Source organism: Phragmites australis, chromosome 8 (genome assembly GCF_958298935.1).
Source record: "Phragmites australis chromosome 8, lpPhrAust1.1, whole genome shotgun sequence".
NCBI lineage: Eukaryota > Viridiplantae > Streptophyta > Magnoliopsida > Poales > Poaceae > Phragmites > Phragmites australis.
The window spans coordinates 11,691,948-11,764,036 of record NC_084928.1 but is presented as its reverse complement, the minus strand read 5'-3'; the positions used below and the strand labels follow the sequence as shown (position 1 = coordinate 11,764,036).

The window sequence follows — 72,089 nt, the reverse complement described above, 5'->3', positions numbered from 1 at the left end:
GGAAGCAATGAAGGAATTCATAATTGCCTTCAAGCAAAAAAGCTCCTTTTGAGAGCCATTTAAGAACAATAGGGTATCATCTGTATACTGAATAATTAGAAAATCTTGATCCACTACCATCCGAAAGACATAGAGAGAGTACCATTGGAGTGAGCTTTACTGACAATACACTGTAGGAGGTCTGCTACAAGCACAAAGAGTAAGCGTGAGAGGGGTTCTCCTTGCCTTACCTCTCTTCTGCATCAGAATGGTTTCTATAACACCCTGATTATCAGAATTTACAAATTTTTAAAATTTTCTAAGATTATTGAATAGCTTCACCAGTAGTATATGTTTAAAACCTATTTTCTTAACTAATCAATCAATATAGGTTATTATTTTGTATGCATTTCATGCTGAGTTTTGTTAGGAACTAGGTAAATGTATTAGAGTTCTTTTTCTTTTTCTTTCTCTTTGGTGTTTTGAGTGAAAAAGATTTTGAAAAGGTTTTACAAAACTTTATAGTAAGCTAGTTAATGATCTTAATGGTTGGAATTCAAAATCCTAGAATTTATCATCTATTCAATCATTGATCATAAATGATCCTTCTCTAGTTCAATTCAAATCTTATCCAAATCCTTATTTAAAGCCAATCTCTCCTCTTTCTCAAATTCTACCCAAATCCAAATTCAAATTCCTTATCTACTCCTATTCTTGTTCAACCTCATTTTTCGTTTCTCTTAAATTCACTCCAAGCTCAATTCAAATTCAAACCCTATTCAAATTTATCTGCAAAAGTTTCTTTTCTAAACCCTAGATATACCTAAAGTGTCTTTGGGCTCAATCTTGCTCAAGTCCAAACCTTTAGCCAAGTCTTCTAGATGGCCTAATAAAGGATCCACGAAATCTGTAAATTTTCACGGAGTCTTGGACATCCACATCTTCCCATGAAGTTTTAGAGTTCAAAACGGCCTCAAATGCAAATCTTGAAAATACCAAAGTTGTAGGTATCGTCGAGATCTGTGATTTGAACCTATGGAAGTCTCCTTTTGGACAATAGAGCTAGGAGTTATGGCCCCCGAAATTAGTGCTGTGTAGATAAGTCTGAGTTCAAACAGTTTATCTTGTGGTGCATTTTTGGAAATTAAGCTGGTATTTTTAGAAGTTCTAATAAATACTAAAGTTGTATATCTTTTTGAGTACTACAATTTAGAGTCCAGAAACATCTAATTTGGAGTCTGGACAATAGAGATATTATTCTCAAAATAGAGAGCTGCGAAAAAGGAAACCGTAACCGACTCGAACTCGAATCCGATTCGTGTTCAGCTCTAACTCCACCTCAACCAGCCAACCCTAGCCCTATAAATATGAGTTGCACGCCCTTTCCTACCCTTATTCCACACCACCAAGCCCTAGACGTCACTGCTGCCCTATCCGTGCGCCACCGTTTGCTAGAGCCGCCGCCCGTGATGCGCTACCTCGTCGTCTTCTCCGTGAATCCTCCTTCCTCAACCATCAAAGCAAGGTGAGGACCCCTTCTTCTCCTTCCTTAGTATTGTTTATCATCATACTAAGTCCCTAGCGCCAGCCAAAGCCCGATCTACGCGGCCACGGTCGTCGCCGTCGTGGACAGCCATGCTGTAGCCGATTGGCATCGACGTTCCTGGCCAGCTAGTGCACCGTTCGCCATGCCCTTTCACCGGCGCATGTCCCATGATGTTCCCCATGCCCTCACCAACTAGGTCGGCTAGTAGAGTAGCCAAACCATCGAAATCAAGGTTGACATTCTGGACGCGCATAAGTCGGCTAGTAGAGTAGCCAAACCATCGAAATCAAGGTTGACATTCTGGACGCGTTCTGCGCGTACACCGGATTTGCATTCACATTCCCCGTCAATCCAAAAGCCGTATGGATGCACCAACCACGTCATAATGTGTTCCATCAAGTCTTCTACGTGACCCTAGGAGCCCATCCCCGTTTGTGTAGTGACACGACCGAAACGTGATTTCCAACCACAGCATGTCACAACCATCACCCGTCTCATCTCTGCTGATCGTTCTTCCTCTGAGGGGATGCTCTACCAAAACCCATGCCATAGCATTGTGATCCCAGGATATATGAACATCTCTATTCAAATGGTTTCTCAAATTTCATAGCTAATCTCCTGGAACGTGAGCATCTTCATTGCTGCGTCTGTTCATGGTCACCACCAAACCTAGCAGCAGTCATCGCTGTTTTGCCGCTACCTTGGATGACTCCTTCCAAAACCAACCATACCGCTAAGTTAATCTTTCCGCGTTCTACGTCATGCTTCTCTCATTTCATTGAAACACCATTGAAGCCGACATCGATGTCAGTGGCCACGTGCCTGATCGCCATCTTCGACAAAACCCGAACCACCGCCACTACACAGACTTACTGGTAGTATCCTTAACCTAGAAGTGCAACCTTCAGCCTTTTTGATCCATCATAGGTGGTTGAGACTAGATCTCAGCGTATCCCTTCTTTAATCCAAGACGGTACTTGCATAGCATGCCAAGTCAGCACCACATCATTCTCCTTAGCCTAGTCAGCGAAGTCTGGTCTGCCCTATACTTCTTGAATCTTGCGCATTGATGTTGTAAAGCCTGAGATATTGATTGTGCAATACAGCCTTTTTCCCATAGGAAGATAGTTTCGGTAAATCAGCATTTCTTTTTCAGTCTAATCCATCTTCCGAAAGCTATTCTCTTTTCATCTTAACTCTAATTTAGGCGATTCTTACGTTTAAATGTTTCTAAAATGATACCTATCCAACTATAGTATTTTTAAAGTGTTTTAATGATGTTTGGTATGTTGTTCTTAGTGTTTTCCTTTGTGTTGTTTGTCGGTAGTCCTCGCGATTAGTCGATAACGTTCCGGAGTAGTTCGAGGGACTTCAGGACCAAGATTTTGACAACACTGAGCAGTATTGGGTAAAAGGCAAGTGTCCTTGATCATCTTGAACCTATGATTTAAACTATCTTATTTTACAAAATTGCATGCAGTGTCTATCAATAAGATGAGTAGTCACCTATGTTAGGGTTTTCCCTAGATTTTTTCTTATCATCCCTTGGAACCTAGATGGTTTATGATTAGGTATTTTTGGTGGGTAGATTGCTTAGCCATGCTTTTAGGATGTTGAGAAGTGTCATATACTTGATTAATGAACTTATGAAACAATGGTCGTTACTGTGTTAATGGTTTAGCAACATAGAACCTTAGGCCTTGAGCAAAATGGTTTTGGTGGTTGTCATGGTTGTGTTGTTGGTTTAGTATTTGCTCAAGTAACCTAAGTAAGGACCGGTTTGTGGAGCGACAACCTGAGAAATATCGTACCAACCACGAGACCTGGTATGGGACAGGCCTGGCCTATTAATTAGTGGATTTCAGTTTTTGTGTGTACCAAACGAAAGAGTGGATGTGTGGGGACGACTAAGGCCAGAACCATTTGGTTAGTGGTATGAGATGTGTAGTGGAAGGGAAGGGTGAAAACTTTCTGGAAACTACAAGGCGCAAAAGGGGACTTCTGGGTGGGGCGAAAACCACTTTTGACGACGGTAAAACATAGCGGGCATGCACATACTGGATGAAACTTTGTAACGGCTTTGAAGTGATTTTCCGGGTGACACACCACTGGCGTGTGTTAAATGTCTAGCTAACACAGCAACATGGAAATCACGACTTGTGGGGAAAGCTGGACAACCTCTGTAGAGTGTAAAATCTGATATATCAGTCATGCTTACAATTATGAGAGACTTGGATCCTCACATGATTAGTGGGTTGTGGTTATGGGTTTGGTTGTGGTTTTGATTATAGTACAGGGAGTACTAGACGGTTATGGTATGCAAGATGGGGAGCCTTGTATGCTGGATGTTGGACTGTATGGGTTATATTCACTTAATAATTGTTTAATGCTTTTTGAGTCCAAATATGTTTTCATTACTCACATTTATGCAAATATACCATGTGTTAGCCTATTCTTGATATAAGCCTGCATATCATTATCTTTCCCACATTTGCTGAGCGCGTTATGTGCTCACGCTTACTATTTTCCCTATGCCATGCGACATGTATGGTGTTTCTCAGTGAGTGAAGATGTTGAAGACTATCAAGACAAGGATGTGATGTTCTAGACGCGTGTCTCCCAGTCGGTTGCCTACGGTGTTGTTGGGCACCAGTGCTTTTGTTCCGCTACAGATATCTTCATAGAAGACAATATATGTCAATTGCTGTAAGAGTAATATTTATTTAATTAAAGTATTGCTTTTGTTACTTCATCTGTGACGTCCTTATGTGTGTTGAATATCCTGGGCACACATAAGCCGCATCTGGTATTGTCCCTTAAAACTGGGTGTGACAGTTTCCCTGGTGCCCCATTGAGAAGAATAGAAGAGGATCCAGTGCTCAGGATATTCTCTATCCAATCGATCCATTATGAGCTGAAGCCAAGCTGTGCAAGCATGAGGATGATGATGTTGTGCTCTATAGTGTCAAAGGCCTTTTCAAAATCAAGTTTCATAATGATGATTTCCTTTTTTGAATGATGGCATTAATATAAGTATTGATATGCCTAGGCCAAATAATTTTGGATGGTTCTTTACTTGATAAAACCATATTGGTTCTTGTGGATTAGAGGGATGATCACTCTCTGAAGTCTATTAGCTAGAAGCTTAGTGATCAACATGAGACTGATGTTGAGCACAAAAAATAGGCCTGTAGTCTTTCACTACCACTTGGCTATTGTTCTTTGGGGTAAGAATGATGAAGGAGTTGTTTATGGCCTAAAGGTCAGTGGAGCCATGATAAAAGTCCTCACAAAGCAAATAAAAGTCATACTTGATAATGGGCCAACACTTCTTGAAGAAGAGACCATTCAAACCATTTGGTCCTAGTGATTTATCAAAGGGCATTTCCTTGATGACCAAATAAATTTCTAGCTTGGAAAAAGGATTAGAGAGGCTGTCAAGGTGATCAAAGGACTGGACATGATCATTTAGATTAAACAACATACTTGGATTACCTTAGGTACCCATTCTTGACTTGAAAGCATTGTATAAAACATCAGCCTTTTCCTCATCGTCACTGACAAGCCTACCCTCCTGGGATTCAAGGAATGTAATTGTGTTCTTCTTGAGTTGTTCAGTAGCTGTAATGTGGAAAATTTTAGTGCTCTCATCACCAAATTTCACCCATCTGATGGAGCATATTTTCCTCCAAAATTCATTTTTGCAATGTAGGAGATTTAGGAAATGCCTTTTGAGGATCAAGCTGAAGTTTTTCTCTTGGATGAAAAGTGGTCTAATCTCTTCAATTTTGTCTAACACCATACAAGTACCGCTGCACTCAGTGATCAAAAGGTTTATTTGAGAGAGACTTACTCCATCTCTTGAGAACCCTCCTTAACAATTTCAACTTGGCTGAAATCCTCTTTGCACTGTTAGTTTCTCTAACGGGAACCATCCAAATGTTGGCAACAATCTCCATGAAGCTCGACTAATTTGCCTAGAAGTTTTCAATCCTGGAAGTCTAAGCTCTTGGGATATTTGTTCCAATCTGCACAAAGCAGGAAACATGATCTGAGGTGGGCTTTGAAAGGGGAAGAAGGAGGGTGCGTGGAAGTCAATGATCCAGTTGGTGGATATGAAGCACCAATCAAGTTGCTCAAGGAGAGGGTCATTGCATGTTACTAGAAGTGAACTTCCTACCTTTTAGAGGGATTTCCAAGAGGCCCAAATTGCCTATAACTTCGTTGAAAGCTTCAATGTTACTCAGGTCCCCCCCCCTCGGTTTATTTTGATCATCTAGGGATCTGTACAGACTAAAATCACCTATAAGAAGCTAGTTTTCCTCATCCGCTATATCAAGCCCATTCAAATAACTGAGAAATTATGCTCTCTCAAGGGCAATGCAGGGACCATATATGTTCATGAGAAACCAATTTGCACCATTGAAAGTTGAGGTGAATGCCATAGTCGGAATGAAAGTAGCAGCGAAGATGACATTTCCAATAAAGTGAGCACCAATCCAAGCCACAAGAAGGCCACCTGAAGCACTGATTGAGGAGACGAAGGCAAATTTTTTGAACCTTTTAGGGGCAAACTTCTTAAGGATTGAGATCTCAATCCATTCCATTTTGGTTTCTTGAATGCAAAAGATGGAGCATACATCTTCCTCAATTTTCTTTTTCAAAGCCAACCTCTTGGGTTCAACATTCAATCCTCTGATGTTCCAATTTAATACGTTCGAATTTCTTTTTCACTATTCATGGAAATTTTGATTTGTATATGAGCTATGATGTTCTGACCGGAGGTCCACAACCAGTAGAAACTGGCCCCCTAGAAACCAAACTAGGGGCCCTCTACCACAAAAGCAAATAGGCTAGAGACGTAAAGCAGGGGTACGTGAAAATAAACCACGAAGCAAAAATTTGGAGGACCTTCGTAACAAATAGAAAGAGCAAAGGTCCAGCAACATAACTAAACCAGGAAGCACAATCCATATGCTCAAAATATAGCCATAGTTTAACCCCTCAGCACTGAACCATTCCATCACACAACATTTCCAAAGCTTATATGTATCCATTACAAAATAACTAAAGTTCAACAACAGCTAGCTGGCCCTCCACATACCCTTCCATTTCGGGATCCAGTAGCCGCTCACGAGTCACCTCCTTAGGGGGTAAGCCACATGCCTCCACTACCACCTTCTGGATGGCAAAAATAGAAATGGCCAATATGAGATTACCATACAAGTCAATGTCAGCACTTGAGGGAAACTTGAGGAGTCCAGGGAATTCATTGATTGGAGAAACCTTACCCACAATTGAAGTGAGATTGTCAAGGATTTTATCCACCCTTGAAGAGCCTTTGGGTGTCTTTCCTTTGATGATCATAATTGCCTTGAATCCCAATAGAATCTTGCTATTTCTCTGGCTCCTCTTCAGATTCCTGGCAACCAGATGGGTGGTCATATTCCTTTTCTTGCTAATTTTCCTGCTGGGACTCTCCTCACTAATCTCCTTGAGCTGACAGGAACACTTCTTTCTAACATAAGTCTTTGTGATATCCCTGTTCACCCTCATCCTTGAAGCAACATTGATCTCAATCTTAGATGGCAAGAGGTATGCTCCTGTCCATCGAAACACTAGGTCTCCTTGTGCTAGGTGAGGAGGTTAGGAGGCTGGGTCGAAGAGTACTCGTGCTGGAAGGAGGTAGGAACATGCTCAATTATGGGAATAGGTGAGTCTTCATGAAGAGGAGTTTTAGTTGATGGTGTGGAAGCAGTAGGGCGAGATTGTGAGCCTTCCAGTTTGTTCTGGAAACAGGAGAACAAATTTGACTACACAAGAGCCATGATGTTTCTCAATCAACTGGGGGCTCACCAGGAAATCAAGTTGCACCTTGCGATGACATAAATGGTCAGTGTAGAGAGGAGGTAGGATCAGCTTCGGGGAGGGCTTGATCTGGCACCACTGACTGGTCGCTTCCAAGATTCTTCTGAAAGCTCATTCATGAAAGGAAGCATCATGTTTCGGAGCTGATTAACTGCAACCGGGAGGGGGAGCACACCATATTCCATCTGAGGCATCATCATGGTTTTGTATGTAGCGCCACCACTGAGGCACTTAATTGATCGAGGAGGAAGAGGAATCCACCTGTCGATGTAATAGGTAAGGAGGTGCCCCGCTAGCGGGCGCCACGCTGTCACGTGTCAACCGACGGGTGAAATAACATCAAGACCATGGCCTCATCTTGAGACCAAGACGGGACTCCTACGACCAGTCCCCTGGTCGAGGACAAAACCCTGTGACCATCCCCTCCTGGTCGCAGGGCAGGTATTCAGCTAACCAGTCCAATCACATTTAGTGCTACCCACAAGTATTTTTCCTTCCCTAGGCACTCCCTTTCGGTGAGCAAGGTCGTGGGGAGGCATGCTGAATGGTCTCGTAGCATTTAATACTACAGGATGGACTCGTAGACAAGCGTGACGGCACTCGGTGATGGGACGGGGCATGCAAGGTAACCAAAGCAGGGCGTGCGTGCCTATCATTCGTCATGATGGGCTAGGAGTAGTTGGCTTTGTTAGGTGTAGGTCTGTTACAAAGATTGGCATGGTCTATTTGTATGTGCACCTTTTCTCCTGTTATGTAAAGGAGGGAGGACCTAGCTTGTAAGATAGAGAGAAAAAACACATTTTGTAACAAGTTCATTCAATGCTTAAGAAAATACATAGGATGTATGACTATTATCCCACAGGAGGTCTGAACCTAGATAAAATCCTCGTGTTCTTGAGATCATTAGATCCAACCCCAAGAAACGTAGATCAACGCGTCCATCACTAGGTATTCCCTGAATTCATTGTCAGGGATTATCCAGTTGGCGCGTCAGGTAGGGGCGTGTTTTTTCCCCTTTTCTTCAGATTTGGAGACTATGGTTGGGCTACCCATGTTTGGATCCATGATGACTGCAGAGTCCCATTTTGAGGACCCCGACTGTCGCAAGGTTTTCGCCATGGGGTATGACCCAGACGAGCCCGATGTGCTCTAAGCATGAGACAACTAAACATAGTCACATGATTCTAAGACCGAATGTGAAGTTTGCATGGAGACTCATGCAACGGGGGACAACAAAGATGCTTGTGTCATGATAATTGGAGGTGAGCCCTAGGCCATAAGCCAAGAGGGGAACCAGCCTAGCGCCAAGCATGGAGGTGGTCCTATATTGCCTTAGTAACTGCAACACAACCCGAAGGAGCGCTCGCCCAAGGTTGAGACCTTGGCGGTGTTGTGTTCAAGGCCGTCGCGCCGCACATGGAACATGACCATCGGGGGCTCCCCCCTCACAATGTCTCACCACTCTGTAGTCAGCGACTCTACTACGAGGCCATGAATCCCATGTAGAACCTGCAGAATATGCTGGTACTTCTTAGCCACCCACCGATGGCGGTACCGGAGAGTTCACTAGTAGCACCATGGCTACATGATCTCGCCCTCTTAGTAGAGACCGCCTGGCGCCAGACTGTAGTAGCCGCCACCCTACCCTCCACAAGGAGTGGTCAAGGTGGTGGTCGGCGGTGTTCCGAGTGGATTTCGCAGCGGGAGAGAACCCGTGCTCCCTTAGTAACAGGGAATAAGAGGAGACCCCCATTGTGTCGGGACAGACTCATAGATCTGCGCGACTTTCTTCTCCACCGTGACCTCCACGACATAATCCGTAGCCAGAGGGCCACCCAAAAATAGGAGGACCGTGCCCAGCAAGTGCAGGAAAAGGGCAAGCAACCCTGTCACTCGCCTTCCTCTTGCAAGGAGACGTCAAATTCCTCTATCCCCCCATCAGGACCGTGAGACCATTGGTTCTCTCCCTAGTCGCATGAGGCTACCCATCGACAAGTGGCTCCCCGTTACAGGACGGGGTGTAGTGCTTTCTCGGCCTGCTAAGAGAGGTGAGCTAGCCAAATAAGTTCTGACCAGTCCTAGCTGAAAAATACGATGAATTGACTAACCCGGAGGAGTTCCTATAGATCTACATCCCCATGGTGCAAGCCGCGGGAAGTGACAGGAAGGTCATGGCAAACTATTTCCCAACCGCCCTGATCGGTTCACCTCGGTCATGGCTCATGAACCTCTCCCGCGGGTCAGTTCATTCCTGGGAAGATTTATGCGACCAGTTCGTCACTAACTTCCAAGGAACCTACACCTGGCAAGGGGTCGAGGATGACCTGTACCAAGTTAGACAGTGACAGGGTGAGTCACTGCGAGATTACATCTGGTGTTTGACTGAATGCCGAAATAACATTCCAAAGATCATGGGAGAGTCTGTGGTCATCGCATTCTGGAGGGGGGGGGGGTCAGAGACCAGAAGATGGTCAAGAAGCTAGCCACCAAGGAGGTCCAGAGCACTATCGAACTCTTCGAGCTCGTGGACAAGTGCGCGCAGGCTGCCAACGCTAGAAAGCGTTTGACCACACAAAGCAGCAACCGACCCCTTGGCAACCCACCTCTTCCAAAGTGATTGGTTGGAAGGAGAAAAAGAAGAACAAGCGCAAGGCTGGGTCACCCGACGTCATGGCGATCGAGCAGACTGGCCAACTACATTGATGCTTCGAGAAGAAGGATGACAAGAAGGGTAGAGGCTATTTCTCGACCCATCGCACTGACGCACATGACCTGACTGAATGCATGATCGTGAAAACATCATTGACAAAGAGCATGGGGCCGCAAACCTGGGCACAACGATGATGGTGAAGAGCCAACCCTGACTAGTTGGCTTTGTGTTTCCAGCAGGCCAAGCACATGGTCCACCATATCTTTAGGGGTGCTGCGATGTATTTCTCAAATAGGGAATATAAATCGATGGTCCGCAAGGTATGCACGACTATGGTGGGTCTGAGTCTACAACTAAAGTGGTTGGAGGTACCCCTCACCTTCATCCAGGCAGACCACCTCGCATGCGTCAAGTGCCCTGGATGTTACCCCATCGTGGTCGAGCCCACTGTGCACAATATATGCATGGGGCGCGTACTGGTCGATGGAGGGAGCTCCATCAACCTTCTCTTTGCCGACATGCTAGATGCCCTGCAAATCTGTCACAACCGGTTTTAATGGACAAAACCAAGTGCGACTTATGTGTGCCCAGGAAGTTCAACACACATAAGGACATCATAGATACTTATGTGTGCCCAGAAAGTTCATCACACATAAGGACATCATAGATGAAGTAACAAAAGCAATACTTTAACTTACAACCGCTAAACTTTTACATTAAAGACTTCACCTAAACAACTCTATTAGCTAAATGATCGCAGATTAAATGATGGCAACAGGACAAAAGCATCGGCGACCAAGCACTCCACAGGCATTGACCAGAAGACATGCTCCTAGGACACCAGGTCATCATCATGAAAATCTTCGAAGTCCTCCACTGAGAAGCATATATATTGTGGGAGATAGCAAGGGTGAGCATATGGAGTACTCAGCAAGTGTGGGAAAGATAATGATATGTAGGCTTACAACAAGAATAGGCTAACACTTGGTTTATTTGCGTAAATGCAAGTATAGAAAATAGTAATGTAACTGAAAAGCATTAAGTAGTTCTTATGTGAAAGTAACCCATATGACCCAACAACTAGCATCCGAGGCTAACCACCTTATAACCCATAACCGTCTAGTATCACCAGTACCATAACCATAACCATATCCAACTAATCGTGTGAGGATCTAAGTCTCTCATGACCGCGAGAATGGCTGATATATCAGATTTTACATTCTGCAGAGGTTGTCTAAATTGTATCCACGAGTCGTGATTTCATCACCTGCAAGCAGATGACTAAAATCTCCATGTTGCAATGCTAGCCAAGCACTATACACACTTCCGAGGTGTGTTGCCAGGAGATCACTACGAAGCCTTTACAAAGAGTCCCCCCAATATGTGTCACCAACACTCTAGGTTTCACTGCCAGGGTTTACGTGAGTCTAACTCCTACCCAGAAGCCCCCTCTTGTGCCTTGTGGAATCTAGGAATTAACTTCTCTCATCCACGCATCCATTTTGGCCCACACAGTATTGAGAAAACTCTAATTAATTAGCTAAGCCTATCCATATCAGTCTCGTGTTTGGACAGAATTTCTTGGGTTATCGCTCCATGAACCGGTCCTTATTTAGATCACTTGAGTAAAGACTAAACTAACAACATAACCATGACAAACCATAAACACCCCTTTGCTTAAGGCCTATGGTTCCATGTTGCTATACCATTAATAATTTAACTTTCATTGTTGCACAAGTTCATTAATCAAGTATAAGACACTTTCCAACATCCTAAAAGCATGGCTAAGCACATCTACCCACAAAAGACACATAACCATAAACCACCTAGGTTCCAAGGGATGATAAGGGAAAAACTAAGACAAACCCTAACATAGATGACTACATGTAGATTAATAGACACTGCATGTAATTTGTAAAACAAAACATTTAAAAATATAGGTTCGAGATGATCAAGGACACTTACCTTCTCCTTGCTGTTGCTCAGTGTACTCTAGCTCTTAGTCTTGATGTTCCTCAAATTGATCCAGGACATTGTCGACTAATCACACAATTACTAGCAAAGCACACAAAACAATACACTAATAATAGAACACAAAACAAAAGAACCACAAGACAAAACCTATCTAGAAAGATAGATATCTAAAAAACGAATTTAACGGTGCAAGAATTATTGAAAAAGGAGCTAGAATGAAAAAGATATGCTAAAAACAAGATTGGGGTTTATTCTGAAAAAGAAAATGACTTAATTTTAATATAACAGAAAGTTTAGGGGCCTTTTTGTAAAAATAGAGGGACCTATTTGTAATTTCATAAAATTTTAGGGGCTAAAGTGTAAAAAAATAGGGGCTCTTTTGTAAAAATAGGAAAGTTTAGGGGCTATTTTGCAAAGTTACCAATTTCTGGGAATTAATAGATTTATTTTTGTATTGAAAAACCCTGAATTAAGACGTGGCTACTAACTGTGTTGACTCATAGGCAAGAAGACTGAGGTGGCACACATGTGGCAGGTGACAAGGCACTAAAGCTGACTGGGATTAAGATGGGACACGTGGTGATCTTGGGTTGGCCAGCAAAGAGGTATTGTTTGTTCTAATCTAGATTTCTCGGATTAGATCGAACGGCACAGAGTGAATCAGGAGGCTGGAGGGGAGCGAGTGTTGTGGCGTTGAGGCGGGCACGATGGCTCATGGCCGGATTGTTAGGGAACAGGCAGGCTACACTAGCCTAAAACAAAAAATTTTTGACCGCATTCACCCAGGAAATCATGCTAGTAGGAGATCATAGATCGTTATCGCTCGACGTGCAGTGCAGCAGAAGAAGAGTTGGAGTATACCGATCCAACGCCATGCGCATCAAACTCCTCGAACAGCTTCTCGATCAGTTCCTCGACCAGCTTTGAGTTGGTGGTCGTGCTCCTCGACCTACTCTGAGTAATCCTCTACCAGCTCTGAGTGGTCGTTGTGTGATCCTCGACCACGTAGAGGAAGCAGTGATCACGACGGGGAGACCTCGATCACGTCCCTAATCACGACGAGGAAGTAGTCGATCACCTTATCGACCACAAAGCATGTACAACGTTGCAATCTTCAAGCCGAGAAGATTAATGCCGCAATAGCAGCAGCATCTCTACAGTATCCACACGTACATGGATGGAATACCATACGCCGGTGTACTAGTACCGTGCGCCTAGCTTGGGATTCGCAGGGAGTTCAAGAAGAGGTGGTGGCTAGGGTTTTGTGGCGGGGTCAACTCTTGCTCCCATGGCTACTCCTCATCTTATATAGAGTACACTAATGGACCTTTAATCACATTAAAGCCCATTATAACTCTAAACTCTAATGGACCTTTAATCATATTAAATCCCACTCGCAGATCCAATGTGATCGCCTCTAGGGCATATCACCTACAATCTCCCACTTGCACTAGAGTCGATTTATGCAAGTTTTAAATTCCATCCCCTTAAGTGTGTGACCCGTTAGGTTCATGTGTAAACGGCAGCTACCCAAAAACTCTTTCCAAATTGCAAGTCAATAGCGGTACCTAGCAGCACATATTGACTCCCGAGCACACATAAAGATCATATCGGCTAAACCTTGATATACTCATGCACCAATCCCTTTGCCACACGATACCAGTCAAGCTCAAGGCTAGATTCGTGCCACCCTTGTGACAGCTCGACCATTCATTCGATCGATTAGTGGATTCATTATGATTAACTCTTTAATCATATTGGCATGGCCATGCACTTTCACAATCCAACTACCTTGAGGGGCCCAGAGATATCTCTCCCATTAAGTAGGAGCGGCAAATTCCATCTTAACCGCTCACACCCCATGACATACTTTATAACATACCCAAAAGCAACCTTTATAACTACCCAGTTATGGAGCAGCGTTTGGAAGCCCCTAAGTGTGTTACTACACATTCTGGGAATCAATGACGATCTCATGTCTCAGGATTCTGCAGGTACACCATTCGAGACTACAACTGATGGCATTTCACTTAACTATCCCAGCAATGTTTCGAGGTGGGTCTGTCCAACACCATATTCGCTAACATGTGTCCACATTATTGATTTGATTTCTCTATATCTATGATCCATGAAACATGATCATCAATCAATACATGTGCTGGATTGTGAATCATCATTGTTCCTCATGATGCTATGAAACCATGGACTATTTAGAATGACATCAAACAATTAGTATCATGAGCAAGTCACGCACTTGTTGATCAATATCTATAATGGTCATTCAAGGAACAGAGTAACAAATTACTCAACACAATACAAACATAGAAGTGATACAATCATCTCCATGATCGCCTTTTCGGCATATCACCAAAACTTTCCTTCTTGCACTAGAGCCAGTCACATAGATATTCAATATCTATTGCATATATTTACATCACTTCTTCATTCAATTCGAAATGATGTATGCATGCCAAAGTACATGCTTGAAATTATGGTGGTACCAATGCTTCTAGTGCTCGAGCAATAGGTCTACTATCGACAATAGAGATCCATTGGACTGAACACATTGCAAACCACACATAACTCAGAAACCAATTTTCTGATCCAAGCAATTTCAAATGTGACTTCAAAAGCTGTGATGTACTTAGCAATTATTGTATAGTAGGTAACAGTTCTTGCATAGAACATTTCTAGCTCACCATTCCATTATTTACATATAACCAGATTTCACACCATGGTTCCTTTGTTAGAATCTAGCATCGATGTAACTATTTACTATGACCCTTTTCCCTTTTCTTCAAAAACCATGGCCGCATCCTCGTTCTTCTCTAGTACTAGAGGATGATTTTTCCTGATGACCATCAATAGGACTTGTGATTGATATCTAAATTTCCCTGCTCATCAGGTGTCACAACACATCGAGTCTCACAAAAACTAACACAATATGACATTGGCATGAAACCATTATTGGAATCATGCATATTGAACCATTTCAATACCTTGTCAATATATGTACATAGGCCTCCTTTGATATATCAATATAGATCTTTATGCCCTATTCCCACAATTTCATCTTGAAACCATTTCTCAATGAAGATTTGAGAAACTTAATGCATAGGATTATTATTCTTGATCAATAATATGTCATACATATTTATGATATTAGAAAAAATGTGCTCCCACTAGCCTTGTTGTAAACACAAGGTTCTTACTCACTCTTGATAGATTCAAACTCCTTTGACCACATCATCAAATGCCTCAAGCCATAGATGGACTATCGAAGCTTGCATAGATTCCTAGCTATTTTAGGATCATCAAAACCGTTTGGCTGTATCACATACAAGCCTTAACTTAGGTTTCCATAAACGAAAGCCGTTTTGACGTCCATTTGCCATATCACAATATGCAGCAATCACTAGGATGATCCTGGTAGACTTTTAGCATGCGACGGGAAATATGTTCCATCATAATCAACACTTCGAATTACCATGAAACTTCTCACCACAAATCGCGCTATGCAGGCGCGAACATTTCCTTCAGTGTCTACCCATTTTCCTTCAAACCCATTTACGCTCAATAGGTTTTTACACCATTTGGTGGATCGACCAAGTTCCAAACTTGGTTTTCTCGCATGGATTCTAATCCGGATCTCAAGCCATCTCTCAGAGTCGGGTCCCACACTCGCTTCCGTATCAGTCTTAGGCTCATCATTGTCCAACAACAATATGTCATGGTGCACATGAACGTTTCAAGTGTGTGAGATGCCCTTTACGACTACCATGGGCTAGTGTCTCAACAACGGGTTCTTACAACATCTTGTAAAATCTATTGAGGTTCAATGGGAGCTGAAACACTTTTCGAAGTTTCCCAAATTGCTTCGAGTTGCATCGTGCTCCCACTGAATTTCTTCAACAGAAACTCTTTTCTAGAAGAACACTATTTTGAGCGACAAACACTTTGCCTTCTTCACGAGGATAACCCACAAGAAGCATTTATCTATTTTTGGAGTGAGCTTATTAGACATCGTACGTTTTACATAGGCCTCACAACCCCAGATCTTAAGGAAAGACAACACGGGACATTTCCCAGTCCATATCTCATATGACGTCTCCTCCATAGACATAGGTGGAAATTCTTTAACGTGAAAACAACAATTTCTAGAGCGTACTCCAGAAAGATAATGGAAGATCAGATTAGCTCATCACACATCGAAACAATGTCCAACAAAGTACGGTTCGTCTGTTTAGACACCCATTTCATGGCATGTTGTGCGGAGTCAACTGTGAAACACTTCCACATTGCTTTAGATGATCATCATATCATAGCTCAAGTATTCAACTCCACGATCCAATCACCGGAATGTAATTATCTTGCACGTACGATCTTGTACCTCATTCTGAAACTCCTTGAACTTTTCGAAGGACTTAGATTTGTACCGAGAACCACTTTTAGCCAAATAAAAATGGGGCCAATCAATGTTATAGACTCACATATCCTCAAAATCCATTCACCAATGGATCATGACTAGACCAAGTTGCTAGAAAGCTAAACAACATTTGTCCACAATCCTCTACTTCCAAAGTAGATTTTATGGTCATAGTCAAGTTAAGATCAGAATAACAATTATTCCATTCAAAACTCTAAGGATAATAACGAAGCTACAGTGCCAATCGGCCAACAACAACCATTTGCTATATTGCCGATGCACATATCAACTTCACCTCTTTCCAAAAACTCTAGTTTGATTGTAGTATCAACTACCCAAGAGTTATAAGAGAAAATAGCAAGATCCAACTCTATATCATTGGTATCTAGAGCTAAAAGTCGCACTTCCTTTTCTCGAGATCTTCCAAGTATTCCCAGTTTCCCTTTGAACTATCATGACATGTTCACAATCCTTTTAGTGCTATACTTGGCATCCAGTACCCCACTTTCTACACTTGTAAACAAGTGAGGCTTTCAAGATCAAGTATCTTTCTGCTAACCTCGGTTCTCCACAATGCAATATACCCTTCAATCATATTGAAGTCATATTCAATGTGAGATTGTGGTCATAAAGTGAGCAATCACAATGTTTCTCATAAACTCCGTGAGTTACAAGATAGCACCTTTGAGCTAGTTCATCAGGACAAGAACCTCTATAACACATCCTTTGCATCATTAAGTAAGAACAATTCACAATTTGATTTCATATCAATTGTCACAATTCAATCCGGAATTGTAAAGGGAACTACTTCCAAAATCTACAACAAAATATATGCAACGCTTCAACACTATGTTTGTGTGTATCCTCCAATAAACAATTTATCAGAAGATACTCCCACTGTATGTTTTGAACCCGTTTCCCTCAAACGTAATACAATGGGACAAGATCCATATTCAACTAAGTTCTAATGAGCTTTGGCATCACTGACCTAGGTGACATAGGTAAGCAACACATTGCTAATCACATCTTTATGTGACTCTTGTTTGTTGGGTGACATCGAATGCCCCGGCGCCCAACACCATGCCCCAAGACCAAAACCGTTTTGATAGCTTGTTAAGTAAACCAACACTATACGTGTAGATGTCCGACATCCACCCTAACTGGTTAAGATAAATGATGGCACCCTACTTTGGCAGACCTACCACACAATGATCAAAACCTATGTAGGTGCAGCTATTGGAAGGGCATCAATTACTCTTAATATTTCGGAGGGAGCTACTCTATCATGGTAATCATATCCATTGCATATAAAATATGAAAGAATAGTATGACAGGAACATTAAAACATCATAGGTAATCATATTAACTGTGACATAGTATGGCCCCTTCACATGGTGATCTCCATCTCCACAGTTCCCGTCCTTCGGGTCATCATGCTTCGAGTCTCCATGAATATGTGCTAGTCTACTACACCTAATAGCACTAGACAAATTACATGAGATAAAGAAGCATCACAAGTCTGCACGCAAGCCGTTATACAATAACATGACAGGCTTGGGCTGCAATTGACCATGACACACAAGCCATGAAAATTACACACATGCATCACATACATAACAAGACCATACTAGTCACAACATTCTCTGCAAAGACAAGTTAAGCGTAGAATCGAATTCTAATGTCATGACATGAACATGTTATCCTTAAAAGCCCTAGGCTCGGACATCATGGAAATTCATAGATTGTATCTATGAAATCGCTATGAAAATCTCATTGGATTGATCTTATCAAGCCGATTCTAGGTCATTCACAATGCCTCAATTTCTACTAGATCAATCACATTGATCATCGTGTGAGGTTTTCAAGAAACGATGACAACACACACAACCTCGATATGCTGTTCTTCCAACCATGAAGTTGCGTGCGTTGTTAGCCCCGATGGTGATTCTAGCCGGTAGGGGCAAGTCGCATGCGCAGCCAGGTGGGAGATCAAGCTAATCTTGTGTTCATATGGTTTCATTGACTCGCACCTCATTCGATCGCATTAACACCGAACCGTGCATCGACCAATCCATCACATGAACCGATCACAAGAACATAATAGATCCAATTTATTTCTACCACATCTCTCTTATATGTGACTGATCAAGATCAAAAACTATGCAAGATGGCTCTGATACCACTATCGGGGAACGGGTAGGCTATGCTAGCCTAAAACAAAAATTTTCTACCACATTCACCCAAGAAATTATGCTAGTAGGAGATCAGATCGTTACCACTCGACACACAGTGCAGCGAAAGAAGAGTTGGAGTAGACCGATCCAACATCATGCGCGTTAAACTCCTCAAAGAGCTTCTCGATCAGCTCCTCAATCAGCTCCGAGCAGGTGGTAATGCTCTTCAACCAACTCCGAGTAATCCTCGACCAGTTCCGAGCAGCATGTGACCAGCTTCGAGTGGTCACTGTGTGATCCTCGACCACGTAGAGGAAGCAGTGACCATGACGGGGAGACCTTGATCATGTCCCCGATCATGAAGAGGAAGTAGTCAATCACCTTATCGACCACAGAGCATGTACATCATTGCGATCTTCAAGCCGAGAAGATTAAAACCATAATAGCAGCAACATCTCCACGATATCCACACGTACATGGATGGAATGCCGTAAGCCGGTGTGCTAGTACCGCATGCCCGGCTAGGGATTTGCAAGGAGTTCAGGAAGAGGTGGTGGCCAGGGTTTTGTGGTGGGGTCAACTCTTGTGCCCATGGCTCCTCCTCCTCTTATATAGAGTACGCTAATGGACCTTTAATCACATTAAAGCCCATTATGACTCTAAACCCTAATGGACCTTTAATCATATTAAATCCCACTCGCAGATACAATCCGCATATGTGATTGCCTCTAGGGCATATCACCAACATGGACTACTTGCCAGAACTACGTCTCCGGCGTCGAAAAGTGACGGCGAGTGGTGGATCTTGAAGAGAAGGTTACGGGGAATCAGTTTGGGTCCTTACCAGGGCTAGAACAGTACTAGAGGAGGCTCAGCGATGGTGTAGATGGCGGAGAGGTCTGGGATCACGTCAACAGGCTGTTCAGTGGCCAGGTGGTGAAAACGAGGGTGGTACGAGCTTCAGGGGTCACAGGCGTGTCTGACGATGTCTTTGACCGTCGTTGGAAGGCTCTACGGTGACGGGGCGGCGAGCACGACTGAGGCGCAGCGGCAATGGTGGTGGGATCTCAGGATGTCAACGAATTTGCGCTAGAACCAGCGTGTTTAAGACGAGGAGAGATCTAGGAGGGGCGGGCTTGATATATAGGTGGCTCGAGGACGCAGGGAGGCCTAGGACTCTCGGACGATGGTGGAATCCTGATCGGACACAGCGACACGATCGAAATCGACTCAGAGAAGACAACTCCAACAGGTGGGCCCCACATGGTGGCGGCACACGGCGAAAAAGGCTTCGGTTGGGACACTTTTGGTGTGGGTTGAGGCAGTGACAATTGGGTTAGTGGGCGTGTGCGGAAATGGGCCAGAGTGGTCGGGTCCAGGCGGGGAGAGGAAAGGAGAGGGAGAAGGCTGGCTCAAGCCAAGCCGAGGTGAGGGAGGAAAAGGGAATGGCTAGATTTAGGTTTGGCTTTTCTTTTCCTTTTATATTGTATCTTTTACTATTTTTATATTTTAAATCAAATCATAAACAAACAAAGCCAAATAAAATCCAACAAAGACCAAATAAACCTACATGCCTATTTCCAGCATGAATGCATTCAAACAAAATATACCCTATGTCAAATTGAATTTATTTTAGAAAATAGGTTTTTTTTATCATATTCTATTTATTCAACCTATTATCTATTCTTGGAAAATTTTAGAAATTTGAGAAATCTGAAAATCAGGGTGTGACAAAATCCCGAGGAGTGCGTTGAAACCATGTCCTCCCTTCTTCGGGATCACCCTCGGCTCTTCGACTAAGCCATTGGGGCAGATCAAGCTGCCCGTCACTTTTAGTTCACTGAACAACTTTTGGACCGAGAATGTCGTGTTCGACATGGAATACTTCAGAACCGCTTACAACGTGATCCTAGGGTGACCAGCATTGGCCCAGTTCATGGCCGTCACCCACTATGCATACCAAGCAATCAAGATCCCCAGTCCCAAGGGAGCCATCACCATTTTGGGAAATCAAAAGACAGCCCTGGGTCACAGCCCGAGAACACTGAGCCTAGTGGTCTCCTAGAGAAGGTCCACATTATCGCCAATCTCGATGATCAGCTCAAGGAAGTATGCCTAAACAATGCAGAACCATCCAAAATGGTCCAAATCGGGGCTAGTCTGGACCCAAAATAGGAACTCCCACTCATCACTTTCCTCCAGGCAAACGCGAATGTCTTTTCTTGAAGTCCGTCTGATATGCCTGGAGTCCCTAGGGATGTGATCAAGCACAAGTTGTCAGTGCGACCTTATGCGTGACCAGGAAAGAAAAAGGCGCATCGGTTCACACCCGACCGAAAGGAAGCACTTCGCGAAGAGATTGACAAGCTCTTAGAAGCATGGTTCATTTGAGAGGTGCAATACATGGAGTGGCTGGCTAACCCTGTTATGGTCTGAAAAGCCTATGGTAAGTGGGATGTGTGTCGACTTCACCGATCTCAATAAGGCATGCTTGAAAGATCTCTTCCCTCTACCCTGAATCAACCAACTTGTTGACTTGACCACTAGTAGCGATCTGGTAAGCTTCTTAGATGCTCATTCAGGGTACCATCAGATTAGCATGTATAGGGTAGATGAGGAGAAAACTTCTTTTGTAACACCCGGGGTCTTTTGCAATGTAAAAATGCCTTTTGGTCTGAAAAGTGCCAGTGCCACTTACCAGCGATGCATTCAGTTCATCCTTCGACAACAGCTTGGTAGATATGTCGAGACGTATGTTGATGATGTGGTCATAAAGAGTAGGACTAGGGACAATCTGGTCGTGGACCTCCAGGAAATGTTCAACAACCTTCAGTAGTACCTCATGAAGCTGAACCTAGAGAAGTGCATGTTCGAAGTCCCATCAGGGAAGTTGCTCGGTTTCCTCATATCCAGTCGAGGAATAGAAGCAAACCCTAACAAGATCAGAGCCATCGACCAGATGAGATCCCCGACCAGGTTAAAGGAAGTCCAGAAACAGATACGGTGTGTGACGGCTTTGAGCAGGTTCATCTTGAGGATGGGAGAGAAGGGGCTGCCGCTCTTCAAACTCTTGTAGAAAAGCGAGCGCTTCATGTGGATGCTAGAAGAAGAGGTGGCCTTCCAAGATCTCAAAAGGTATCTTCCCCTCCTATATTAACTGCTCCTCGACCCGATAAGGAGCTCCTGCTCTATGTTGTAGCTACCCCACAGGTCACGAGTGCGGTAACACTGTTCATCAAGTGTGAAGGTCTTCAGTGACTAGTGAAGTCCTACACGATGCGAAGGCTTGGTACTCACATGCACAGAAGCTGATGTATGCCATGTTGATGGTCTCTCATAAGCTTAGACACTACTTTCAGGCCCACAAAATCAAGGTAGTCTCCTCGCTACCGATTAGGAAAATCCTCCACAACAAGGATGCAGCAAGGAGAACAGCGAAGTGGGCAGTGGAGCTTAGGGAGATTGAAATTCAATTTGTCCCCTAGACGGCTACCAAGTCCTAGGCGCTGGTCAATTTTGTGGTCGAGTGGTCATCTTTTGAGCCTGAGCAGGAACATCGACCAGAGGTAGAAGAGCACTGGACCATGCACTTCGACGGGTCGTTCACACTGAAGGGAGCAAGGGCTGGAGTGGTCTTGACCTCACTAACCGGTGACACCCTTAGGTACATAGTTCAACTATATTTTCCTGCCACTAATAATATTGCAGAATATGAGGGCCTCTTGCCCAGAATGAGAGCAACCTCTACACTTGGTATAAAATGCCTGCTAGAGAAAGGGTACTCGCTACTGGTCATAAACCAAGTGCAAAAGGAGTTTTAGTGCTCTGACCTAACAATGGTGGTGTACCTCACTGTAGTGAAAAGGCTAGAGTGACGCTTTATTGGTTTTGAGGTCAAGCATGTCCTATACAGGGACAACTTCCTCATCGATGAGTTGACCCGTCTAGCTTCTTCTCGCGCACCTGTCCCAGTCAGAGTCTTTGAAGAAAGACTCACATGACCATCCACCATGGTCTCAGGATAAGGTGAAGGGGATGCTCTGTTTGGAAATGGAGCACCAGAGGTAACACCTTTGGAGGCAATGCCTCCTTTGGTTTAGTCCTCTGGCGACCATCATGTGGTCACCCAGCTTGATTCGGGTACAGCCTGGATGGATCAGATCTTAGCATACCTTCGTGATCGAGCGATCCCTGATGATGCTTCATCAGTAGAAAAGGTCACGTGAAGCCCACAGATACTCACTGGTAGAGGGACGCCTCTACCACAGGGGGAGCAATGATCTTTTACTGAAATGTATCACTCAGGAAGAGGGGAGTGTCCTGCTCTCTGATATCCATGGATGCATATGTGTTATCCACACTTCATACCACACTCTAGTTAGAAAAGCATTCTGACAAGGATTCTATTGACCCACGACCCTCCAAGATGCTTATGAACTGGTGAAACGGTGCGAGCTGTGTCAGTACCATGGCTGATAGACCAACCAACCAGCCCAAGCACTGCAAACCTTACCACTCTCTTGGTCTTTCACTGTTTGGGGGCTCGATATTGTGGGACCATTCCTCAAGGCCCCTGATAATTTTGAATTTCTATTCGTGGCAGTCAACAAGTTCACTAAGTGGATTGAGGCCAAGCTAGTTAGGAAGATGTAACACCCGATTTTAAAGGAACAAAACTAGATACAACACATGTACGCCAGGAATCAAGTTTCATACAAAAGTTACATCATCAATGTATCATCATAGTACTATTATTACAATAACATTATAACTTATTACAAAAGGACCCAAGGATCTAGAAGAAAAACACAGCGGAAAAGAAAACTCCAATGCCAGAGGGTCTTCCATCTTCCACAGGTGTCAACTGGGGGCACACCAACCTAGAAAAGGAGCTCTGGGTCAAAGTCATCTCCATCAAAGGATGAAGCTTGAATGACGGCTTCTGAATAGCAGAAGGTTGCAAGCAAGGGAGGAACAGGTGTGAGTACATAATGTACTCCGCTAGTGTAGGAAAGCATAATGTGGGGCTTAAGTCAAGAAAAGGTTAGACACTGGTTAACTGCACTAAGCAACTATGACTTATAACTCCTACAACAAGCATCATATTTACTAAGTAAGGACACAACTATAACAAGGAGGATAACTCATCGAATAACATCCGACTACCAAGACTCACCAGGTATTCCATTACCCCGCTACCCAACCAACCATACCAAAACCCTGATCCCAACTAATAAAGAAAAAATCCAAGCCTGCTCTTGACCATGAGCACGACTGATCAATCAGTTTGATACCCTGTAGAGTTTATACAACTTTCCTCACAAGTCGTGATTCCTGTGTTACTTCACACTTCCAGGGTGTGGAGTTAGGGTCTCACTACAAGGCATTTACAAAGTTTCCACTGACTTGTAGGCACCCACTAAGAATTCACCACTAATAGTGATTTCATCACTGCAGAAGCCCCTTTTTGTGCCACTAACTATCCACTGGTGCTCACAAAGTCAGAGGGGTGGCTAATTAGTTGGTCAGGCTATACCCATATAAGCCTCGTGGTTGTGCAGTCTAACTTGGTTACAGGCTTCAAGAACTGATTCTTAGGATCCCACATAGGAATAACCACAAACCAACTGTGCATTTCCTGCACACGTGCATTCCCGCACCATCATCACACAACCATCCAGTTTGGATCCCTATACCATGTTGCTACAAAATTACCATAACTGGTTCTTGTTGCATAAACATTAGTCAAGTTTAACATTTTCCCCAACTATGACAGCAACTAGCATATCTACCCTTCATTTCCCATGACTCATCAACGACGACAAGGATAATTGCACAGAATCTAGTAAACCCTAACATGGGATTCCAATTTAGACAAGCATGCAATGAAGGATAAACTACTAACATATAAAACCTAAAATAGGAGCAAGATGTTCAATGATACTTGCTTTCAGCTGAGGATTTCTCAAAGACTTCAAAAGCTTGATCTTGCAGGTTCACGAACTGCTCACTTCCTAATCGACACAATGGAAAAGTATACAAGGAAAAACCACTTAGAACAGTATAAAAAGTACTAAAACTAGGTAAAAATCCTATAAAAAGATTCTACACGTCACTACAATAATTTGAGCGTGAAAATGGCCCAAATTAGAGCTACGAGCAAAAAGTTATAAGTATTTGAAGTTCTAGGGGTTTTTCTGCAATTTTTACTTAATTTCAGAGAATAACCCGATTAACTTTTATACTAAAAATCTTGATTATTGCACACGTTGACGACAAAAAAGCGAGAAAAAATTACTTTTGTATTCAAAAAGAGGAAAAAGAGTAATAGACCGGGTCCACTGTTGTGAACCGAAGGGTGGGGGGTCTTGATTCACCGGTCCACCATGGACCAAGGGCACCGGCAGGCTTGAGCACAACGGCGGGGCGGCCATAGAGTGGCCGGAATGACGTTCTGGGGGCCAGGCTTCACTGGTGAGCGGCGGAAAACAGAGAGGAGCACGCAAGGATTCTCATCGAGGGGTCCACGAAGGCAGACAGAGACGGTGGACGGCCAGCGACGGAGAGAGGCAACCGGTGAAGCTTAGGCACGGCGTGGGTGGCCTCCAGCGGTGGAGAAAGGGTCGACGACTGAAGCAAAGGAATCTACAAGCACCTATGCACACGGTGATGAGTCCATGGCTCCTTCATATATGATCAATACTATTAATATTCCTCAAATCATACAAGGTCCAATTACAAGAGCACGTGCGCGATAATTAAACCACCAGGTGAACTCGTCTTTGCTGTTCATGCTTCCTTGGATGGATTACTACTAAATTCTTGTAATTTTTTATTGCTTAGGAATGTGGGAGAAGTACCACAAACTTACCCGTACATCACCCCTCGAAGGCAAACTGTACTCAGACTTAAGGTTGAGCTTTAGTCGTGGTCATAGTTGTGGTCGAGTCGTAGGACAACACGTCAGTAAAAATAGGCATAACTCTCTCATACGAAGTCCATTTTAGGCAATCTTGGACATCCTAAAAAGCTTACGATGAGTCCTTTCCAATGGATATGAGCTCAACCGAATATTCCTTATAGTTTAGTCAGAGTCAAAGAAATAAGGTGCTACATCACCATTTTAGACCCTGTCGGGTCTTGTAATTGTGTCGGGGTTGGAGTCCAGATTGTGCATGCCTCTTTCTATGGCTGCACAACCCTAGGTCGACCTCCTCACGTTCTCCTATATATATACAGTAGCTATCATAGTTTAGGCTTTGGTTTTGCTTAGATTATTCTATTTTATACAATTTTGCTGCTTGTTCGGTTTGTGGAACCCCAACTCCAGCGCTTCATTGGTAATTAGTAATATTCAGATTGCATTTACCTGTTCTTGCTTGTGTTATCGATTCACTTGCAGAAAAAGCCTTCTTGGTGAGGTCAATCGCGTCTTGTCATGTTTGATAACCACGGAGTAGTGGTGTAGTGGTAGCAATGGTTCTCGATTTGTTCTGTTCGGAGCCTTTGGATCATCAATGTTGAAACTCCACCATTTGACTTATCATATTACCTTCAGAAGATCGGGCAAACGCGCATCAAGAGTCCAGAAAATTGCCCCACAAAAATATTTAGATCTTAGTTTTTTCACTGTCCAAACCACTTTGTTCCTTCGCAATTTGTTTCCAGTATTCGCGTTGTTGAGTTTGAGTCCATCGTCAGTGTCTTTGTTGCTGGTCGAGTCATCGTGATCTAGTTTCTAGTGTCGAGTGTTGCTGTATAGTCATCGTGTATCTTGGCCTACCCTTATCTGCAATAGCCGAGATTGTGTCTCTAGTCGAGTCGACCATCAACTTTTGTTCAACCACTAGTCGCTTTAACCATCTACTCGAGTTCGACCACTAGTTGAGTTGACCATCAAGTCGTGTTCGACCACTAGTCGCTTTAACCATCTGCTTGAGTTCGACCACTAGTCAAGTTGACCATCAAGTCATGTTTGACCATTCGTCGCTTCAACCATCTACTCGAGTTCGACCACTAGTCGAGTCGACGATCAACTCGGGTTCGACCACCAGTCACTTGAACCATCTACTCGGGTTCGATCACTAGTCGTTCCAACCACCCACTCGGGGTCTGACCAGGCACTCCGACCACCTGCTCGGGGTCCGACCACCCACTCGGGGTTCCGACCAGTCATTCCGAACACCCACTCGAGGTCCGACCAGTCACTCCGACCACCCACTTGGGGTCCTGACCAGTCACTCCGACCGCCCACTCGGAATCGCCCACCTTCTTTGATCCGACCACCAAAGCCAAAACAGAGGTAGCCAAAGTTTAGAGAGAGGGAGAGAGAGAGAGAGTATCTTTTTATTACCTTTATACCCCTACTCTCTAGAATAAGTTTGTGACCCACGTACCTCATTGGTCGTAGAAAAGGCAGTAGAAGAGTTTTGAGTTTGTTTCACATTCAAAAAAAAAAAGAAAAGCAAGGAAGAAGCAAAGAGGGCAAAAAAAAAAGAGAGAGAATTAAAAAAAGAGGATCAGTTTGCATTGTGTTTGATAAGGTATTATGCGAATTTTGTTCCATTGTGCTTGTGTTTGATATAATTTTTGGCTTGCTTGAGCTAGTTCTAGGAACATGTTCGAGTCAGCAAATGTGACGAGTACTGTGGACTTTTATACAGCTTTGCTAATCTGATTTCAATTATTGCTATTCCTTGCTACTAAATATTGCCTATCCAAACTACACCTTCTTTCAATCAGAACAATTTCTCCCCTTGCAACTACCTCACCCACACCCGATAAGGTATCATGAACCAGCCACCGATTATGCCAATTGCGGTGATTGGTAAGAACACTTGCAAGAGTGTGGTAAGACGCTTAAGAGTGTGTGACTCCACCTCCACCACCTAGTAGTCGATAGAGATAATTTATCTTTCGTTGTTTTCTATTTTCGACTAACCATGGCAGGAGAAACATCGGATGCACATGAGTGTGTTTTGAGGGAAGAACTCACAATATTGTTGAATAATCATCGACAAGCTATTACTGACCACTTCGATACAAAGCTTGCGGAGACAAACACTATATTGTAACGACTTAATGATAGTATTGCCATGCTCAATACACGTTTTGATCGAGTGGTTAATCAACCACCAAACCATGGGCGTGTGGATCCTCGTGGCGCTGACCATGAGCAAGAGGAGTCTGTCAAAGATGATGAAATTTTGAGGCAAGAACAAGACGCCTTTGATGCATGACAACGGGACCGATTAAACTTTAACCGTCAAGGTATGAGAGGTAATAATTTTTAGCAACATAACCTACATGTTAATGATGATCCATTTGCTAAGGTTAAGTTTACCATACCATCGTTTGCGGGTGCTTATGATGCTAAAAAGTATTTAGATTGGGAGATGACGGTTGAACAGTAGTTTAATGCTCATTTAGTTCCTGAAGTGCATAGAGTTAGGCAAGCCACTAGAGAATCTAAAGGATTTGCAATTATCTAGTGGAATAGAGTATGCATCGATGGATTAGCACCTACTGCATGGAATGCTTTAAAGGTTGCTATGCATAACAGATTTGTTCCATCATCTTATAAACATGATTTGCATAAGAAATTATAATGCTTAAACCAAGGAGATAGATCCGTAGAAGAATATTATCAGAAGCTACAAATTAGTATGTTGCATTGTGATATTATTGAGGATGAAGAGGCTGCAATGACATGCTTTTATGGAGGGTTAAGGCGTAAAATTCAGGACATAGTTGATTATGAAGAATACAATAGTGTTCATAGATTGTTCCAACTTGCATGTCTGGCAGAAAAAGAATTGCAGGGATGACAATAGAGGCCAAGGATCAATTTTGGAACCATGACCACTTCAAAATCAACACCAGGACAAGTCAAAATAGCCCCATGTTCAGCTACATGGTCTGCTACCCCCTTCTTGAGTAGGGCACATTCAGCACTAGCTTCGACACTGTCGCACGCTTTTGAGGTAAGCAAGTCCATAAGTGTGTAGGGTCCAGCTAAGAGCTCTTCTTCAGTTGTTTCTACAGGCCGATCGACCGGGATTATATGCACTGATGCAAGAGAATGGACCATGTCATGAAGGATTTCCCAAGTCAGCGAACGTACATTGTAACAGAAGACGGTGGATATGTAAGTGCTAGTGATGTTGAGGATGAATATGCTCGTGTAGCTAACCATGAAGGTGATGAGGATGGTCGTGAGACGGATATCGACCATGAGGAAGTGTTCGATGTGAGACGGATATCAACCATGAGGAAGTGTTCGATGCCACTACCACGGAGGATTATCGGACCCTCATTGTGCAGCGAGTGTTAAGCACTCAAATGGAGCCAGCAGAATAGCTACAATGCCACAATTTGTTTCAAATGTTTCTCATAGTTAAAGATTATCATGTTCAAGTAATTATTAATGGAGGAAGCTGCAACAACTTGGTAAGTTGAGATATAATCAAGAAGCTTGCCTTGACAACAAGAAACCATCCTCACCCTTATCATATTCAATGGTTCAACAACAGTGGTAAGGTGAAGATAATGCAAACAGCAAGAGTGCATTTTTGTATTGGTTCATACCATGATTATGCTGATTTCGATGTAGTACCCATGCAAGCATGTTCACTTTTGTTAAGACAACCATGGGAGTTTGATACTGATGCAATAAATCATGGTAGAAGTAATAAGTACACCCTTATGCATAAAGAAAATAAAATAACTTTTCTACCTTTAACCCCTGCTGAAATTATGAAATGTGAACAAGAGATAGCTGAAAATAAGAGAAAAGAGTTTGAGAATGAATCTGAAAATCAGCAAGTAGCAGAAAAAGTTTTTCCACCCAAAAAGGAGAAAGCAACAACTACTTCTAAGTCCGATGGAATTAGACTAAAAGAGTGTGTTATGCTTGCTACTAACGCTGAAGTTTGTGATAATGAGCTGCCATGCTATGCTTTGATATGCAAAGATGCTTCAGTTTCACTCGAGAATATATCTAGCTCTTTGTCTCCTGCTGTTGCCAACCTTTTGCAGGAGTTTGTGGATGTATTTCCAGCTGAGGTACCCCCGGGATTACCACCTATTCGAGGGATTGAACATCGAATTGATTTGATTCCGGGAGCAACTTTGCCAAACTGTGTTGCATATAGGACCAACCCGGAAGAGACTAAGGAAATTCAGTGACAAGTCCAAGATGTTTGGACTGTGGGTATGTACGAGAAAGTCTTAGCCCTTGTGCTATTCCCGTTCTTTTGGTTCTTAAGAAAGACGGTAGTTGGCATATGTTTGATGATTGTAGAGCCATCAATAATACTACTGTAAGATATCGTCACCCTATCCCTAGGTTAGATGATATGCTTAATGAGTTGAGTTGTTCTATAATTTTCACTAAAATTGACTTGCGAAGTGGATACCACTAGATTAGAATGAAACTTGGAGATGAATGGAATATTGCATTTAAAACTAAGTTTGGTTTGTATGAGTGGTTAGTAATGCCTTTTGGGTTAACTAATGCACCTAATACTTTCATGCGATTGATGAACAAAGTTTTACATGTTTTTATTGGGAGATTTGTGGTGGTCTACTATGATGACATCTTGATTTACAGCAAGTCATATGAACTACACTTTGATCACTTACATGCTGTTTTTAATGCTTTGAAAGATGCACGTTTGTTTGGTAATCTCGAAAAGTGCACCTTTGATCGAGTCTCTTTTCTTGGCTATGTTGTTACTCCATAGGGAATAGAGGTGGATGAAACAAAAATCGAAGCCATAAAGAGCTGGCCAACTCCTGAGACTGTTACACAAGTGAGAAGCTTTTATGGTCTTGTGGGTTTCTATCGGTGATTTATGCGGGATTTCAGCACAATTGCTACTCCATTAAACGAGTTGACAAAGAAAGGAGTAGTTTTCAAATGGGGACCTACACAAGAACAAGCATTCAAGTTGTTGAAAGAGAAGCTCACCCATGCTCCATTGCCCCAACTCCCTGATTTTGGTAAGACTTTTGAACTGGAATGTGATGCTAATGGGATAGGAATTGGAGGTGTGCTAATTCAAGAAGGTAAACCTGTTGCTTATTTTAGTGAAAAATTAAGTAGACCAAGTCTGAATTATTCCACTTATGATAAAGAATTGTATGCTTTAGTTCGTGTGCTTGAAACTTGGCAACATTATCTATGGCCCAAAGAATTTGTTATACATTCTGATCATGAATCGCTGAAACATATTAGAAGTCAAACTAAACTGAATAAACGACATGCTAAATGGGTAGAATTTATTGAGTATTTTCCATATGTCATAAAACATAAGAAAGAAAAGGACAATGTGATTGCTGATGCGCTTTCTAGGCGTTATACCATGTTATCTCAACTTGATCATAAGATTTTTGGTTTAGAGACCATTAAGGACTTGTATACTACTAATTTAGACTTTAAAGAAATGCTTGAACATTGTAACGAAGGGAAAACGTGGAATAAATATGTGATGAATGATAGATTGCTCTATCATGCTAACAAGCTATGCATTCCAGCTAGCTCCATTCATCTTTTGTTGTTGCAGGAGGCGCACGAAGGAGGATTGATGGCAAATTTTGGAGCAAAGAAGACTGAAGATGTGCTGGCCGCTCATTTCTTTTGGCCAAAGATGAGATGTGACGTCGAGCGCTACGTGGTACGTTGCACCTCTTGCAATAAAGCTAAGTCTCGCTTAAATCCACATGGTCTTTACATGCCTCTTCCTATTCCTAGTGCACCTTGGGAGGATATTTTCATGGATTTTATTTTAGGATTGCCAAGGTCAAAGAGGGGGAGGGATAGCATATTTGTAATTGTGGATCATTTTTCTAAAATGGCATATTTTATACCTTGCTATAAGAGCGATGATACTATAAACATAGCTGATTTATTTTTCAGAAAAATCGTTCGACTACATGGAGTGCCTAATAGTATCATCTCGGATCGTGACACAAAGTTTTTGAGTCACTTTTGGAGATAACTTTGGAATAAATTAGGGACAAAGCTGTTGTTTTCTACTACATGTCATCCCCAAACCGATGGTCAAACAGAAGTTATCAACCGTACATTATCGACCATGTTACGGGTAGTTCTAAAGAAGAATTTGAGGATGTAGGAAGAGGTTTACTACATATTGAATTTGCTTACAATAGGTCAGTACACTCCGCCACCAAGGTAAGTCCATTCCAGGTAGTGTATATATTTAATCCTCGTGCTCCTATTGATTTACTACCTTTGCCTATTTTTGAAAGACTTAATTTAGATGCTAGGAAACGTGCTGAATTTATTCTTAAGTTGCATGAAACCACTAAAAAGAATATAGAGAGCATGACTAAAAAGTATAGGATTGCTGGAAGTAAAGGTAGGAAGGAAATAAAATTTGAACCGGGTGATTTAGTTTGGTTGGATTTGAGGAATGATAGGTTTCCAGAACTAAGAAAGTCAAAATTGATGTCTAGAGCTGATGGACCATTTAAGATAATTGAGAAATCAATGACAATGCATACAAATTGGACCTACATGTAGATTTTAGCGTTAGTCCCACATTTAACATTTCAGATCTGAAGCCCTACTTGGGAGAAGAAGAAGAGCTTGAGTCGAGGATGACTCCAATTCAAGATGTGGAGGATGATGAGCACATGGCTCCTTCAGATACGATCAATACTATTAATTTTTCTCAAATCATACAAGGTCCAATTACAAGAGCACGTGCGTGACAATTAAACCATCAAGTGAACTAGTTCCTTGCTATTCATGCTTCCGTGGATGGATTACTACAAAATTCTTGTGATGTATTACTGCTTATGAACGTGGGAGAAGTAGCACAACCTTACCCGGACGTCACCTCTCGAAGGCCAAGTCTACTCGGTCATGGTCGAGGTTGTGGTCGTGGTCGACTCCTAGGATAGTACATCAGTAAAACGGCCATAACTCTCTCATATGAAATCCGTTTTAGGCAATCTTGGACATTATGGAAAGATTAGGATGAGCCATTTCCAATGGATATGAGCTCAACCAAATATTCCTTATGGTATAGTTATAATCGAAGGAATAAGGTGCTTTGCCACCGTTTTGGACCCAGTCAGGTCTTATAATCGTGTTGGGTCGGAGTCCAGGTTGTGCACGCCTCTTTCCACGGCTCCACAACCCTAGGTAAACCTCCTCATGTTCTCCTATATATATACAGTAACCATGATAGTTTAGGCTTGAGTTTTTCTTAGATTATTATATTTTATACAGTTTCTCCGTTTGTTCGGTTTGTGGAACCCCAACTCCAGCACTTCATTGGTAATTAGTAATATCCAGATTGCATCTACCTGTTCTTGCTTGTGTTCTTGATTCACTTGCAGGAAATACCTTCTTGGCGAGGTCAACCGTGTCTTAGCATGGTTGATAACCACGGAGTAGTGGTGTAGTGGTTGCGAGGGTTCTCGATCTGTCTTGGTCAGAGCCTTTGGATCATCAACGTAGAAATTCCACTCATCGACTTATCATATTACTTTCAGAAGATCAGGCAAACGTGCATCACACAGTGAGGGGGTCAGCCTGGTCAAAGAGAGCCCGACGACGGAGAATAGATGCGGCAGAGCCACTCATCAAAGATGGGGAAGAAAACAGCACCGACGGCAAAACTGAGTGAGAACATGGGCGTGAGTGGGTGTAAAGTGTGCGGAAACTTTCCAAGAAGGTGAAGGATGGCTTATATACACGAGAGGGAGAGCGGATCGGCCGGGGCTCAGAGAAATAGCCGATGGCTCCAATGGCCATAATCACGGTGGTTTCCACTTGATTGAGCAATAGAGAGGTGTAAAGAAGGGGGAAACGGCCAGGGACACTTGATTGAGAGTTAAGGCACTAATTCTATCCATTTTGGGGAGAGGAGAGGGCGCGGGGAGGTGCAGCAATCACAGTGGCGGCGACGAAGGGGATTTAGCCGGTGGAAGGTAGAAGGAAGGGAGCTGGCTCGAGCGGGGCGACTGGCGGCTCGGTGTGGTCCCACACGGCATAGAGAAAGGTGGGAGGGAGGCGGCTTAGGTGCAAGGCAGGCCAGCTCGGTCGTACGGCTCAGCCTAGCTCGTAGGAGAGGGAGGGGGCATGGGGGAGTGGCCGGGTCGGACCCAAGCGGAAGAGGGAGGTGGAAGGCGGCCCGGAAAGGAAAAAAAGGAGGGACAGAGATGGGTCTTGGGCCGGGTTGAGAAGGGTTTTGGCCCAGAAAGGTTTAGGGAAAAAGAAAAAGCTTTTCATTTTAACTTTTAAACCGTTTTCGCAAAGCGCTTTTAAACGACGCCTTCCAGCAAACTTTTGCAAATATTTTTCACTCATAAAAACCTATTGAAACTATGACAACATGAATGCATCAAACATGAACATAACCTATGGCAACTTAAATTTAGAAATTAATTTCTTTTTATGCGAACAAAAATTACAACTCCTATTTAATTCTAGCAAAATTTTAAACTATTACAAAAATTGAAAATTTAGGGCGCTATAGAAGATCACCACCGCGGCAATGATCAAGTTCATAAGGTGACTAGTAGTGCGGTTTGGCATCCCAAACCACATAATTACGGACAACTAGACTCAATTCATCTATAGCCCTTTTACGGACTACTGTGAAGAGATCGGGACCAAAATATGTTATGCGTCACTGGCCCACCCCCAGAGTAACGGGCATGTCAAAAGGGCAAATGGGATGATACTACATGAAGTTAAAACCCTAGTCTTTTGTCGGCTTTAGAGCTATTCGAGATGTTGGGCGGATGAACTCCCCACGGTACTCTGGTTGCTACGAATGACCCTCGGCAAATCCACGACCGAAACTCCATTCTTCCTGGTCTTTGACGCTGAAGAAATGCTCCCCTCCGAGATCGCCCTCCAGTCTCCTCGAGTAACCAGCAACTCGAACGATGACCAGGTGGTTCGATGGGAGGACGACATAAACCTAATCAAAGAGTTTTGCGATCACGCTCTAATTCAAGTAGCCCGATACAAACAAAGCCTCAGGCGTTACCACGACCGCCAGGTGCAGGAGGAAACCCTAGTTGTAGGTGACCTCGTCCTAAGGAAAATCCAGAATAAGGTAGACCGGAACAAGCTCTCCCCCAAGTGGGAAGGGCCTTACACAGTGGTAAAGATTACCCGACCTGGTGTGGTCAAACTAGCCGTGGAGGATGGCCATGAATTGCACAATTCCTGGAACATAAATCAATTGTGCAAGTTCTATGTGTAAGGCTACTGAAGCACGAGCCCTTACCTTTTAGTGCACCTAGATTACTTTGCCTGTTCGCGCATTTTGTGATTACCAAGTCGCTTAGAGGGGAAAGAAAATTGCTGCTCACCCAACATTAGGAATGTGGACGTCCAAAGGAAAATGACCAAGTGGTCACAAGTCCTACTTCAGGTCGAGCGTTGGTCGCCACCGAAGGGATTTTCGTGCTAAAAGTTGTCCTAGGCACCACAAACCTAACTAGCGAGCGGCACGAAAAACCTTGGCCCCTTCTAGGAGTAACAAGTAATCAGAACCTACTCACTACATGAGCACAAGAAAACAATTTCATAAACAAGTCCTTGGGTTACAAAATGACCTCCTCAATGATGCTCGGGTGCTAGTTCTAAAAATGTTCAGGTGTCCAATGGTTCCAAAGACGCTTCTCAACGGTTCAATTGGACAGTCCAAATAAGGGAGCGAGCTATGTAAATATATGAATCTGCAAGGTCATGAAGCCCCTCTGTGGTCTTCCGGGCATCGACAAAGCCTTTAGAGACTGCCGGAGCAAGGTCGAGGTCAGGAAAGTGCTTGTTGATGCAGGCAAGGGCAAGGCAGGCGCCGTAGACTCCAACCTCGAACAGGTGGTCGTCGATGGTCTCACGAAGCCTCTCCTCAAGCTCTTCTACCTCCTCGGAGGCCGCCAAGAGCCAGTCGATATGACCAGTCATGGTGTCTCTGGGAGTTAGGCGAACTTGAACGCCGGCGGACCAAAGCAGCGAGTTGAACGGGGAAACATCCGACTAAGGCAATCATAGAAGTGTGCCCACAACTGGTCATATTTCCTCATCATCCTCTCTAGATCCCTTTGCACCGCCAGCAACTCCTCCCGACCAGCTGGTCGAATAAACAGGTCGCAAAACACAGAGGTTAGCTGGTCAAGTCTAACTTGGCTAGCTTGACACTACACATGACTTAGCCTGTGGCAGGGCTGGCGCACCTCAAAGATCGCTTTGCAGGTTCTCTCGCTCTACCGTGATCCTAAGTTCACACTTGGCCACCATTCCTGACTACGCTGGTTGATGGAGTCATTGATGAGGGTGGTCAAGGGCTCGGATCGAGCGGAAGGGGCAGTTAATGCAAAAGCACTATGACCACAACAGCAACACAAACCAATCAAAGGAAGGAAAGACTTCATTTAGATATATTACAAACCTAAGGTACAATATGATATTTACTCTTCGTGGTTTCCACACAGAAGAGAGACCCTACATACTCCATCGGCCCTTGGCACTCTGCCTGCAGTCTCGCTTCGGCTTCAAGACCAACGGTCACAACCCCCTCCCGAACAACCTTGAGGTTGAAGTTGGATTCACGATAGTGGTAGCGCTGGAGAATGTACTCCATTGCGACTTTCACCGCCTTTGCCATATCCTTAGTAGTCCTCGCTGCCCAGATGCCTGGGAGCTCGGTGAACTTCTCTGCCAAGACGTTGATGGTGTAGGCCCAGTCCTAAGTGGTCTCTTCATTGGGCTTGGTGACTTCTAGGTCAACACTGCTCAAGGGCCCTTGCATTGCCAGGAAGGCATCCCTCAGAAAGTTGCGGGTCATCCTCTCGACCTCCAATTGTTGGGCACTCTAGGTGACAATCTCAGCTTTCTCCTACTGAAGTGCACACCACACCTCCTTCTCGTCAGCCACGAGCCTCTCCAGCTCAACGCATCTACGGTATGCCACCTCTTTCTCTATGATCAATTTGCTGATAGAAGCAGAAAGGCTGGCAATCAGAGAGAGTGCATCAGAAGAAGGATCTGGCACCGCGATCAAGGCCACGGATGGCTCTGCTACTATGGAGGCCTCAACAACGAAGGCTGGTGTTAGGATTGCGGCTACCTCAAGGCTTATAGTGTATGGCTAGGGCGATAGAGGAGGGTTTGCGATCGGAGTTGTTGATGGGGTCGACAACCTGCAGTGACCATGAATTACAGAGTCAGAAAAAGAACTTGAAGTGTCTACAACTAGCTAGAGAGCTTACCGTGTGGTTGGAGCGGTGAGAACAACTCTCGTCCTCGTGAAGTGACTAAGAGTAGGCGGGGGATGGGGGAGGTCTTAACTGACAGAGAGCCACCGGTGGTCGGTGTCTCATGGGCGTGTTTGGAAGCTTCTAGGGAGGCCGAATCCCCCACTGATCTGTTCCCCTTTTACCCTAAGGCTTGATGAGCAACAACCTGGTCATCCCCGGCCAAGTCAGGGTGAGGCTGGTTGTCTCTCTATTGATCGGCACTGCTCATAAAGCCTCCACCTGTGGTCAATAGCTGGCTTCAAGTGGCTTGGTTGTCGTCGTGACTAGATGAGTCTGATGGCAGTACTGGGTGATGGAGGGATCATTTGGGCACCAGGACTGATGTCCCAGGCGACCCCCATGACCGCATTGACTATCAGATACAAGACATAGACCTCAAGAAAACCCTGCAGTAGCGTAAACCATAAAACCCTAACCCAGGAGAAGGCTTGGAGGTAGGAATTTTGGGAAAATGGAGAGCTTGCCCTCCTAAGTCGTTCCCTCCCAGACAAAGGGAGATCGCATAATGGAGGAGCACCGGACGGAGGGCCACCTTTCCTCGAGGCAGCTGACATTAGGATTCGGACCCATGAGTCAACGGCCTCATTAGTAAGATATGCATAACAGGGAGACTTGAGAGGTCGCACACCTAACAAAAAATGCCAAGGAAACAACTGTAGTATTACCTGTAGAGCTCTCCTGGGAGATGTCATCAGGTGCCTGGTGTACTGAAATGCTGGATGTGCTCTCCGCCACAAGGGGCACAACCGATGCTTGATGAAATTACTAACAACGTCTGATCCTGTTAGCCCAGCCTCTCCAAGCTAGCTGATCCTTTTGGCAAGGGTTAGTAGCTTCAGAGTTGTCGACGAGGTGCTCGCCTAGTTGTTGGTGACCTGTGCAAGCGCGCTCGGCACGCAGAGGTTGTCCAAGGAGTTGCCTATCGTGAGGTAGAACCAATCCTCCCTCTATCCCGATTGCGATGACTTGAGGCCCACCTCGATGTAGGAGTCTATGGCGCTGTCACGGATATAGAACCCATAGCTTCCAGTGGCTGGCCCTATCACCGACCATCATGTGTAGAAGAACTAGAGGAGGTTGAGGCACGGTTCGACCCTAATGAAGTATTCACACAGATGAGCAAAAATGGTTAGCATGATAATGGAATTGAGTTTGAGGTGGAGGTAGCAGATGTCGTAGAAGGAGATGACAGTGGTGAAGACTTCAAAGAAGGACAGCATGAGGCCAACCAAGAAGAAGGAAATGAACATCACGACCTCCCCCTGGCAGGGAGTAGGTGCGCTCTCGCCACAGTAGTACTTCAGGGTTAGGTGGCAGGTGAGCAGGCTGGCATCATGCATTTGCTTCAGCCTTGCCACATCGCACTTGGACTTGGGAAAAGTGGGTTCGCTACCAGTGTGCACCATCGGATATTGGTGGAGGTTGATTCGGTGTCAAGAATAGTGCTTGGAGACGTTGGGCTCTAGACATGAAAGTTTGGGGGCTAAGGGAGGCGGCGGAAAGGTTCATAAAGGACCTCAATGCTCCAATTTAAAGGGTCACTGCGGTATCTCAACCACCGCAGGGCTCAATTCTTTTGAATTTTGAAAAGCCATGCTTGGGGAAACTAAATTCCCTTGAGTCCAGCGCCGTTTCATTTTTCCCTCCCACGTTCTCTCTCACTCACTCACTATCTCTCTCTCTCTCTCTCCTTTTCTGTAACACCCTGATTTTCAGATTTCTCAAATTTCTAAAATTTTCCAAGAGTGTTGAATAGCTTCACTAGTAGTATAGGTTTAAAACCTATTTTCTTAATCAATCAATCAATATAGGTTATTATTTTCTGTGCATTGAATGCTGAGTTTTGTTAGGAAACAAGTAAATGCATTAGAGTTATTTTCCTTTCCTTTCTCTTTGCTGTTTTGAGTGAAAAAGATTTTGAAAAGGTTTTTACAAAACTCAGTAGTGAATAAGTTAAGGATCTTAATGGTTGGAATTCAAAATCCTTGAATTCATCATCTATTCGATCCTTGATCATACCTGATCCTTCTCCAGTTCAATTCAAATCTTATCCAAATTCTTGTTTAAAGTCAATCTCTCCTCTTTCTCAAATTCTACCCAAAATCCAAATTCAAATTCCTTATCTACTCTTATTCAACCTCATTTTTTCGTTTCTCTTAAATTCACTCCAAGCTCAATTCAAATTCAAAACCTATTCAAATTTCTCTGTAAAAGTTTATTTTCTAAACTCTAGATAGACCTAAAGTATCTTTGAGCTCAATCTTGCTCAAGTCAAAACCCTTAGCCAAGTCTTCTAGATGGCCTAACAAAGGATCCACGAAATCTGCAAATTTTCGCGGAGTCCTGGACAGCCTCATTTCTCATGACGTTTCGGAGTTCAAAACGGCCTCAAATGCAAATCTTGACAATACCAAAGTTGTAGGTCGCATCGAGAGCTTCGATTGGAACCTATGGAAGTCCTCTTTTAGATAATGGAGCTAGGAGTTATGGCCCCCGAAATCAGTGCTGCGCAGAGAAGTCCGAGTTCAAATAGTTTATCTTGTGGCGCATTTTTGAAAATAAAGATGACGTTTTCAGAAGTTCCAATAACTACCAAAGTTGTATATCTTTTCGGGTACTACAATTTAGACTCAAGAAACGTCTAATTTGGAGTCCGGACGATGGAGATATCATCCTCGGAATACAGAGCTGCGAAAAAGAAAATCGTAACCGACTCGAACTAGAATCTGATTCGTGTTCGGTTTGGACTCCACCTCATCCAGCCACCCCTATCCTTATATATATGAGTTGCACGCCCTCTCCTACCTCTATTCCACGCCTCCAAGCCATAGAAGTCTCTGCTGCTCTGTCCGTGCGTCGCCGGATCACCACCGTTCGCCGGAGCTGCCGCCACTGCCGCCCGTGATGCGCTACATCGTCTTCTCCGCGAATCCTCCTTCCACCATCAAAGCAAGGTGAGGACCCCTTCTTCTCCTCCCTTACTACTGTTTTAGCATCATACTAAGTCCCTAGCCAAGCTCTAGCCCCGGCCAAAGCCCGATCGACGCCTCCACGGTCATCGCCGTCGCGGACAGCCGCGAGACAACCGCGCTGTAGCCGATTGGCATCAATGTTCCCTACCGACCAGAGGTCAAATAATCAAGCCCTTTCACCGTTTCATGTCCCATGATGTTCCCCACGCCCTCACCAACCAGGTCGGCCAGTAGATTAGCCAAACTATCGAAATCAAGGTCGACATACTCGCTGTCCAGTTTCTGGACGCGTTCTGCGCGCGCACCGGATTTGTATTCGCGTCCCCCGTTAATACGAAAGCCGTATGGATGCACCAACCACGTCACGGCGTGTCCCATGGAGTCTTCTACGTTACCCTAGGAGCCCATCCCCGTTTGTGCAGCGACACGACCAGGACGTCATTGCCAACCACAGCATGTCGCAGCCATCAACCGTCTCATCTGTGCTGATCGTTCTTCCTCTCTATGGATGATCTACCAAAACCCATGCCATATCATTGTGTTCCCGGGTTATATGAACATCCTTGTTCAAACGGTTCCTCAAAATTCATAGCCAATCTCTAGGAACACGAGCGTCTTCGTTCCTGCATTTGTTCGCGGTCACCACCAAACCTAGAAGCAGTCATCACTGTTTGCCACTACCTCGGATGACCCCTTCCAAAACCAACCATACCACTGAGTTAGTCTTTCCGCATTCTACGCCATGCTTCCCTTGTTTCACTGAAACACCACTGAAGCCAACATCGATATCTGTAGCCACGTGCCCGATCGCTATCTCCGACGAAACCCGAACCACCACTGCTACATAGAGTCACCAGTAGTATCCTTAACCTAGAAGTGCAACCTTCGACCTTTTTGATCCATCATAGGTGATTGATACTAGATCTCAGCATATCATTTCTTTAATCCCAGATGGTACTTGCATAGCATGCCAAGTCAGGGCCACATCATTCTCCTTTACCTAGCCAGTGAAATCTAGTCTACCCTACACTTTTTGAATCTTGCATAAGGATGTAGTCAAGCCTAACACAGTGACTGCGCAATAATGCCTTTCCCATAGGAAGATAGTTCCGGAAAATCAGCATTTCCTTTTCAGTCTAATCCATCTTCCGAAAGCTCATTCTCTTTTCATCTTAACTCCGATTTAGGCGATTTTTACATCTAAATATTTCTAAAATCATCCCTATCCAACCATGGTGTTTTTAAAGTGTTTTGATGATGTTTGGTATGTTGTTCTTAGTGTTTTGCTTTGTGTTGTTTGTCGGTAGTTCTCGCGATTAGTCGATAACGTTCCGGAGCAGTTCGAGGGACTTCAAGACCAAGATTTCGACAACACTGAGCAGCATTGGGAAAAAGGCAAGTGTCCTTGATCATTTTGAACCTATGTTTTTAAATGTTTTGTTTTACAAAATTGCATACAGTGTCAATATGATGGGTAGTCACCTATGTTAGGGTTTTTCCTAGATTTTCCCTTATCATCCCTTGGAACCTAGATGGGTTATGGTTAGGTGTCTTTGTAGGTAGATTGCTTAGCCATACTTTTGGGATGTTGAGAAGTGTCATAATCTTGACTAATGAACATATGCAATAATGATGGTTAATGTGTCAATGGTCTAGCAACATGGAACCTTAGGCCTTGAGCAAAGTAGTTTTGATGGTTGTCATGGTTATGATGTTGGTTTAGTGTTTGCTCAAGTAACCTAAGTAAGGATCGGTTCGTGGAGCGACAACCCAAGAAGTAACGTATCAACCACGAGGCTGATATGGGTAAGGCATGAGATACTGATTAGAGTCTATCCAGTGTGTGTTGGGTCAGCACAAAAGGGGGCTTCTGGGTAGGAGCTTAGCTTGCGTAAAGCCTGGTGGTGAAACCTAGTGGGCAGACACATACTGGATTAGTCTCTGGTTAGTGGAAAGTGTCATACAGTGATTCTTGGTGGCACACCACTGGCGTGTGTTAAGTGTTTCACGAACACGGTAACATGGAATTCACTGACTCGTGGGGAAAGCTGGACAACCTCTGCAGAGTGTAAAACTGTTATAACAGCCGTGCTCACGGATATGAGAGACTTGGATCCTCACATGATTAGTGGGTTGTGGTTATGAGTTTGGTTGTGGTTATAGTTCTGGTACAGGGAGTACTAGATGGTTGTGGTTATGGTTCTGGTACAGGAAGTACTAGATGGTTGTGGTTATGGTTCTGGTACAGGGAGTACAAGATGGTTTTGGTTATAGTACAGGGAGTACTAGAAGGTTATGGTGTGCAAGGTGGGGAGCCTTGTATGCTGGGTGCTGAATAGTATGGGTTACATTCACTTAATAACTGCTTAATGTTTTTGAGTCCAAATATATTTTCATTACTCGCATTTACGCAAATATACCATTTGTTAGCCTATTCTTGATATAAGCCTGCATATCATTGCTTTCCCCCACTTACTGAACGCGTCATGTGCTCACACTTGCTATTTTCCCTATACCATGCGACATGTATGCTGCTGCTCAGTGAGTGAAGATGTTGAAGACTATCAAGATGAGGTTGTGACGTTCTAGGCGCGTGTCTCCCGGTCGGTTGCCTGCGGTGTTGTTGGGCACCAGTGCTTCTGTTTCGCTGCAGATATCTTTATAGAAGACAATATATGTCAATTGTTGTAAGAGTTTAACATTTATTTAGTAGAAGTATTGCTTTTGTTACTTCACCTGTGACGTCCTTATGTGTGTTGAACATCCTGGGCACACATAAGCCTCATCTGATTTTATCCGTTAAAACCGAGTGTGACATTTTCTCTCTCCCTCTCTGGACATTTAAACTCCTCTCGGGATGTGGTTTCCTGAGTCAACCACTAAGGTAGGCCACGTCGATGACCACTTCCCTAGGCGAACATGTGCTCACCTGGGTCCCAAGTGGCGCGACCAGACCCAACCACGACCACACGTCGCACAACAACCACGACAACTTAGTCCACAACATTCGCGGTGGAGCTTGGGGGCTATTGTAGGTGTAATAGGTAAGGGGGTGCCCCACCTAGTAGGTCCCATGTTGTCACGTGTCAACCAGCGGTCGAATACCCTCAAAACCACATCCTCACCTTGTGACCAAGATGGGACTCCTGCGACCAGTCCCCTGGTCAAGGACAAAACCCTACGACCAGTCCCCTGGGCATGTATTCATCTAATCAGTCAAATCACATTTAATGTCACCCAATCAAGTGTTTTTCCTTCCCCATGCACTCCCTTTCAGCGATCAAGGTCGTGGGCAGGAATGGTCACATAGTGAACAGTCCTGTAGCACTTAATGCTACGGGATGGCCTCACAGAAGAGAGTGACAGCACTCAGTGATGAGACGGGGCATGCAAGGCGACCAGAGCAGGGCGTGCATGCCTATCCTTCGTCATGATGAGCTAGGAGTAGTTGGTTTCGTAAGGTGTAGGTCTTCCATAGAGTTTGGCACGGTCCATTTGTATGTGCACCTTTTCTCCTGTTATAGAAAGGCGGAAGGACCTGGCTTGTAAGATAGAGAGAAAAAACACATTCTATAACAAGTTCATCTAATCCTTAAGAAAATACATAGGGCGTAGGGCTATTATCCTATGAGAGGCCTGAATCCAGATAAAATCCCTGTGTTCTTTAGTCCATTAGATCTAACCCCAAGAAACATAGATCAACACGCCAATCGATAGGTATTTCCCAGATTCATCGTTGAGCATTATCCCTTGACACCACCTTGTTTGCATCTGAATCAAAGCTAACTGAGAGGGAATGATGAGCGGCTTGGGGCTATGGGACATGTAGGGCCTGGACAATCACAGGATTAGGCGCCTAAGTAGGACCCCCAAGCTGTACCCGACTTGCTAAATTTGGGCATCCTAGAGAGGGTCATCCTGGGCTGGCTGCCAAGGATGGTCTTCATTGTTGTCATCAAGCAAAGCATCTTCCTGGGCCACTGGATTGTAGAAAGGGTGTGGGCTTCCATTGTCAGGAGGGAGATCACCTTCATCTTAAGGCTATAGATCAGCGAACTCATAGTTGAGGACATAGACAGGCACGGTCCATGATCTACCAGTACCTCCCCACTCAAAGCCTTAGAGAATCACTAAGCTCCAGGGAACACTGTCCACATTGTCAACGAGACATTTTACTAGAACAAAAGTTGTGTTCCTGGTGTTGGAATGCCAGTGGATTAATTTCCCAAACCAAGCACAGACTTTATCAGAAAGCTCAAATGCATATAGTCCAGAGGGTAACCAAGCAAAAGAAACCATCCAATTCTAGTGTATGAGGAATTCCTAAAGTTCCTAGCTGCATCATGTTTGGCAAATTTGATTCTGAAACCTTCCATGACATGGAGGATCTCACAAACCATATGATCACATTGAAATACATCATGCATTTGAAAAAGTCCTACTCCATGAGGGTGAGGGCAGCATAAATGAACATGCAAGTGCCTTTGCTCAACAAGGTATTGATGGATTTGATGCACAAAAACCGAATAATCATCAATAGCAACAACGATTACCCACTTTTCATGCTTCTTGAAAGGATTACCCACGAGAGAGATAGATGCCTAAGCCAACCTATCTTCTCAGCCCTCTTCCACCACCATCTTTGGTGGAATGAACCCCAGGGGTCAACAGCGAAGTTCTCCATGGGCATCCTAGCAAGAACAATGGAAGCACTTGAAAGAGAGGTAGTGAGGCTTGGGGATGCAACACTGGGAACTGGAGGAAGGAGGAGTGGGGGGTTTTTCTTCTTGAACAAGGTGAGGGGTTGGGCAAGGGGCAGGCGAAACGGTGCGAGAAGGAGAACCACTTCAATCAATAACCGTACTAGTAGAACTTCCTTTAGGAACCCATATGAACCGTCTATTGCGTCCAAGTTTGAGGCACACCCTCTCAAAGTGACCATATCCAAAGCATGCTCTACAGTGAACCTGCCCCCTACAATCGCTGACGAGATGGCTTGTACCCAGGCATTTAATGCAGCAGCTCACAGTAGGGGAAAATCATGGCAAACTACCCTCAGAGCTACTTGCTTGCGCAAGAGAGCACTCGAGTGCTTGTTCATTCCCAAGGGCTGCTGAGGAGAGCCTCAGGCCAAGCAGGCAAGCACCCATAGGCGGAGAGGTAGGGGGACGTGGGCGAAAAGACATGGTGACAACAGCTCCCCCCTCCTCATCGATGCTGGGCACAAACCACCTTGCCGCAGGCTACCCCGCAGGGAGGGCATGTCATGGCCAGGTTGATGGCCCACCATTGACAAAGAACCTAGTCAAGAGCTTTCCTGTATGGGAATGGGGCAAGAAACCTTGCCAATCTTGATGAATGCGGGAAGAGCAGAGGGAGCAGAATTCTTAAGAGGAGAGGGGAGGATTAACTTCTCCACGAAAGAGACTTTCTTGGGAGGAAAGGAGGGAGATTTCTTCTTCTTACTCAAACGGGAAATCAAAGTCCAATGCATCTCTTCCTCAGCCAACCAAAGCTTCTCTTCTCCAGTTTGGATCATCATCATGCCAAAGATGGAAATAAACATCAAAGCTATCTGCAATCACTATGCGAATGTCAAATCTGACTCAAATCTGACATGAAAACCCACTGGAGAACCTCCAAGGATGGAATGCAGATCAAGATTGACAGAGTCCTCTGAGAGGCATAAGGTAAACCAATGAAACACTACCAGGAGGAAGAAGCTATCATGCATAGAATAGGAAGGGTGGTGTACCGCTGAGTTGAGACGATGAAGCACCTTTGCTTGGAAGCACCTACCAAGGGAGAGATCGAAGACCAGAGGGACAAGGGACAGATCTCCGGTCATTGAGGCGGGATGCGAGCTCAAGGGCCATTAGGAAGGATGGCGGTGGTGAAGGTGAGGACGTAGGTGAGGACGGAGAGGGGGGAGGAGGAGGGGATAGAGCGGGAGCGAGAGCAAGGGCGAGCCATGTTTCTCTTGAGATCTGAAGTTGCTATTCTGGTTCTAACACTAGTTGGCATAGTTGCAATGAGTTGTGACACTCTTGTTGCTTATGTCCTTTGTGAAATGTACCTTTGTTGTGGTTGAGAAATAGGGAAGTACGCCATTTGATTTTTCAGAAATAGAACCATTTCTTTTTTATGTGATAGAATTTAGGAACATATAGAGCTACATGTTTCTAAAGTACATCCACCTTATTTTGTTTCACATTTGCAAGGCTTTCTTCATTATTTATCATTTGGTATTGCAGTGGCTTTTTAGAAGCATCTACTACATATTTTTAATTCCGGGTGTAAAAGTTAGTTAAAGTTTAAACTCTATGTAAAGAAAAGGTCCTGGTGGTTACTGAATTCTAGAACATTGTAAAGAAAAACAGAGAGGGTAGTCACTTGAGAATTCAGATTGAATATTAGGTTACTCCCAATGCAAATATCTTAAAGCAATGCCTATCTTATTCCACATCACATGGACATTAGTGTAGAAATTATCTCTTAAATGCATAGTATCTTCCACATCTCAAAATATGAGCTCACATTTAATTCTCTTGTTTCCTTGTTTCATGAAACACATTAACGTGGACATTTAGGCCATTCGCAATGCTAGTGTCTTAGAATTAATTAGACTTTCGTTAAGTTTGGAGGAAATATTGTAGCTTGTTCGTTGAAGGCGATCGAGCAATCCATCCTTAACAGATCGAGAGCTCAGAGAAGACGGAGCGATGCAAAGAATGAGGTCCAGAGCTAAGGATCGTACAAAGTGGCCCTCTATCCAGGCGTCTGAACAAAAAAGAGTGGTGCTGCCATCGTCGACTTCGAAGGTGACCGAAACGTTGAAGAAGGTCGTGACATCGCAATTGCGGTGGAGACGGAGAGCAGCCCAGGGTTTTGAAGGATCGCAACACTACCACCACATCCACCTTAAGTGCAAAGCAATACCGGTCAATCGGAGGTCTTGTATCCCCAAGCCTCCGTATTGGACCAGTCTGCAAACACACTGCCAAGCCAAAGCGCTCCGACCACCTGATATAGATTTCTCGCCGGTCCAAAGATACGCCTTTCTTATCTTGTCAATCTCCTTGATGATCCCTGGCGGCACTGCTACAGACATAAGGGTATGCAGTGGTGTCGAGGACAGGACCAATTTCACAACAACAGCACGGCCAGGCATGGAGATGAACTTTGCTTGCCAAGCTGGGAGCTTGTCGACCACCTTATCCACCAATGGCTAGAGATGGCTCTTGCAAAGTTTGCCAGCCGTGAGCGGTATCCCAAGGTACTGGATGGGGAAGGATGAGAGGCCGCATGGTAGCTGCTTATTCATAGTCAAGATGTCCTCATCTGAGCAGCAAATGGGGACCGTCTCACACTTGCTGAGATTAGTCTTAAGCCCCGTGGCTGTACCGAAGAACTGCAGAATGTCGAGGTGCCCCTGTATGTCCCGAGCTGTAGGAGAAAGGAAGATCACGGCATCATCTGCGTATAGGGAACGACTGTGGACAATGGATCGATGTCCCGTGTAGTCAACAACCTGAGCATCACCCACCTTGATCAGAAGACGATCAAGAATGTCCATCACCAACACGAAGAGGAAGGGTGAGAGGGAGTCCCCTTACTGAAGCCCACGAGCATGGCGCAAGGATGACCCAGGAACTGAATTAAGGAGGATCCTGGTAGAGGCAGACCTTAGGAGGGCTTCAATCCATGAGCACCATCGGTGACCAAACCCCCAAGCGCGCAGGACCTCCAGAAGAAATGCCCAGCTCACCAAATCAAAGGCTTTCTATATGTCCAATTTGAAGAGAACTTTTGGTTGCTTGGTTCTCCTGAGCAATCTTGCTGTTGAATGAACCAACTTAAAGTTTTCATGTATTGATTGGCCAGCGATGAAGGCGCTCTGACTGTTGGAGATGAAGTGGCTCATCTAAGGTGCAAGTCTGAGAGCCAAGGTCTTGGAGAGAAGCTTGCCGAAGCCGTGTACCAGGCTTATAGGCCAAAAGTTCGAGGGAGAACTAGCTCCTGCCTTCTTAGGCAGAAGCGTTATTAGAGCATTGTTCACATGATGTAGGCCACGCCGATCGCCATTGCTAAAGGCGCAGATGGCGGTAGTGACTTCAAACTTGATCACCTCCCAAGCAGCGCTGTAGAATTCCACCGTGAAACCGTCGGGGCCTGGAGCTTTGTTGAGCGGCATACCCTTGATTGCCTGGAAGATCTCATCGTCGCTAAACAGAGCATCCAAAGATTGTAGGCCGAGTGGAGAGATGCCAAGGCCTGACAAGTCTATGGAATGCTGTCTTGTTTGGGCGGCTCCCAGCACAGAGGTGAAATGGTTGAGAAGCATTTCCTCCATCTCAAAACGAGAGGAAACCGACTCGGCCTCTGAAGAAAGTGAAATGATGGATTTTTTCCGAGCACGGTACATGGCGAAGGAGTGGAAAAGTCGAGAGTTGGTGTCGCCCTCCCTAAGCCAAGCAATTCTTGAGCGGTATCGTGCGATGGTACGTTGAAGCGAGGCGAGACCCAAGCAAAGGACCTTGAGGTACTGGCGAAGCCCAGCCTCAGCAACTGATAGGGGTCTGAAATCGGAAGCCGAATCAAATCTAAGGATCACCTCCCTTGCAACCAGCAATTGCTCCTTGATATTGCCAATGCGTATGCTGCTCCATCTCTGGAGGAATTTGGCAGTATGTCGTAGCAGCAAATCCAGCCGGATGAGAGGAGGCTTATTGATTTTGGCCGGCAACAACATCCAGCCTTCCTTCATCACGTCGATGAACCCAGGAAGCTTGACCCAAAAGGATTCAAAGTGAAAGCGTTGGCGTGGTCGAGAATGGACCAAAGAGGATAACAGGAGGGGTGAGTGATCGGAGCACTCAGAGGATAAGGCTTGCAGCAGGCAGTCAGGGTATATTTTGTCCCACTCTAAAGACACGAGAGCTCTGTCAAGGTGAACGAGCATTGGCAATGGCTGCTCGTTGGACCAGGTGTAGCGTCGGCCCACGAGGTGGAGATCTTTGAGCTAAAGGTTGGTGATGAAGCATCGAAACCTAGCAATAGAGAGCCTATTAATGTTGGCATTACTCTTGTTGGCATCCACTGCGATCATGTTGAAATCGCCGGTGATCATCCAAGGTCCAGATGAGAGTGGTCGGATACTGGAGAGCTCAGAGAGAAAGGCTTCTTTAAGGCTCTCATCAGTCGGACCGTAGACAACAGTCCAGAGGAAGTTATCCTCTGACGGCGAGGATACTATGGCAGTAACTGAGAATTGCATGACTTGGACACAGGTTAAAGAGAAAGGGTGTCGAGAAGCCACAACAACACCCCCCTAGTACCATCAGCTAGCAAATAAGAGTAGCCCAAAATGCAAGGTCCACAAACTTCGTTAATTAAGAAGGGGGTAATAACATCTAGCTTCAATTCGATTAGACATACGACCGAAGCACCGTGGTCTAAAACCATCGTACGAACGACATCCAAATGGGCTTTGAGGTTAAGCCCATGGACATTCCAGCTGAGCACGTTGAAGTTATCCATGAGGGGGAGCAACAGCCGCAGGCAACACCTAGAACACCAAGGAGTCTGCAGCCTGTGCATCAGGCGTGATCGGCAGCCTGTGGCCAGGGAAGAGTGCTTGGATAGCTTGTAAGTGTTGATCTGAAAGCGGTTGCTCAAAGAACTTAAGATAAGCTTGACATAGCTGCAGTGAGATGGTCTCATTGTCCTTAAGCAAACCGAGGCGGCGCATGAGCAGGATTTCGCCTCACTTGGAAGGCCTGATGTGAGAGATGCTGGAGCTAGAGGCCAGCCGAGCACTTCTACGAGGTGCCACGGCAGGCCGTCGTGAGGGAACTGTACCCCGGGGCGGCGAGGCCAAAGGGGTTGGGATCTCTCACGTCAACCACTAGAGAAAGTCACCGGCAGTCATGGCAGGAACGACATCGGTCGAGACAACCTGATCAGAAACTAATCCTCCATTGCAGGCCAGAGAAGAGTTGTCGTTCCGTTGCCGTGACGAGGTGACATTGCAGGCTATCCGACAACGAGAGTGAATTTGTCTGCGGTTAGACAGTTGCGGCGTGGAGGGTCGTCTCCCAGAGAAAGCAGAGGATCTGGCATTGCAGCCCAAACAAGATGGGCTAGCCGTGGAGCGGGCCTCAGCTGGCGAGGATGAGGTGGAGCGTTCCGTTGGCTCTAGGCGTGGACTGCAAGGCCAGGCACCAGAGGGGGCATCACTATTCCCGAAGAGGGGGGTAAGGTTGTCCGCAGAGCATGGCGCACCATGCTGCCTCCTCGAGTAGACAAGTGTGACGTGTCGAGCGGCCATAGGCTTTACTGGAATTTGGGAGATCGGTCTAGTAGAGGCACGGAGCTCAAGCATCATGGGGTCGAAGGCATGCGGAGTGGTGAGGTCACGAGACGTGGTGTTTGCAGGTTCAGACATCGCAGCCCGTGAACCACTGAAAGGTGACAACGCAGGGACAGAGCCTGCAGGCAGTAGCGTGCAAACAGAGTCCTCCTTAGGTGTTATGACCTGGAAGGATTCAAAGGCAATGGACGCGGATGCCGAGGCATGGGGGATGATCCTAGCCGCCAAACGAACTCCATGGGCAGGCGCAAACGGCGACGGTGGAAGAGGGAGGAAAGAAATACGGAAGCCCTGAGGAAGACCGTCGCGGCCCATGCCACTGGGAAAGACTCTATCAAAATCGCCTCCCCCAACGCCTGAGGACGCTGCGCCATCGCTGCTAGAAGAGGATGGAATGCGGAATTCCGCCAGAGACGTGAGCTCGATGGAGACCTCGTAGGTTAAGCACCTCACTTCCATGATGAACGATGGGAGGTTCCCAAATAGTTGTCGTATGGTAGGATCGTCATAGCGAACCACGTCGAACGGCTTAGACGCCTCCATGATAATTCTGTCTGGGATGTTCTCCGGTGTGTCACACCATGCTACAACACAGAGTTCGGTGAGATCAGAGTGCTCCACTGATGCAGACTCGCCCTCAAGCCGCTGCACCCAGCAATGCTGGATGAGGAGGTGCTGAGCCGTAGAAATGGACCACGTGTGCGGTGGCACACCTTTGAGAGAAACAACCACACGGAAGGCCAATGACACACCAGAAGCATAGGCCAGCCGTGTCCAAGGTCGAAAGAACCAACGAAGATTTGGTGGTGCAGGACGGCCACTAGCCGCGAGAATGGTGTCGAGCCGGGGACTGGCAAACTACCAGGAAGTTGTTTGGGTGGAAGCGCTTTGCGCTGTAATCTTCCACCGTGATGCCAAGGTCGCCATTGATGTAGCTGGACAGCACCGAGGCCTGGAGATCCTGCCGAGCGCAGTCGGCGTATGTGAGTAGGGACCAACGAAGGCGCTGTTCCTCAGCGGCGAAGGATCCAAGGCACAACACAGCGCTCGGGAGCCAGGACGGCATTGGGGATGGTGCTTGTCGGTGAATCAGGAACCAGGGGTCCCCGAATCCTAAGGCCAAGCCAGCAATCTGCCATGTGGCGCCTTTCCGCGGGGATCATCTCCGCGAGGTACAAAAAGACTAAGTCCCGGGAGAGGGCGCTCGGGGCCACGAAAAGTGGTCCCCGAGTACCCGAGTTCCCCGATGATCTGCGAAGACCAAGTGATCAGGAAGAGAGTGCTCGGGGTCATGAACAGTGGCCCCAGAGCACTCTAGTCCCCTGACGACCAGAAAAGCTATGTACTGGGAAGGGTGCGCTCAGGGCCGCGAACAGTGGCTCCCGAGCACCCGAGTACCCCGAGGACCCAAGGAAGGTAGTTCCGGGAGAGAGTGCTCGGGGCTGCGAACAGCGGCCCCCGAGCACTCGGTTCCCCGAGGATCCGAACAGTCAATTCTGGGAGAGAGTGCTCGGGGCCGTGAACAGTGGCCCCCGAGCACTCGGTTCCCCGACGACCAAGAGAGGGCGTTTCCGGGAGAGAGTGCTTGAGGAGGTGAACAGTGACCCCCGAGCACTCGGTTCCCCGACGGCCCAAGAAGTCATTCGTCGGTGGCCCCCACAGAGATCCGTCGATGAGGTGTCAGCCAGTGAAAGGCCTGTCACCTCCAACTGCTCCTGCCACGCTTGGTGTCAGTCCCTGCCACGTTCTGGCAGAAGGGTATAGGGACATTTAATGCACGGGTCCCATCCCGCGTCATCCGGCGCGCCTCGGGATAGCATCGCAACGCCCGAGGCACCCCGCCTGCCGCCCTGCTGTGTCAGACGAACAAGACCGGGCAGGCACGCCGAGCTGCTCTGCGGCTACCCGGTGGTCCCTCTCCACGGTGCCCGTTGCCAGCGCCATCATGACAACCGAAGACCGGGAGGGGGGCGCATTTTCAACCCCCCGTCACTTCGCGCAGAGGCCATGATGACTGCCTTTCCATTTATGGCACCTTGGAACTCGTGCCCTCCCTTTCGGGGCACGCTACCACTGGCGAGTATTTAAGGGAGCCGGCGGGCACGGACAAAGATGACCCCTTTTTCGGAGGACTCTCAGAGAGCACAGAGGCCAAGACTCGAAGAACATCTTCGTACAAGTATAGAAGCTGAGACCACCCAAGAACAAGGAGTCCGAAGCTCTAGGATAGACAAACATTATTGTAACCAGCAACATTCCTGAGAGACATTCTCAGGGCATTTATAGCATCCACACAGGAGTAGTGTATTACGCTCAGTACGGCCCGAACCTGTCTAAAAATCCCTCCACTGCATTTACTACAATCTACATAAGATCATTCCACCCCACCTGTCATCGCATTTACACCCATTTATTTCTCCCGCAAACATATTTAGAATCATCCCCCCGGCCGAATCTCAAAAAGGGGTCCCTCAGGATCCCTGCGATAGGAGTTCCAGCAGGGTGTCCGCGACGAGCGGATGCTCGAGAAGCTGGGCACGCACGAGGTCGAAACCACCGCAGAACTCTTCGCGCTGGCCGACAAGTGCGCCAAGGTGGCGGAGGCTCGGGCATGGCATGTTCGGCGCCCTGAGCATCCCGCCGCCAATCAACCAGGTCCTTCCCGCTCCGACAGGGGGAAAAGAAAAAGGGAAGGAGGCGCGAGGCTGTCCCAGTCGAGCCAGCCCAGGGCCTCACCCATGGGCCAGCCCAAGAACCCGACCGCCGGCCAGCACGCCGGGCGGCCGCCGACAGAAGGCCCGCGCCCGTGAGGGCTCTGGCCCGAGCCCCTCCTAGGGCTCTGGCTCCCACAACGGGCCCAGCTCCCGCAAGGCCCGAGCCGAGGAAGTGGTGCCAGATCCACCAGACCAAGTGGCATGACCTCACAGAGTGCTGTATGGTCAAAGGTCTCATCGAGCAGTGCCAGATGGACTGCGAGGAGCCCCGCAGGGGCGGCGACGACAGAGCCACCCCCGACAACCAAGAGCTCGGCTTCCAGGAGCCTAAGCACACCGTTGCCTTCATCGACGGAGGCGCGTACATGCCCTCCTCCCGCCGCAGCGTCAAGACCATGAGACGCGAGGTGTGCTCGGCGACCCCGAGCGAAGAGGACGCAAGGCCCCTGAAGTGGTCGGACTCCCCAATCATGTTCAGCCTAGCCGACCACCCCGCCAGTACTGCAGGCGTGGGGCGACTACCCCTGGTAGTGTCCCCCACCATCTGCAACATAAAGGTCAGTAGGGTGCTGATCGACGGGGGTGCAGGCCTGAACCTCCTCTCCAGGGAGGCCTTCGAGAAGCTACAGGTGCCCTCCAGGCGCCTAAAGCCATCGCTCCCCTTCTACGGGGTGATGCCCGGGCACTCCCTGCCCGTCGGGCAGGTCGAGCTGCCCGTGACATTCGGGAGCCGGGACAACTTCCGAACGGAGAACATCATCTTCGACGTCGTGGAGCTCTCCCTCCCCTACAACGCCATCCTCGGGCGCCCGGCACTTGCTCGGTTCATGGTGGTCACCCACTACCCATACCTCACGGTCAAGATGCCGGGCCCTGCGGGCCCCATCTCCGTGTCCGCCGAGACCAGCAGCGCCATCTCCTGCACCGAGCAGTTATACTCGGCCTTGGTCTCAGTTCGAGCTGAGGTCGAAGGTCGTCCAGGGGGCCCGGGACCCTCTTCATCCAAACCCCGACTCGCTGTCGACACCTCCGTTCCTACGAAGGAGGTCATGGTGGGTGAAGACGCTTCCCAGGTCATCCAAATCGGCGGTGACCTGGGCGGCAAATAGGAAAGCGCGCTCGTCACCTTCCTCTGAGCTAACGTCGACGTGTTTGCATGGTAGCCGTCTGATATGCCCGGGATCCCTAGGGAGGTGATCGAGCACCACCTGGCTGTGTGCCCAGACGCACGGCCGGTGAAGCAGAAAGTCCGGCGGCAGGCGCCCGAGCGCCAGGAGTTCATCCAGGAGCAAGTAAGTAAGCTCCTTGACGCCGGCTTCATCCGAGAAGCCCTCCACCCCGAGTGGCTGGTAAACCCAGTCATCGTCCCGAAGGACAACGGCAAGCTCCGCATGTGCGTCGACTACACCGACCTAAACAAGACTTACCCAAAAGATCCCTTTCCTTTACCCCGCATAGATCAGATTGTAGACGCAATCGCGGGGTGCGATCTTTTATGTTTTCTAGATTCAAACTCTGGTTATCACCAAATTCGCATGGCCATAGAGGATTAAGAAAAAACTTCTTTTACCACTCCGGTGGGGACTTATTGCTATGTATCGATGCCATTTGGTTTTTGCAACGCTGGGTCATCTTTCCAGCGCGCTGTGCGCATTACCCTTGATTCGCAGGTTGGCTGCAGCGTCGAGGCCTACATCGATGATCTCGTGGTCAAATCCTAAGACCGCGCCACCCTGCTTGAAGATCTAGCCGAGACTTTCAACAGTCTCCGCACTACCCGCTTGAAGCTCAACCCCGAGAAGTGTGTCTTCGGGGTACCTGCGGGCAAGCTCCTCGGTTTCTTGGTCTCTAGCCGAGGAATCGAGGTCAACCTAGAGAAGATCCGGGCCATCGAGCAGATGCGACCCCCGGCTCGACTCAAGGAAGTTCAGGGCCTCACTGGCTATATGGCTGCCCTCGGGCGCTTCATCTCCAAGCTCGGGGAGCGAGGACTCCCCCTCTTCAAACTCCTGAAGAAGACCGGTCACTTCGACTGGACGCCGGAGGCCGAGCAGACCTTCCGCAATTGAAAGAAATACCTCACCTCGCCGCCCGTACTGGTGGCCCCCTCCGAGGGCGAGCCACTACTGCTCTACGTCTCGGCCACTCCTCAGGTCGTGAGCATAGTACTGGTGGTGGAGCGCGATGAGTGCTCAGGGCAAGGTGCTGCGTCCCAGCTCCCAGCCGCCCCCGAGCACTCCCCAGTCCTCGCGCACCCCCCCCCCCCCCGAGCAGGGGGTCGAGCCCGAGCACTTGGCTCCTCCCGACCAGGGAGTCGAGCCCGAGTACTCGGCCAGCCCCAACCATGCCGCTGAGCTCGGGGGCTGTGACAGGCCCTCGGGTGAAGCCGCAGTCCGGACCCGCCGTGTACAGCTACCGGTGTACTTCGTCAGTGAAGTCCTCCGAGACGCCAAAATAAGATATCCCCAAGCCCAGAAGCTGCTCTATGCCGTGCTCGTTGCTTCCCCAAAGCTGCGCCACTACTTCTAGGCGCACAAGGTCTCAGTGGTTGCTCATCCTCAGAGCAATGGGCAGGTCGAGCGTGCCAATGCTGAGATACTGAAGGGGCTCAAAACCCAGACCTACAACGTGCTCGCAAAGCACGGGAAAGGGTGGATCGACGAGCTGCCTGCTGTGCTATGGGCCAATCGGACCACGCCAAGTCGCGCTACCGAGGAGACTCCTTTCTTCCTCGTGTATGGCGCTGAGGCGGTCCTCCCCTCCGAGCTCACTCTTGGCTCCCCTCGGGTGCATGCCTACTCCGAAGGCGAACAGGAACAGCGAAGGTGCGACGATGTCAACTACTTGGAAGAGCGCCGACGGCGTGCCACTGTCTGAGTAGCCTGCTACCAGCAAAGCCTGTGGCACTATCATCAACATCACATCCGGGCCTGGTCTCTCGAGGTGGGGGATCTAGTTCTCCTACGCGTCCAATCGCGCGAAGGAAGGAATAAACTGTCCTCTATGTGGGAAGGCCCCTTTACCGTGATCGGTATCCCGTGAGAAGGCTCTTTTCGGCTGGCTACAAAGGACGGGCAGCCGCTCCCCAATGCATGGAACATCGAGCATCTGCGCAAGTTCTATCCGTAGGTACCACTAACCATGTAAGTCACCCAGTCTTGTATAAAATTGTCAATATATATATTATCATTGTCCAGGTCTTATTTCAAATTTTATTTTTTCTGGAATCCATATGTTTAATCTGTCTGGTGAGATGCTCAACTGTGCGAGAAAAACATGCTCTCTCATTTTCCCCGTAGATAAAAGAATCCCGATCGGTATGCGCGTAGGCAGTTGCCGCCTGACCTAAGTCTGTTGTGGGAGGCTGTGGTGTTTGGTGTCATGATAGTACCCCAAGCATCACCGAGCCTCTGGGGTTCTTGGGTAATCCTACCACTCGAGCAAAGAGTGGTCGGGAGCCTAGACCCCAGGGGCGGGCTATCGGTGCTCGGCCTGGTCAGTCCTTCCCGGGCGCCACCAAGCCATAGGACCTCTGGGTTATGCCTCTGTCTGCATACTTCGTCGGTCCGGGTATTCGAGAGGTCTCGGGTCGAAAACGAGAGCAGTCTAAAATGAGTACCGCACTAACAGAGCGCACCAAACAAAGAATCTTTTCCTATTTTCTTAAGTTACAGATCAACAACCGAGAAAAAAAGCAGTTCGACCGCGAGGGCCTCAGTGCCCAGGTCGCTGCTCGGGCCTAGGGGGTCCTCGGGTGGTCCTACCACTCGGGCATGAGTGGTAAGGACCGCCTGGCCCCGGGCTCCCCCTCCTGCTTTCTAGTGCTCGGGCGCTCCGACCGAAGGAATCAAGTTCCCGGGCACCCCGAGCTCGGAGCGCATACCTCTCTTGGATCGGTCGGCCAAAAAGCTGACAGCTGTCCGGTGAGTGGTTAAAGTCATATGAATTTACATTCAGCAAATCTATTGTTCCCAAGTTATCCTCGGGGCCCTCGTATTCTAATCTGTTCGGCGAGATGGTCTCCTCGCACACAAAACCCTGCCCACGTGTCCACTTTTCCCGGAACGACAGAACAGATAGTAGAAAGGTGTACCGTACGAACGGCAATGTCTGACCGAAGTCCTTCATGGTGGTCGTGGTGCTCGGCCCGCTTAAAAGTACCCCAGGCACTACCGAGCCTCTGGGGTTCTCGGGTAATCCTACCGCTCGAGCAAAGAGCGGTCGGGAGCCTAAACCCTGGGGGCGGGCTGTCGATGCTCGGTCCGGTCCATCCTAGCCCGGGCACCACCAAACCGTGGGGACTCTTGGTCCCATTTCCGCTCGCACGTGTCTCCGGTCTGCTTGTTTGAGTGATCACAAAGTGGGAAAGCGTTCACTGGTCGTGGCGTGCTCCGTGCTGGATCAACCTATCTCCCGAGAAAGGAAGTTCATGCCTTTGTCTCTTGACTTAGCCGCTGCAGACTCGCAAGGGCTCGGGGGCTGAACGCGCGAAGAGGCCTCAATACTCTGGTGATGAGTGGTCGGGACGACTTCGTTCTGGGGGGGGGGGAGGGTCGGGCTCGGTCCGACTAAGTACTCCTCGGGACATCAAGTGAAAAGAGCAGAGACTTCATCAAAGCATCAAGAGAACACTGGAGTTGCGATCCCAAGGAAAGGCTTCCATTATATTCAAAAAAGGACACCTATTCTGAGGGATCACTCCCATATTTACATCAAGTCAAAGAAAAAGAAAAATACAAAAGCCTAATCTAGGTCGACGGGCTCAGGAGGCGGCGAGGAGTCCTCGCTGCTGCTGCCACTGCTCGGCGGTGGCGGCGGCTCCCGCATGAAGCAAGCCACCACCTCGGCAACGACGCCCCGGACAGCCTCCCGGGCGGCCTCCTCCTCGGCCTCGACCACCCCTTCCCGAGCTGGCTCCAGCGAGAAGTTCGGGTCCTGGCTCCGGTAACAGGCTAGGACGTGCTCGGCCACCGCTTGAGCCAGACCACGCCCTTCCCGGGCGGCTAACTCCTGCACAGCCCGGGGAAGCACCTTGAGTCGCCGGCTGATCTCCTCGAAGCCGAGGGTGATGTGGCTGGTGGTCGCTCGCTCCATCCCCTTCTCGCCCATGTAGACTCGCCCGAGCCCGACCACCCTCACGGACCTCCATGCCTGCCGAAGGATGTCTCAAATCATCAGCTTCACGTTGGCCTGCTCGGCGGTAACGGTCTCGAGCTCGTCCTTCGCGATCTGTAGCCGCTCCTCAAGGCTTAGCTCCTCGACCGCACTGGTCGGGACGACGCTGGGCGCCGGGACTTCAGCTTGCTTCTGCTTCACCTGCTCGGCGAGGGAAGAGAGGGCCTGCTCCCGAGCAGTCAACTCTGACTCCCACTTGGCGGCCTGCTCCTCCCAAGCAGTTAAAGCCGCCGACGCCGTGGCAGCCTCCACTTCCCGGAGAGTCAGCTGCTCCTCCCGGGCATCCAGAGCCGTCGCCGTAATGCCGATGTTGGTCTCGCTGATCACGATGTCCTCCTCCCGACGGTGGACTTCGGCGCGGCTCCGCTCGAGCTCGTCCTTCTGGCGGGCTAAGTCTGCCTGGGAGGCCTCCACCGCCTTCTCGCGCGGCAGGATGGCATCCTCCCGAGCCCGCACCAGCCGCTCCCTGGCGAGCAGCTCTGCGGCCCGCCGCTGCGACATCACACCCAGGCGGGTGGCTTCTTCTTGCATGGCGACGACCTCCTCGTGCGCTTTGTCCAGGGTCTCTCCCTCCGTGTCCATCGCGCGCTGCTCCCTCTCATGGGCGGCGCAGGTCGCGGTGATGTGGGCCTCCAAAAGACGACCGACCTCCTCTAGCCGCCCCCTCTCCTCGATGAGGGCGGCACGCTCGGCCTCGAGCTGTGCTCGTTCTCCTGCCACGGCCGCCTCCAGCCACTCGATCACCTCCCGGGCGTTTCCTAGCACGTCCGGGAGGGGTTCCACGGCCTGATTGGATGGCGGCCGAGCGCTGGGTCCCCTGCGAGCCCTCTCTGCAGAGGCACTCGGGGTCCCCGACTGCTGCCTTGGTGGCGCCGCCCTCGTCGTAGCCATCTGCCCCACCCTTGAAGTACTAGGGGCAGGCTTGACCGGCGCCGGCGGCTCGGGCGCAGCCGCTGCCCTCGGCTCGGGGCTCGGCGGTGCCTGCGGCTCCGGCTCGGCCGGCGCGCTTGGCTCAGGCACGCTCGGCTCTGGGGCGGGAGGCGACCTTGGCGCTTCCGGTCGCCTTTGGTCCCCGGCGGTGTCCTTGGGTGGCCTGAAAGCAAAAATAGGTTAGTCCCCAACTCACTCTGGGCAAAACATGCTCGGGGAAAAGAAGAAACTTACGCAGTCTTTAGTCTTCAGTATTGCCATCGCGATTTCGGGATCTTAAACTCCGGGCCCGACGGCTTCGGCCCGGAATCTTCCCTCCTTCACTTCGGCGAGGGGCTCTACGGGGCCGCGGCGGAGCCCGTCTCTGGCGGCGGACCGGCTTGGGCACTCGTTGTAGACGCGCTCCGGTGCCGGCCTTGGTCTCTGGGCTCCGGCGCCTGGGGCCTCGCCTCCGCCGTGGAGCCCGTCTCCGGCGGCGGGCCAGCTTGGGCACTCGCTGTAGACGCGCTCCTGTGCCGGCCTTGGTCTCTGGGCTCCAGCGCCTGGGGCCTCGCCTCCGCCGTGGAGCCCGTCTCCATCGGCGGGCCAGCTTGGGCACTCACTGTAGACCCGCTCCAGCGTCGGCCTTGGTCTCCGGGTTCCTGAGCCCCGGACCTCGCCTCCGTGGCAGACTCCGCGCCGGACGACTGGCCGCCCCGGCCTCCCTCCTTCGCGCCACCCGCCGACGGCCGCTGCCGTAGAGGCAACGGCGATGACGAGGATGTCGGCTGGGGCACGAACACCCGAGGTCGCCGCTGCTCCACTACCGGCAGTGATTCCTCCGTCGGCCTGATGGCTACTGCCTGCGGTAGCCCCACGTCCGGCCTGCGGCCTGCTGCCCGAGGCGCCCACGCCGCTGGTCTGCGCCTGGCCACCCACGGCCACCCTGCCGCTCGCCTACGGCCTGCTACTGGTGATGTCCCCGTCGGAGGCCCTCGGAGCGCAGCCAGTCGCCTCGTCTACCACGGGAATCTGGATAGTCCCGGGGTTCTGGCGCCCTGGCCGGTTGACCAGGCCCTGGGCGTCGAACTCGAGCAGCGTCGCTTGCAGCGCCACCCGGTTCGGGTCAACGTAGAGCGCCAGCTGTTCCCGGGGGAGTACTGCCCGGGTAAGGTCCTCCACGTCGATCACCACCCGGAGCAGGCCCGCCAGCGCCGCCTCGTCCAGGTCCCAGGCCTCGCCGATCTGGGTCCTGGTGATGTCCTGGGAGCCCGTGTACATCCAGCTGGGGCGGACCCGCTCCCGCAGAGGCGCCAGGCGGTGGCGCAGGTAGTCCGCCACCACCATCACCGACGTAAGGCCGGCCTGTCGCAGGTACTCGATGCAGTCCAGGACCGGCTCCATCCGCTTGTCCTCCAGCGGCGCCGCCTCCCAGATTGACCTCTGGGGCTCCGTCGCCAGCTCCAGCAACGTGAGGCGGTTGTGGGGACTGATGTTGACGTAGACCCAGTCACACCGCCAGTCGTCCCACTTGCTCCGCAGCACTTGGGTGATGTACAGCTCCACCAAGCCGTTCCGCAGTCGGAAGTTGCAGCAGCCGGCGACATCCGCGGTGGAGAAGCCCCTCTTCTTCCCGCCCGACAGCAGCATGAAGAAATGGCGGAACAGCGCCACCGACGGTGGCACCCCGACGAACATCTCGCAGAAATGTGCGAAGATCGCCAAGATGACGACCGAGTTCGGGCTGAGGTCGCCAGTTGGATCCCGAACGTGTCGAGGATATGGAGGAAGAAAGTTGAGAACGGCGGCACCAGCCCGGACGCCACGAAGGAGACGAAGATGACGATGCGCTCCGGTCGGTCCATGACCGGCGGGAAGCTCGCCGGCCTCACCACCGAGGCCTCCCGCTGGCCTTTGGGCACCATAATCTTCGCACCTTGTCCGCCGCCTCCTCGTTGACGAACCGTGACTCTGGCAGTATGCTGTCGGGTGTCTTGTCGCAGCGGCTACCTCCCGCTCTCGGTATTTTGTCGGGGTGGGGGATGTGTTGGAACGGTGGGGGAAGAAGGGTGCGCTGATCGCCTAAGGGAGGGCGAGAGCTCTGGAGCGGAAGGAAGAAGAAGAAGGTTTGATCACGAAAATGGCTTAAAGGGGCGGCGGTTCGCTTCCCTCCTCCTTTTATACCCCAGGGATTTCAAACGACGCCTGCCGCGGCGAGCTCGGCGAGCCAACTTCCTCGGTCGGCGTAACCGCCAGGCGAATCTCCCTCGGGCCGCGCGGATGTCAGCAGTCGTCAGGTGCACTACCCTCGATCTGCGCAGTTGCCGCACGTGCCGCCTGCCTCGTTATCACGCGCCGCCCGCCTCGTTATCACGCGCCTCGGGAGTCGGCTAGACGTGCGTCCGTTCGGCTCCCCGTTGGGCCGTACCAGAAGACTAGGCCGGAGAGGCCAGTGCCCAAAAGCACGCCACGTGGCGTCGGTGCTGGGTTCGGCCTCGCTGACGATGAAGGCCCCATCCGCAGTCTCTGGGCCACCGCCTGCCAATGGGCCCGGGGGCTGCTGTCGGTGAATCAGGAACCAGGGGTCCCCTGTCGGACCCCTCCTTTGGGGTCACCTCGTGTAGCTCATACCAGTCCCTGGATCAGTAGCTGGTACGCACGAACTCCAACAGAAGTAGACATCATAGTCATACATCGAATAAATACGATAATAGAGTACAATACAGAGTTCATTACAACAGAAGCCCGAAGGCATAAATTAACAAACCCTTAAAACACAGCGGAAACACACAAAAGCGACCCAAGCCCTTCAGGCAGCTTGAGTGCAGACGAAACCGGCTTCTCTAATCTTCATCTTCTCTTTCAACGAAGTCAGCCTCTGGATCATCTAGATCCACAATTAGCAAGTGTGAGTACATAAGGTACTCAGTAAGTCCTACCTCAAGGGGAAGAATTAGATGCTTAAAGGTAGATCAAGGATAAGGCTATAGAGTCTTTTAGGTTTTGCGGAAAGCTAGTTTTATTGATGCAAGGTTCATTTTGCAAAGACTAACTTTCAATAAAAACATTTCCGAAGAGAATACATAAGTTGAGCTTATGGGGGTTAACGGCCCTGTGGGAGATACATCCGTCCCGCCAGTTCCCACAAGACTTTGCCAGTGGATACACAGTCCAGAAGGCTTAGGGCACAAAGCCAAAACCATTCTTTTAGAAAACACGGGCACATAGCCCACTCACACGCCAAGGAGTTACTCACGCCAAAAAGCTAATCATTGTGACCAAACCATAGCACGTCCTTGACTGAGGACACGGCTATCCGGATAGGTTTAACACTCTGCAGAGGTTTTACACTTTACCCACAAGATATGTACAGGCTCCCACCTTAGCAACTGGTGAAGCCATCATAACGAGACGTAACGACCTCACAACGAAGCCACAATATCCACCCATGGGGCACTAAGATACCAGGGGCTTTAGAAGAATTACGGGAAAGATCACTTAGCAATCCCAAGGCTTGACTTAGCCTCAACAATATCACCAGCCGGACCTTGGGCTACACACTACCCAAGTCTTCTCCTGGTCCCCATTGCCACTACCGGCCTCCGGGCGGGTACCGCACTAAGTCAGAGGGGTTAGGTCAAGTCCTGCCCATACAGGCCATGTGGTTGTACGAGGGGATACTAGGTGAGATGTCACAGCGAACCGGTCCTTATACGACCGAGGTAAGAGTCTCCCAGCAAGAACACCACAAAGGCGAACCTTGCTCCAAGGTGGCTCCCACCTTTGTGGGGCACCTTACTCACTCTCGTCAACACTACTCTAGAGTTTTCCCAAGAACACAAGTGTTACACACACCAAGCACCAAGCACACACCATTTCTCATTGTAAAGCATGGTTATCACATGTAAATAATCTAGTTCTTTCTTTTGAGCAAAGCAATCCTAAGCATACTAGTAAACAAGCAACTTCCAAGCAATCATTATCGTTGATGTTGGGAATCTTCTAGGGTTTCAACGGAATAATGGTAACAATGACAAGGCATGGGATAAACAAGCTGGGTCATAACTATTCTAGCATTTCTTTAAGAATCATAACTAATAATCTAAACATGCATACTCCTATTATTTGAAACAATGGCTCTACGGGTTGTGTTTAAAAACATAGGATCAACATGATCAATGGTTGTAGGACTTGCCTTCGTTGAAGTCCTCGTCTGCTCCTTCTTCAAACTCCGGGTCCTCGGGGTTGTCCTCGAATGCTCCTTCCTCTAATAGTCGCAACAACGACAAAGGCACAATCAATCAAACAATTAAAATAATGACCAAAAAATTTACAAAAAATTGTGAAATTGATATGATTGGATAGATCTCGAATTTAGATGAATATCGGTGGAAGAATCGACGAAAACGGAGTTAGGACGGAGGAGAAACGGGCTTTGGAAGTTTTGCCGGGAGGAAAATTCAGAAAAAAAGAAAAGGGGGGAATATTCCTGGAATATTTGGCTGAGTCGGCTCGGACTGGACTTGGCTCGCGGGCTCGACTCGGGCTTGCGGCTCGCGGCTCAGCTCTGGGATCGGCTCGGCTCAGTTTCGGCTCACGGTTCGCTGTCGGTGGGCTCGGCAGCTGGCTCGGCTCAGCTTCAAGTGGGACCCACATGTCAGTTGCACAGGGGGGAGGAATATAAGAGAGAGAGAGAGAGAGCAGAGCAGAGAGGGCGGAGAGCCGACCGGCTCGGGGTAGCAGAGAGAGAACGGGAGGGAGAGAGAGGGGCGACGGCGGCGCGGGTGTGGCGGCGGCGCGGCGGCGGGCCGCCGGCGGAGGGGCGGTGGCAGGGCACCGGCCGGGGATGGCGGCAGCCGGAGGGAGAGTGGCTCGGTGCGGAGAGGCAGCGGCGGTCGGGTGACGGAGAATGGCGGCGGCCGGCGACGAAGGTACGCTTCGGGGAAGAGGGAAGAGGAAGGAAGGGGAGCTCACCGGCGGCGGGGCTCTCGGAGAGAGGGTGGCGGCAGCACGGGTGCTCGGGAGAGAGAGGGGTGAAGTGAGGAAGGGATGGGGAAGAAGAGGCACTGCACTGTTCACCGTTTTATAGCGGCCGGTGGGGCAAGGAGCGGTGCGCGGGGCGAGGCGGCTCGGGGCGCGAGGCACAGGCGCGGAGCGCGAGGACTGCCAGCGCGGCGCGGTGACGAGATGGCAGACGCGGCGAGCGGCGACAGGACGGGACGGCAAACGCGGTGCGCGGCGACGGGACGGCAAGTCACGGGGAGAGAGAGAGAAGAGAGAAAGAGAGAGGAAGGAGAGAGGAAAAGGGGGGGGGGAATAGGGATTTGACATCCCCGAATCCCGAGGCTAGGCCAGCAATCTGTCACGTGGCGCCTTTCCGTGGGGATCATCTCCGCGAGGTACGAAAAGACTAAGTCTCCGCGAGGTACGAAAAGACTAAGTCCCGGGAGAGGGCGCTCGGGGCCACGAACAGTGGTCCCCGAGTACCCGGGTTCCCCGATGATCTGCGAAGACCAAGTGACCGGGAAGAGAGTGCTCGGGGTCATGAACAGTGGCCCCCGAGCACTCTAGTCCCCCGACGACCAGAAAAGCCGAGTACCCGGAAGGGTGCGCTCAGGGCCTCGAACAGTGACCCCCAAGCACCCGAGTGCCCCGAGGACCCAAGGAAGGTAGTTCCGGGAGAGAGTGCTCGGGGCTGCGAACAGCGGCCCGAGAGCACTTGGTTCCCCGAGGATCCGAACAGTCAATTCTGGGAGAGAGTGCTCGGGGCCGTGAAAAGTGGCCCCCAAGCACTCGATTCCCTGAGGACCAAGAGAGGGTGTTTCCGGGAGAGAGTGCTCGGGGAGGTGAACAGTGACCCCCGAGCACTCGGTTCCCCGACGGCCCAAGAAGTCCTTCGTTGGTGGCCCCCACAGAGGTCCATCGATGAGGTGTCAACCAGTGAAAGGCCCGATGCTGCATTTAAGAGGGCGCGTGGCCTGTCACCTCCAACTGCTCCTGCCACGCTTGGTGTCAGTCCCTGCCACATTCTGGCAGAAGGGCGTGGGGACATTTAATGCACGGGTCCCATCCCGCGTCATCCGGCGCGCCTCGGGATAGCATCGCAAGGCCCGAGGCGCCTTGCCTGCCGCCCTGCTGTGTTAGACGAACAAGACCGGGCAGGCACGCCGGGCTGCTCTACAGCTGCCCGGTGGGCCCTCTCCACGGCGCCCGTTGCCAGCGCCATCATGACAACCGAAGACCGGGCGGGGGGCGCGTTTTCAACCCCCCGTCACTTCGCGCAGAGGCCATGATGATTGCCTTTCCATTTATGACGCCTTGGAACTCGTGCCCTCCCTTTCGGGGCACGCTACCGCCGGCGAGTATTTAAGGGAGCCGGTGGGCACGGACAAAGATGACCCCTTTTTCGGAGGACTCTCAGAGAGCACAGAGGCCAAGACTCGAAGAACATCTTCGTACAAGCATAGAAGCTGAGACCACCGAAGAACAAGAAGCCCGAAGCTCTAGGATAGACAAACATTCTTGTAACCAACAACATTCCTGAGAGACATTCTCAGGACATTTATAGCATCCACATAGGAGTAGGGTATTACGCTCAGTGCGGCCCGAACCTATCTAAAAATCCCTCCACTGCATTTACTACACTCTGCATAAGATCATTCCACCCCACCTGCCATCGCATTTACACCCATTTATTTCTCCCGCAAACATATTCAGAATCATCCCCTCGGCCGAATCTCAAAAAGGGGTTCCTCAGGATCCCTGCGATAGGAGTTCACCCGACAGCGACGACGACCGGTCAGCAAGGTCCAGCCCTCATCATCGGACTGAGGAGGCGAGGGGCACGGCGCCGATGGATTTGGCAGCGGCCATGAAACCAGATGAAGGGGCACGGAGGTGAAGGGATGGCCCTTCCTCTTGAAGGATGGACTTGCCTTTCTGTGCGGGACAAAGTCTGGAAGCATGGATGACCGGCGTCAGTGTCGGCTCGATCGAGGAGGCGGAGAGGGGTGTTGTGTCGAGCCAAAGCTGGACTTTGGAGCGACCTACCGAGGAGACGCTTGGAAGAAATGGCGGAGCAAGAGGGGAGAGAGGTGAGCCTTGTGTTGCAGGCGCGGGAGCTAGGTGGGGGGACGTCGGCGATGCCCGGTGGATGGACGCCGGGCTCGGGGGGGGGGGGGGGGAGGCGCTAGCAGACTCCATCCCCGTTAAAGATCAGATCTAGTTTTTCAAATAGGCAGAATGTTGACCATATTGTTGAAGACACTTTTAGGTTGCTCAAGAGACAAATGAATTTAATGAGGCAGCATAAGATATAAATTCATTGTGGGCATGTTGACATGCACAAAAGCTTCCAAAAGAAAGAGTAAATAAAGAGAGCAAAATTTGAAGAACGGGTTGCGTGTTGCTGGCGCCAGTTTTTCGCGTGGGGGCTGCGCTCAGGCCTTCCCAGCTGATTCAAAGAGGTGTATTTTCTCTGCTACAACAGCTTTCATTGCTTCTTTAGCACATGCCATGACCTGAATCAGGTCCTTTTCTGGCTTATTAAGGGACTCCAGGTAACTGTTTCGAAACTCTGTGTTCACGTTGAAATTCCTCACACCCAAATCTATGCATTCCTGCTCGTAAAATTGACACATGATTATTGGCGCTTGCATGACCAATTCCACCCATAATAATATTTTTTGAAATATGAGTTCATCAATAGCACAAGATTTTGTCTGAAATTGTGAATTGGTATGTATGTTTTATCCAAGAAGAACGACAAATGAAGTATCCTCAACATTGTATTATAACTTAAATCTAGCGCTCATGACCTGTCCCCACATTTGCTAAGTAAGAACTATTGTGGTGTTCGGATAATTCTGTTTTTTTTGGTCTGTCGTAAATGTCATAAATAAGTATTCAACAAACAATTCTAGGCTCCAATACCACGTTGAGCCTCCTACACAAACTAGCTTCACCGAAGGTTTAACATATCGTGGGTGATGGTTTGCCCACTTTTCCTCAATAGCTTAATCTTGTAGGTGAGTTGGAGTAGGAAACTCTAACAGCAATAGCTACAAGCTACCGCTTCACCAATCTAATAAATCAAAACTGAAACAATTAACAATGTACCCAACCTTTACGAGCTCATGAGGTAGGCCAGATGCTCCATGAGAACCAAGCTAATTCCTTTCTTCAAGGTTAAAGCATGAAGGTCCTGTCATCATTTAAAGAACATTCGGATTCGTAAGGACTTACACAACTAAAGGCAATCATAAGACAAATCTAATTTTCCCTGTACAGAAATTTTCCTGTGATCTTCTAGATGCAAGTGCAAGAGGGTATTTACTATAGGCACAACTGTTTCCTCAATAAATATTCCATGCTGAGACAAAGACCAACACTAAACGTCTAAACCTTTGCAAAGTGTAATTGCATTTGTCTGACCTTTAGCAAGTCAAATCTGAGGTTTGGTCCACTAGGTGGATATTTTCGATGAACATTTCCAATGCATACTGCTAGAGCGTCAATACTCGTCTCATCAATAAATCCTTCAGCCTGAAAATATATACCACAAACATTTCTAGAATTAGTTACCACAGGTATATAACGATAGAAGGCCACTGAGTTCACATTTGTTACAGAACAAGAAATTCACCTGAGCAACATTGGTAAATCTTGCTTCATATTCTTCAACTGTCAAGCCATCTTCAGAGCCTGAAAGTCTACCCAACTCTGCTTCCACAAGTATGCCTTTCGCATGAGCCAAGGATGATATGATTTTTGTGTAAAATATATTCTCCCCTAAAGGTAAATGTGAACCATCCCCATGATTGAATCAAATCCCTGGAAATTTAAAGGTCACAGCAATTGACCAGGAGAAAACTCAAGATTAAGATAAAGGCGTTCATGGTTAGGGAATGTATGCACGTCGTTTTGGTAATGCATGTTTGAAGAAATGATGCATCATCTTCACATACCATCTCAAGAGCTTCAAGTAAGTCTGACTTGGAACTGCCATGATCAAAATGAACAGTGAAAGGCACCTGCGATAAGAGAATCGCAGAATGTTTACCTCTAGAGAACATAAAACAATGAACATTCTCTTTGCCCACCAAATATGATGCAGCCGTTACGAGGCTCTCACGAGCCGGCGGGCGACTCGTCCCCTCTTTGCAAATTCATCACCACAATCCAGCCTATGCCCACTCGTTTCTCAGATCCACCACAGACCCAGCCGCCCACCACCTCTACGCACCAGATCCTCCAATTCATGCGTGAAGAATCGGAGGAAGAATGCGTCCCGGAGACCCCTCCTTCGCAGCAAGAGGGGAGATCAGACGCAGGGTTGCAGGGGGCCAGATCTCAATCTCGCCGGCGATTCGGAGGCTCATGGAGCACGCTGGTCATCACCTGCTTTCTGGCTGACAGGAGTGTCGTCAAATCCAGCTAGTTGGTGCTTTGCTGGTGCTAAATGGCTGGGGAGCGGGCACCCTTCTTCGTTGCCAATCCACTCTGAACCAGGTATCAATCGGGCTGCTACGCCAAAGATCTCTGCCCTTTGCAGGCCAATCGCTGGCGCACACCCGCGGGCGCCCTCTTCCAGCTTCCATGCCGTTCCGCCCAGTAGCTGCATTCAAAGTTGCAGCACCTGCTACCGAAGTGACCCTCTGTCCGAAAAGTGCGAGGGTGTGCCGAGTGTTCAGCGGCCAGCACGGTGCTTCGAGTCAGGACGCAGAGTCACCAATGGTCTCCGGCCAGGAGGCAGAGCTTCTACGGTGGGTGAGAACGACCTTCCACAAAATCTCCTTTGTTTTCAATTTGACAACAATGCAGGGTCGCAAAAGCTTGGGTTCCAGCTGTTCCCAGGGAGCAAAGAAAGCAGTAATCGCAGCATGTTCTTGCCTGGGCAAGGCGGAAACAAGCAACTGCACTCAAGTGGCGTTCACCAGGCAGACGGATTACAGGTACAGAGCAATGAAATCCCCTTTGCGGAATCCTCGGGTCCTACAGAGAGGGCCTCGAGATAGAGATGCAGATGATTCTGATGAGGGATGGTGCTTGGTGAGGTCTAAGCACTGGAGGAGAAAAGTTAGAGCACATTCTTTTCACCGTCCTCAGGTTGGCACGGCTCCTAACGCCAATGCCCAACATCCAACAGGAAGGCTTTCTTGAGGAGAGCACAAGGGAAATGCCTCAATTGTTTCGGTATTGACTACAGAGCTGTGAGCTGCAGAGAGGCTCCGTGTTGCTGGAAATGCAAGAGGTCCGGCCACTGCTCCTTTGAGTGCAAGATCAAGGCCAGTGACCCGCCCTCGCTACCTTGTGCTAAGCAACCAAACAGCAACCCGGCCAACCAGAGAAAACCGCGCCATAAACCCGTCGACAATTCTCAATCCGGAGATCAACCGCACTTTTCTTACAAAGAAGCCCTGCTTGCAAGTCCCTCTAACAGGTGCACAAACCAGCCTGCTGTCTTGCATGCCGCTACTGAGCTCGCCAACCCATGCCCTACTTTCCCTGGAGACCCGGCGGCCAGACCTCTTGACGACGAGGTGGTCATCTCTGCGACGGGAGATGTGACCAGAAGGATGGAGAAGCTTTTGGACCGCGCAGCCGTGTGCTGGCTCACGGGGAGCCGGCCGCAAAGAGCTGCACCACCTCTCCAACGCGCTCTCGGTGGAGTTCGGTGTCTGTGTACATGATTGCCAGGGGTCAAGCACCACCTGGAAGACTTCTTGATCATTTTTAGCAATTGCCACATCTGGGACAAGGTGATGCGGGCACAGAGCATACTCCACCGTGGCCGAGAATTCCGGTTCGCTGCCTGGAACCAGCGGAGGTATGCGGATTCTGCACATGTTGCCTTCCATGTCCCGCTCAGGATAGAGGGGCTACCTGCGCACGCCTTCTTTGAGGAGGTTCCTGTTCAGATCATCGGTAAGTGCTGCGTGATCCACTATGTGGAAGAGCGGTCATGAAGAAGGGAGCGTTCAAGGACTTATGACCTCTGGGCATGGTGCAAAAAACCCGAGTCAAACACCTAAGACTGTCTGGCTCACAATCCTGGAGGGAGACCGGGAACTAACATCGATGGACATTCCTTTACCTCAGGTTGAGATCCACTACGATGCACCGATGGGCATCAAGAAGGGACAGAATTACAGGTGCTTTGTCCACCTCGAAGTGATGCACGATTTAGCCTTCCTCACCAGCAAAAGGGACTTTCAGTTCCCCATGCAGCTCCCTTGGATTTTGAGCGGTTCGGATACCGTGCCGGTTGAGGTTTCTCAATACTTCTGAGATTGAGGATTTTAAGACGAGATAGGTATGAGGAGCTAAGGTGTTGGTGTCCAGACAGAGCCACTCATGTTTGGTTTTGACCGGGAAGCAGCTGTAAGCTCCTAGGGCAGTAAATCATAGGATCGGGGACATCCCCCATGGTAGTTCCACCCTTCACCCCAGATGTGAATTAATGACTAGCTGGGCTATAAAAGCAGGAGTTCACCCAGCCGGCCACCCACCTAAGTTTTTGCAAGGCGATAAGGCAACTCTTCTTGTGAATCATGGCGTCCTCCTCCCATTCCTCACCGAGAAGGTTGATGAATGACGCTGGCTCTAACACCGGCTCTGCTCGCTGTGGTTCCCCAAGGGCAAACAATCTACAAGTCCTTCCTGCGGGGTTAAAGCCAGTGGTTGTCATGCTTCCCTAGTTATAGAGAGGGTCTCCCCTTGTCGCTCTTGCCTGATCTTTTGCTCGTGCGGTTGCCCCGATCAAAATTATTGACATCTCCGATAACAAGGGGGAGATCGACTGGGACCTTCTGGAGAAGGATACCGACGGAGAGGAGAAGGCGGAGGAGGTGTAGAAGGAAGGTTAGCCAAGTTCACCGGCGCCGATCAACAGCTCCAGCAGGGTCTTCACGTTGGCCACCCTCCCTGGCCGGTACGTAGGCCGTCATCTGATTCCCGAAGCGACCAACTGCCACCCTAAGGAAGAGTATAAGAGGTTTCTTGAGTCGTTCAAGGGTAAGGAGGAGTCCGTATACTTCGGAATTCTTGGAGGTGGTGGATCTTCATGATATGCAAGAGTTAGGTGTAACCTTTTGCGTCAACCTAGCTTTAGCCACTTGAGTCAAAAGGGAAAGAACAAGCATGTAATAGGATAGTTAGCCCAATCAAATATAATTGACCCACCTGTAACCAATCCTTTCCGTGAATGAAAAATGTCCTAGCCCTTTGTGATGGCTGGAAAACCACTCGGGAGCCCTGCGGGTTTTGGACTGTCCGGTCCTAACCACTGTTCGGAGTGTTCAGAGAGTTTTTCTTGTGCTATCGTGGCGAGTAGGCTCTGACCGGTCCACCTTGCTCGCTAGTTAGGCTTTCGAAGCACGAGACGACCCTTGGCATGACAAGTCTCTCGGCAGCGACCAGCGCCCAAGACGAATGGGGACTTGTGGGCTTATGGTTGTTTTCCCGAGCTATTTGTACCTTTGACATTGCGCAAGCAGCAATCTCATACCATTCATGAGCCTTCGGCTATCTAGCCATTTTAACTTCATGGTCGCCAGGTCTCATAGTGGTCATCGAGCGTTGTCGCGTGCTATGGTCGGAGAGCCAATCTGGAAGGGGGCTGTTGTTGGTTGTGAAATCCCGCAAAATAGAGAGTCTGGTCTTTTGAGCTTTAAAAAACTTACAAGTTATTTTTCACGCTCATCTGGAAGATTATGTAAAATAGAAAAGCAGGTCCATCTCCGAGCAACCCTACATATAGAACTTGCACAACAAGGGGATGTTTTAGGAGTTGTGCAATTCATGGTTGTCCTCCATGGCTAGCATGACTGCACCAGGTCGAGTGACATCGACCACTCTATAGGGTCCTTCCCACTTGGGGGAGATTTTATTCCTACTGGCCTTATTTTGAATTTGCCTAAGGACAGGGTCACCTACAACCAGTCTCCGCTTCCACACCTTGCAGTTGTGATAGCGTCTGAGGCTTTGCTGATACCAGGCAGCTCGAATTAGAGCACGTTCG

The 72,089-nt window shown here is 48.3% G+C and overlaps 1 protein-coding gene across 1 annotated transcript; it reads right to left on the bottom strand.

Moving 5' to 3' along the window:
* Positions 1-66,507: 66,507 nt before the first annotated feature.
* On the bottom strand, positions 66,508-69,927 carry LOC133927598 (uncharacterized). Its single transcript, XM_062374058.1, is given in 7 exon segments — positions 66,508-66,687; positions 67,192-67,229; positions 67,232-67,271; positions 67,502-67,612; positions 67,713-67,886; positions 68,035-68,100; positions 69,520-69,927. Coding segments are annotated over 7 exon segments (1,017 nt in total).
* Positions 69,928-72,089: the final 2,162 nt, after the last annotated feature.